General features: G+C 41.1%; 1 protein-coding gene across 1 annotated transcript; it reads right to left on the bottom strand.

Moving 5' to 3' along the window:
• Positions 1 to 15,832: 15,832 nt before the first annotated feature.
• Positions 15,833 to 40,956, bottom strand: angpt1 (angiopoietin 1). The gene is made up of 9 exons (XM_011481333.3): positions 40,356 to 40,956; positions 25,423 to 25,578; positions 25,214 to 25,335; positions 24,511 to 24,743; positions 22,893 to 23,020; positions 22,342 to 22,443; positions 19,874 to 20,040; positions 19,489 to 19,619; positions 15,833 to 16,673 (listed from the first exon to the last, which is right to left on the bottom strand). Exons 1-9 carry the CDS (start codon positions 40,743 to 40,745, stop codon positions 16,510 to 16,512), a joined length of 1,593 nt encoding a protein of 530 aa, XP_011479635.2. The 5' UTR covers positions 40,746 to 40,956; the 3' UTR covers positions 15,833 to 16,509.
• Positions 40,957 to 72,089: the final 31,133 nt, after the last annotated feature.

Below are 72,089 nucleotides of genomic sequence, written 5' to 3'. Positions count from 1 at the left end.
CATGCATGGGGGGGAAACCGGAGCATCCCAGAGAAAACCCCTAAAAAGTGTGTGTCTGGGAGGGGGAGGGGGGGGGGGGGGCATTTACTTTGAAAATCAAACAACGAAGCTTTATTTATACAAAAGCTCTTTTTATGTTTCAAAGAGCTTAACAATTAAAAACAACAAAACGAGAAGAAAACCAACCAACCCTCCCCCCCCCCCCCCCCTTATTCACACATGCAGATAAAATGACTATAAATAAATAACTAAAATAAATAAATAAATAAATAAATAAATAAATAAATAAATAAATAAATAAATAAATAAATAAATAAATAAAACAATAATATCTATGACAGAATTGAAGGCTTGGGGATCTCATACCAGGAGCAGCTCAGCCACAGATCATCGCCACGGCGCCCACCCACAGCGGACAGCAACAGGGTCCACGCCACAGCCGTGAGGCTGCGACGTCGGCCCCCACCCGCCTCAGCAAGGGCGGGCGCCGCGGCAACAACCCCAGACCAGACCAGCAAGCCCTGGTAGAAAATATCCCCATATGAAAACTTGAAACAGCTACTAAAGATGGTAACAATAGATACATGACATCTATTTAAAGACTTTTAGACTTTCTTTTTCTTTTTGTCCTTGAATTCCTTGTGTGTGTTTAATAATGCCTATCAATCATAACGTTTGTGGAAAAAGGAGTAAAACCTTTATCTAGAATATCCACAGAAACGTTGGACAAGCATTACGTTGATCGTGTCAAATTCTTTTGTCCCTAATTGACTTTTGTTTCTTCAGGTCCAACACACACCGTTCCCACTTCAGGCTTTTTTAAGATTGGTTCGTCTTTTTGGTTCTGAACCTCCTCCAGCAGTTTTTAATTGTCCCAGGATTTTCTTTTTTCCTTTTCTCCTGGCTGTTTTCCTTCTGAACAATTCCACATAATCTACCTTGTGTTCAGACTTGCGTCTGGACATCTCTTCTTGTGGCCTCATGGTTTCTTGCTGAGCAACATTTTCCTCACATTTAGCAGCAGACACGTCCGTCTGATTGACAGCAGTTGTGTCTTTGCATTTTTCATAGAGGAAGATGATTCCATGTAAGCTAATGTCAGCCAGACTGGCCTCATTTGCTACAGAGATGCGACTGTCGTTTGCTTTCAGAATGACACCATCTTTGAAAACGTAGGTGTAGAAGTGATTTAGTCTGTGGCAAATGACAGAGGACAGGTTGAATTGTTCCTTCTTGCCATTGATAGGAACATAGATGGAACTATCTGGTCTGACTTTTTCCCTGACTGCAGACTGTCTTGGGACATACAAGGGAAATATGTCACAGTCACCAAAAGAGATTTCCGTTTCCACATTTGACGAGCAAAACTGACACTTCATGTTGGAACAGATATTTTCAGCGTTGCTGCCAAGAAGTGAGGCGATGGAATCTGTGTTTCCTGGTTGTGGTGGAAGGAAGAACATGTTCCCCAAATCATTGAACCCACATGAGATGTTCTGGCACTTGTAACATCTGCTTTCTTGGTGCATGTGGAGATTTGCTTGGACTCCACAGTTTTTCAGCCAGCACAACAAAGGATTGATGAAGTCAGCAATGTCATTTTGTTGTCTGAATTCTAAATCTGGTATGACACGAGCTAACTCCAGTAAAGCTACTGCCACTTTAGATGGAGAAAAGAACGCTCCTGGGGTTTGGACTGCATTCAGAAACAATTGGGAAGTGGCTGGTATGGTTGATATGGCAGCCATGACTTCTGGGTCCAGGGATTGAACGGCATCCCTCACAGTATTCATATTGATTATAGCTTGGAAGGTGGAGTTCAACCAACAATTGTTGAAGTCGTTAGAAAACGTGCAGAAGTCCTTTGTTAAGTTGTGACTATTAACTGTTGAAGATTTCAAAAAGCCGTTGTTTGGAGTTTGTTTGGGTGCTGCACTTGTCACTCCCACTTTAGTGTTCATCTTGTGTTGTTCGTAATTGTTTGTCGTAAAGGGTGTAGATGTCATGGGCTGTTCCATGGAGAAAGGCTTAATTGGTCTTAAGAAAAACATTTTCCTTCTCCTTTTAAGGATTTGGGACTTCATCATGACACTACGTTTGACTAGTTTTCTTGCTGTCCTAAGCAGAAATCTTTGCATTGCAAAACTTTTCACAAACATCTTTCAGGTATTTCTTTCCAGCTGTCTCTGTCCAGCTCCACGATAAGATGTCTTACAAAACAAATGTAGGTCTATTTATATCTTTTTTCCAGGTGATGTCACATGACATGATTTATGACCTCAAATGACATCAGTCAATATTCTGAAAGTCAACAATGCAAAGACATCATCATTGATGACATCATCGTTGATGACATCACCATTGATGACATCATCATTGACGACATCATCATGGATCGCATCACCATTGATGACAACAACATTGATGACATCAGTGCTGAGGCTGTGTCTGGTTAACTATTATTTAAAGTATTTATTTATTTGTTTATATATTTTTATTTTTGTCATTTCTGCCAGTTCTTAAAAATAATAGAAGTCTTGTGTTGAGCTCATTTTGTCTGATTAAATTGTTTGAATCCATTATTTTTTCTGGACACTTATGGACACATTTTTAAAGCAGGCAATAGAGTAAAGCTTTATTAAAATCGCCTAAAACTCTATTTTTTCTAAAGTGTTCCATAAGAAATTACACGCAGACATGTTTGTAGTGTAGAGCTCAGACTGTAGCATTTGTCAATATTTAACCCTTTAATGACTCTTCAAACTTGCTTCATCCTACAGAGAAATACATTTAGATATGATTAAAACTGAGGGAAAGAAACAACAATGTATGTTATTAACTCAACATTGCAACAGAATTAGATTTTGTAGTTCACTTCCTGTTTAAGCATACACTATATTACCAAGAGTATTGGCTCACCTGCTTTGACTCACAAATGAACTGAGGTGCCATCCCATCTCTAACCCATAGAGCAGGTGTCACCAACACGGTGCCCGCGGGCACCCGGTCGCCCGCAAGGACCACATGAGTCGCCCGCGGGCCTGTTCCAAAAATAGCACATCTCATAGAGAGCTGCGTCTAAAAATTAATTTTGTTCTGTTGCTATTATTTTTTTAATCACACTTGTATGTATATAGATTTAAAAAATACTATCTTAAAAATACTTTAAGGTTAACGCGCACAATATTTACCTATGGGCAGTAAAGTAGAGCTTGTGGGATGTGGAGAGTAAGCTAGCGGGCGCTGTATGCACTTTCGTACCCCAAAAACATGGCAGAAAAAAGAAAGAAAACGTATCTCTTTCACAGTGAATGGGAAGAGGAGTTCTTTTTTACGACTGTAAAAGAAACCTGCGTGTGTCTGATTTGCGGGACGACCGTGGCGACAGCAAAACGGCACAATGTGGAGAGACATTTCAATACGTGTCACAAAAGCTACCATGATAAATATCCACCTGCAAGCGCCCTACGGGCAGAAAAAGCCCGTGAGCTAAAGACCGCTCTGGGTAAGCAACAGTCTTTTTTTACGAGGCCGGCCAAAAACTCACAAAAAGCATCCGAAGCCTCGTTTAGAGCTACACATTTTCTGATCAAGAAAAAAAAGGCATTTACAGATGGAGAAGTTGTCAAAGAAGCGATGTTATTAATTGCTAACACTGTATTTAAAGACGAGAAAAATGGAAGCGACCTAATCTCCACTCTTTCCGACGTCCAACTGGGGGCATCTACGATGGCAAGACGAGTATCAGCTATGTCCAGTAACTTGGTCGATCAGTTGGAGCAGGATCTGGCGAAGTGCAAGTGGTTTAGCCTCCAGTGCGATGAGTCCGTGGACAGCAGCAGTACAGCGCAGTTATTGGTTTTTATCCGGATGGTGTTTAATGATTTCTCCACAAAAGAAGAACTCCTGACACTACTGCCCTTAAAGACAACTACGAGAGGAGTTGACATTTATAACACGGTGAAGGAGTTTTTCGTGCAGAAAAAGGTGCCATTGGAAAAGCTGGTAGCGGTGACAACAGACGGGGCTCCTGCTATGGTCGGCCGACAGACAGGTTTCATCGCTCACTGTAAACGTGACCCAGACTTCCCCAAATTTCTGCATTACCATTGCATCATTCACCAGCAGGCGTTGTGTGCGAAAGTGATCGGCTTTGGGCACGTGATGACTCCCGTTGTGAAAATCATAAACAACATCCGCTCCAAAGCAAAGCAGCACAGGATTTTCAAGGTACTATTAGAGGAGATGTCAGCAGAATATGGGGACCTACTGCTACACACAGAAATCAGATGGCTCAGCAGAGGACGAGTTTTGCATCGTTTTTTGTCTCTTTTGCGTGAAATCAAAGAGTTCATGCAGTCCAAAGGCGAAGATGTCTCACTGCTAGAGGACACAGAGTGGACACTTGACCTTGCATTTTTGGTGGACATTACTGGGAAACTAAACCTCCTGAACTGCCAGCTGCAAGGCAAAGGTAAGACTGTTGTCGATATGATAAGTGCTTTAAATGCATTTAAAGCCAAAATGAATGCATTCTCTGCAGATTTACAGAGAAAAAAAGTTCTGCACTTTCCCTCTGTGCAGTCAGTGCTGAAAGACAATGCTTCTGCATCTGAGACATTTGAAAAAGTGGCAGAAAAGTACATTGAAGTAATAAACAGACTTGGGCAAGAGTTTGAGAATAGGTTTTGTGACCTTCATCAGCTTGAACCATGTGTGTTCTTCATTTCCAACCCTTTCATGAATGGGGACACAACATGCTTTGCTGAGCAGTTAAGTGCAACGTTCAACTTGGATGCTGGACAGGTGGAGATTGAAATTATAACATTGCAAAATGATCTCCATCTCAAAGCCTACCAGGCTGCACCAAACTTTTGGCGCCTTGTTGACACAGAGAAGTACAGTGGAGTATGCACAGCAGCCATGAAGGTTGCCAGCCTGTTTGGCTCAACCTATCTCTGTGAATCAGCATTTTCTGACATGAACTTCATCAAAAACAAACACAGAACACGCCTCACTGATGCACATCTGAGAGACTCACTCACAGTTGCAGTGTCAAGTTACACACCAGATTACAACACACTGGTGAACAGCATGCAATGCCAGTCTTCCCACTAACCAAGGACGGATACCAGATGTAGTCAGTGACAACATGGTAGTGCCATGGCAAAGTTGAATTAAAATATTGAAGAATTGTGTTCAATTTAAAAGTGTGTTCATGACATTTAAAAGTTATAATTTTGTTAAACATAACACAGACTTGGCCATTAGTTCAAAATGTGAAATAAAAAATGTATTACATATTTAAAAATATGTAAGTTGATTTTGTTTAACATTACATAATTGTTAACTTTTTGAAACATGTTGCAACATAGTTCATGATTTGTTAACAGGGCATGTCAGTGGCTTGTGCAAATGGGATATTTTTTGCTAAAATGTAGTGATGTAAGTGATCATCTGAAAATGTAACAAATACTGTGATTAATAGAGATAAAGTGTTGAATATTGATATCTGTTTCCCACCTTGTTGTCATTTTTGATAATCATTGTTAGAAATCATTAACATGATCAGTGTTTTTACATAGGTGAGTATTACTAATCATTATAAATAATGTATAACTAAAGGCAAACTGAGCAAATTTGTTATTTCAGAAGAGCGTATCAAACTGGTAGCCCTTCGTATGATTCAGTAACCGTGAAGTAGCTCTCAGTTTCAAAAAGGTTGGTGACCCCTGCCATAGAGGCTCTCAGACTCTGCTCTAATTCATCCCAAAGCGGTTCAGGTCAGGACTCTGTGTAGGCCAGTCAAGTTCATTCACACCTGACTCTGTCGGCGATGTCTTTATAGGTAGATGACATTTGGATGTACTTACTCTAGATTTGGTGAAAAGCCTGGAACATTAAGAAAATAGCTCTAGTTGTTGTTTTTCTTGTTATAATTTAACCTTGAGTCTCAAGGAAGCGTCAAATTAAGGAGCCATGCAAAGCTTCAGACCAGGGTGGTAGAAAATGCATGTGTGTTGTAGCAGCAATAAGAGTTTAAAACCCAAGAAACTCTTGGAAACAGTGACACTTTCTACAATCTCTACTTTGTGTTTGTTCTTCCTTTGGTCCTCCAAATCTTCAAATTAAAAAAAGGATTAAGACGAATCAAATCCCCGCTGTTCATCTCTCAGATGATTGCCCAGATTTAGAGATTGGGAGTAATGTGGTAACAAGAATCTAATCTATCATTTGGGATTTGTTTTTTATATTACGACCAAATAAAAACTGTCTCGGAGACGAAAGTTGCTCATTTTTTCCCATAAAAAAATTCAGATGCTAAAACAAATATATTTTTATATCGTCTGGATATTTTAGAGACAAATTATAAATGTATTACAGCTGAATGAGGAGTTTACTTCACAAAACTACAAATATATTTTGTCAAAAGGTTCTCGTCCTATGGAATCCTATACTGTTCATAATTAAATAAATAAATATTTGATTAAATAAATAAATGTGACCCCATGCAAATACACAACCAACCAATAAATCTCTCATAAATATATAAAAAGATCATGAAAAGGTGAAAAACCTGCACACTGATTTTAAATTAGGCATTATATTATTCAATATATTTCATTTTGCTTTAAAAACCTGTTTATTATTTTAAAACAGCATTTTAAAATATTCATTTTTAATCATGTGGAATATTATTATAATTCTACTTCTTTTTTCAGAATCTTAGATTTCAAAATCAATATTTTCCAAAGTAGCTTTTTTTATTTCATGTTGCTGTTTTTCACAATGGCGTATTTATTTCATGAAGAGCTTTTTCAGCAGAATGGGTCTATCTGTCAATCAGTGAAGGTGGGCGGGATCTAAACGCTCATTGGCTCATCCATGGAAATCGACTCTTATTCCTCGATACCCGCTCTGACTGCGGTGTTCCAGTCAGAGAGATGACATATTTCAGCGATATCCGCGCGGCTTTATTGACATTAGAGCTCAAATAGAGACAAACAATCTGTCTACTGCAGAAGATCCAAACATCTACGACACTGTTTTTGTAGTTTGAGGGTTTGTGTGGACCAAAGGAGCTCCGGTCGTCCACGTCTCGAATTCCACGTGAAACACTCCTGACTCTTACGCAATTCACTCAGCTCTCGTTTGCTCTGCAGCTAACAGCTCTGCTGTCTGAGCTCACAGATCCAGTCTGACGTCATCGTGCCTTATGTCGGCTCGCAGGAGGCGAGCTGGCGGACCGATAGAGAGTCGGACCAGACAGCAGTGGATAGCGGAACAAGCCTGCTCGGGCCTCCTGAACCTTATGATATTTTTTCTATTTTCATTGAGACAATAAAAATGATTTTAAATCAGGTCCTCTGGGGACCTCTTGGGGAAAATGTTGAACCTTTCCTGCGAAAGTTTCTCTTTCTGGTTGTAAACGCAGCGGAGATCCGGGGTTTGGTTTGGGATCACTTCCCCGTTCAGACCTCTCAGAGCGGGTTATTAAAAGATTCAGTCTCTATACTTTGGATATACTTTTTTATTATTACTTTTCCGGCGAACTGAACAACAGACCCTTAACTTAACTTGCTCTCACACACACACACACACACACACTTTTTGCGCTGGGCGCTCTGATTTATACGTAACAGACATAGTTTGACTGCAGGAGCTGAAGACTCTCTGGGATGATCTCATGAACTCAAACATGGAAACATTGCTGTGGAACTATTCCAAATAAATAAACCTGGGGCCTGTTTCAGAAAGGAGGTTAAGTGTAAACTCTGAGTGCATTAACCCTGAAATCAGGGAAACCCTGGGTTTTCCGTTTCAGAATGGGAGGTTTGTTAAACCAGAGAAAGCAGAGTAAGTCAAACCCGTTTCTGAAAGAGAGGTAACTTATACTCGGAGTCCGTATCCATGGTTACTTATGCTGTGAACCTAACCTGGTCGGGAGCAGGTTTTATTCTCCAAACTCGAAGTTTCTGCCGGTCTCCTCCCCTTTTTAAAGACGAACGACGTATTTTTCGCTTTAACCTTCATTGCCCACATTTCCGTCACACAGAGACGGTCTAAGGCTACGTTCACACTGCAGGGCTTAATGCTCAATTCGGATTTTTTGAAAAAATCCGAATTGTTTGCTAGACCGTTCACATTTCCAAGGAAATCCGAACTTTTGTGATCTCCAGTGTGACCGTGACACGACCCAAACGAGACCCGCATGCGCAGAAGCCAGAAGAATACTCAACGGTGAACGACGTCACTTGTTGTTTGCGGAGCGAACGTTAACAATTGATGTCAACAACAGTGTTGTCAAAAGCGGAGCTCTTTTTGTAATATTAAATTTATTTTCACGAAGGAGCAGCACAATTACAATCTTCTCATTTTAAGAAGGCAATGGAGTCGGGATCGTCTGTACCCACTGTTGTGGAAGAGGAATGTGTATGTGTTGGGCCCGCGCGCCCCGTGTGTGTGACTGGTGTCAAGCCAGCCCTCTCTCGTCGAACGGCTGTCAAGTGAGCCCTCTCTCGAAAACGGTGTGCCCCTTTTTTACATACATCGCGGTAACTGCAAAAAGGACTTATTTCTAAAGTGAAAGCATACATGAAATTTCAATGTATACCCCCCCCTCCGAGATATATTATTAGATTTAGATAGTTGTATGTCAAATGTGGAATTTCAAAGTAAAATCCGATTGAAATCATGTATGAATGCGTTATTGCCACATGTTGACACAGCTTTAAAATGAAAACTCCTACTTTCCACAGACTCATTTCACTTCTCACTTATAGTATCCCACCTGGTGAGGCCACAAAAAAGGTTTCAGATAGATCTGATGTGGAATTTCAAAATAAAACACAAGTGAAATCTGTTATTAGAGCATTATTGCCACACATGTTGACAAAGCTGTAAATTGAAAACTCCTAGTTTCCACAGACTCATTTCACTTCTCACTTATAGTATCCCACCTGGTGAGGCCACAAAAAAAGTTTCAGATAGATCTGATGTGGAATTTCAAAATAAAACCCAATTGAAATCTGTTATTACATCGTTATCGTCACATGTTGAAAATGGTGTAAATTGAAAACTCCTAGTTTCCACAGACTCATTTCACTTCTCACTTAAAGTATCCCACCTGGTGAGGCCACAAAAAAAGTTTCAGGAGGATCTGATGTGGAATTTCAAAATAAAACACAAGTGAAATCTGTTATTACAGCATTATCGCCACATGTTGACAAAGCTGTAAATTGAAAACTCCTAGTTTCCACAGACTCATTTCACTTCTCACTTATAGTCTCCCACCTGGTGAGGCCACATAAAAAGTTTCAGAGGGATCTGATGTGGAATTTCAAAATAAAACACAATTGAAATCTGTTATTACAGCATTATCGCCACATGTTGACAAAGCTGTAAATTAAAAACTCCTAGTTTCCACAGACTCATTTCACTTCTCATTGATAGATACCCACCTGGTGAGAGCACAAAAAAAGTTTCAGCAGGATCTGATGTGGAATTTCAAAATAAAACACAAGTGAAATCTGTTATTACATCGTTATCGCCACATGTTGACAAAGCTGTAAATTGAAAACTCCTAGTTTCCACAGACTCATTTCACTTCTCACTTATAGTATCCCACCTGGTGATGTCACAAAAGAAGTTTCAGAGGGATCTGATGTGGAATTTCAAAATAAAACCCAATTGAAATCTGTTATTACAGCGTTATTGTCACATGTTGAAAATGGTGTAAATTGAAAACTCCTAGTTTCCACAGACTCATTTCCCTTCTCACTTAAAGTATCCCACCTGGTGAGGCCACAAAAAAAGTTTCAGCAGGATCTGATGTGGAATTTCAAAATAAAACACAATTGAAATCTGTTATTACAGCATTATCGTCACATGTTCACAGAGCTGTAAATTGAAAACTCCTAGTTTCCACAGAGTCATTTCACTTCTCACTTATAGTATCCCACCTGGTGATGTCACAAAAAAGTTTCAGATAGATCTGATGTGAAATTTCAAAATAAAACCCAATTGAAATCTGTTATTACATCGTTATTGTCACATGTTGACAAAGCTGTAAATTGAAAACTCCTAGTTTCCACAGACTCATTTCACTTCTCACTTATAGTATCCCACCTGGTGAGGCCACAAAAAAGTTTCAGATAGATCTGATGTGGAATTTCAAAATTAAACCCAATTAAAATCTGTTATTACATCGTTATTGTCACATGTTGACAATGGTGTAAAATGAAAACTCCTAGTTTCCACAGACTCATTTCACTTCTCACTTATAGTATCCCACCTGGTGAGGCCACAAAAAAGTTTCAGATAGATCTGATGTGGAATTTCAAAATAAAACCCAATTGAAATCTGTTATTACATCGTTATCGTCACATGTTGAGAATGGTGTAAATTGAAAACTCCTAGTTTCCACAGACTCATTTCACTTCTCACTTATAGTATCCCACCTGGTGAGGCCACAAAAAAAAGTTTCAGATAGATCTGATGTGGAATTTCAAAATAAAACCCAATTGAAATCTGTTATTACATCGTTATTGTCACATGTTGACAAAGCTGTAAATTGAAAACTCCTAGTTTCCACAGACTCATTTCACTTCTCACTTATAGTATCCCACCTGGTGATGTCACAAAAGAAGTTTCAGAGGGATCTGATGTGGAATTTCAAAATAAAACACAAGTGAAATCTGTTATTAGGGCATTATTGCCACATGTTGACAAAGCTGTAAATTGAAAACTCCTAGTTTCCACAGACTCATTTCACTTCTCACTTATAGTATCCCACCTGGTGAGGCCACAAAAAAAGTTTCAGCAGGATCTGATGTGGAATTTCAAAATAAAACACAAGTGAAATCTGTTATTACAGCATTATCGCCACATGATGACAAAGCTGTAAATTGAAAACTCCTAGTTTCCACAGACTCATTTCACTTCTCACTTATAGTATCCCACCTGGTGATGTCACAATATAAGTTTCAGAGGGATCTGATGTGAAATTTCAAAATAAAACCCAATTGAAATCTGTTATTACATCGTTATCGTCACATGTTGAGAATGGTGTAAATTGAAAACTCCTAGTTTCCACAGAGTCATTTCACTTCTCACTTATAGTATCCCACCTGGTGAGGCCACAAAAAAGTTTCAGATAGATCTGATGTGGAATTTCAAAATAAAACCCAATTGAAATCTGGAACATTAAGAAAATAGCTCTAGTTGTTGTTTTGCTTGTTATAATTTAACCCTTGTGCTATCCTAGGCACTTTAACATTGGGAGTTGGGTCATCTAGACCCACTAGACAGTGTGCGGAACCTTTTTTCTTCATTGATTCGTGAACCTCACTGGTGTCCATGGATTACATGAAATCTTTCCACCTTTATCCACCTTTGTCATGGTAGGGAGAACACGTCAATGTAAGGGTGGGGTCATCTAAGATAGCACAAGGGTTAAACAGGTTTTGTTGAAATGAGTCTCAAGGAAGCGTCAAATTAAGGAGCCATGCAAAGTTTCAGACCAGGGTGGTAGAAAATGCATGTGTGTCGTAGCAGCAATAAGAGTTTAAAACCCAAGAAACTCTTGGAAACAGTGACACTTTCTACAATCTCTACCTTGTGTTTGTTCTTCCTTTGGTCCTCCAAATCTTCAAATTACAAAAAGGGTTAAGACGAATCAAATTCTCGCTGTTCATCTCTCAGATGATTGTTCAGATTTAGAGATTGGGAGTAATGTGGTAACAAGAATCTAATCTGTCATTTGGGATTTGTTTTTTATATTATGACCAAATAAAAACTGTCTCAGAGACGAAAGTCGCTCATTTCTTCACATAAAAAAATTCAGATGCTAAAACAAATATATTTTTATATCGTCTGGATACGTTAGAAACAATATATAAATGTATTACAGCTGAATGAGGAGTTTACTTCACAAAACTACAAATATATTTTGTCAAAAGGTTCTCGTCCTTTGCTTGTTTTCTTTGTTGAGTCAGTTTCATCAAATGACCGCTAGATGTCACTCTTTCTCCTTATAGTGTGCCTGTTTCAATTTCCCTCTGAGCAAAAACTAAAAAAACTCCTGCAGTTCTACAGTCTTTCCATCCCTGGTCATCCGGTATCCCTAACCTGAGTCTTTCATTAGTAACTTTATGATTTTGTTTTTTGTCTAACACACCTGCATTCACAGTAGAACATTCAGGGGAAGAGCATTTAATGACCACAATTGGTCAAAACTGGATCAAAAAGCAAATGAACATATTGTCAGATAACAAACGTAAACTAAAGATCAAACTGAGGGTAAGATAAGACAGGAACTGTGCTCTGTGTGCCCACAAGCTTTGTTTTTTTTTTTTTTCAGTTCAGCTGTGTGTTTGGTTAACATCTGTGTTCAGACCAGGATTGTTGTGAGCAATGGACAAAAGATGGACTAAGCTAACAATTGTGTGAAGGCGCAGTGTGAGTAGACCCTTAACATTGGAGAAACCACAAACATGCATTCACTACTGGGCGGTCCTGTCCGTCACCTCCTGTTCACACATGACTTCCAGACAATGCTGAGGACTCACTTTGGTGTTTGACAGCCTCTATGGCTGCTGTTCACACTTTACCCCATAGAGTCTCTTGAAAACACACATTCCAAAGAAGGTGCCGGGTCAGTGCTGACTAAAGGACATGTGGGGTTGCTCAGCCTGGAATGTCAACTCTGAGCAGACTACTGGTTCTGACAGCATCAATTTGTTGTTTCCAAGGAAACGTAGAAACACAGCTCCTTGATACTCTCAGGACTTTATTTATACTCCGTCTTTTTTGTTGTTTTGTTATAACCACAAAACTAATAGTAGTTTTGGAAAACTATGAATATAGAAAAAGACACTCCAAGTGTTTGTTGGTCTCTGTGGGTAGAGAAAGATAAACAGAATTTCAACGAGAAACTTGAAGATACATCATTAGCTGCACCCAGCTATAACATATTTGGTGTATTAGCACATAGCTAAGAATTTGTTAGTGTGTTAATACACCAAATATGTAGCGATCATACAGTTGGGGTATGTCCGATTACCACCCTAACCCCTATATAGGCATTATCTAGTGCGTTTGCCATGTTGTAGTGCTGTCTGAATCTACAATTCCCAAATCCAGTGCCCTGGAAATTTCCCAGAAGTCTGTGCGAAAAACCAGTGGGCTTTGATGCTTACTAGATCGGCGAATATAGACCACAATGCAGTGCGTCGGAACATTTTTCACCAAAATTTTTTATTTTAAATGTATTTTTTAATAAACCATCAACGTTTTTATCTTCAGAAGACAGTGGACTCATAAATAATCGTCGCAAAACACTCATCTTAATTAGATTTTAACTTCTTATTGGCCGCAGTTTAAAAAAAAAGTCCCTCCAATATTTAATACGATTCCAGTATGGTCAAAATTGTGGAAGAATTGAGTAGTTTTCCTGAAGAATATTGAGTGCAGTGGAACAAGTTTAGTGTCATTTTAAAGAAAACGATTACAAGATGAATTTTTACAGTGCGGTGAAAGGATTTTCGGGTTAGCTTGTAAAACATTACAATCAATAATTAGTTTAAAATGACATTTGTCTATGAAAATTACTGAAAAGACAACAACCGATGAAGTCAGTATTTCTGTTGTTGTGCGCTGGAAATTCAGTAGAATTCCTAGGATGAAATTGCTACCTATTTGTGTTTCTCTTCATTTTTGTCTGCAAGCTTAGTCTAAGTGAATGAAGTGAATGAAATGCTAAGTTTTTGAAGCAAATCAGGACCAATGGGGTCCTTAACTAGAAAAGGAAATTTAATTGGAAATGAGTGGATAAAACGACAAAATGGTAAAAGTATTTTATTAATCGTTAGAATTTGTGTTTTTCATGCAGTGTTTATAGTCACTGCATGTTACAAGAAATGCACAGAATAAAATCTAAGACAGGCCCAAACAAAGTAAAAAACCAAAACATTATTGAATCACATCTTTGACTGCGACACTTTCTTGTGTGTTTTTAGTTATTGATCTCTAGCATATATTCCTTTCTAAACACAAAGGTCAAGACCGTTGACTTAGATCCTCCGGAAAATTTAGTTTAGTTTATGTCTTTTACAGAACTGTATAATTAAAAAAAAAACAACCATCTGGATTTTGTGGCTGAAAAATATTTGGAAAGGAACGTTTCTTAAAAAAACAAAAACAACAAACCTCCCCTATTGTGACTCAATGTACTTAAAGGCCGCATATTATTTACAGTATGTACAGCTGCGGCACAATCGGCTTTTTGTTATGTAACAAAATGATTCACACCAGGACAGACTGTGCTCACATGAGTAGATCTCTGCAGATCTTACTTTGGGTGCAAGTGACCTGTTGGTGCCGTTCAGTGCCAATGTGGATAAAGAAGACTTTCCAAAACACTAAGGGTGCAAATATGTTCAGTCTATATTTAGCCTGGGTCTAATTACCCCACAAGACTCTTTGTTATTCATCATAGTAAACCAATGAAAGAGTACAAACGTCCACCTTTCTCTCCTGGGGTGAGTGAAACTACTTGATTGGGTCCAGATCCTTCAGGACAATGAAGAGCAAAGAAGAGTCTGCTGATGCAGATAGAGGAACCACCTTGGTCCAATTGTATGACAGCCTCCTTCAAATGCTCATGAAAGTTGTGAGACGAAGGCAGTCATCAATCAAAGATGGTTAAATGACATGCAGTGAATCTTAAGGTCTTCTACATCTTTGTGTTTCTTTGACTTAAACAGTCTAACCTTGACTTTCTTCGTCTGAAAGCTCTTAGGCCGCCTTTAAACTGCATGGTTCAAGTGACCCAATTCCGATTTTTTCCTCTCACGTGGCACAGATCGGATATGATCGGTGAATGTGTAAGCAGGACAAAAGCGCATGGATTCTGTTTTTCTCAGATCGGATACAGGCCTCTCTCATATGTGGAAATAAATCGGAAACGAATCGGATACGTGCATCTGCGTGTGCCATGTAAGCAGACATATCGGATATTCCCCAGTAAATGTGAGTCGTACGTCAGTGACATCAACTCAGGAGACCACCAACTGAGATCACATGACTTATTAAGGTGCTATTTGTGCGCTGATTTTGCTGTCAGCGTGTTACCTTTCAGCCTCAGGCTTCAGACCGAAGTCGGAAATCGCTGTTATGTCCGGTCCGGTCCCGGTCCGGACGCAAACGGTGACTAATGAAGCGGGACACTGTTGCTATGGAACAGGCTAGAAGCCATTTATTTCTTTGGGTGGCGTGTATGATGGGGACCGTGTGTGTGTGTGTGTGTGTGTGTGCGCGCGCGCGTGCTTGCGTGTGTGAGTGTGTAAGGAGAGAAGGGGGGTGAGCACGGAGCGGGGGAGTGTCGGAGAACCGTAAATTAAAAATAAGGTGTCTCCCCTAAAAGTTTTGGAGTCTTTCTTAACCCACTCTGGAGGCTGAGGGTTCAGAACGGAAAAGTGAACCCCGAGGAAATCTCCCGTGCGTTTCTGACTACGGTCAGAAAAGAGAAGTCATCGCGCAGGAAAGGTTCAACACTTGGATCAAACTGTTAGTACAGCACGTCTGCAAACACTTCCTCATTCAAAACTCAGAGAGAGCCGAGCAGCCCTCCTTTTTTTCCTCCCCCGTGTATCCCCTCTAGTCAGGAGCGCCCAAGGCAACGCCTCCTTCCGTCGCCGCCTTGCCTCCATGACAACCGCAATCACAAAAGTCCAAAAGAGGTCCGCGGAGTGCGGAAATGCTGCTACGTAGTCCTCAGAACGTCTACGTTTGATAGTTACAGCATTGTATAGTCTAAATGCAAAAATCAGATACGGGTCACTTTTAAAAGATAATGTAAGCGAGTCGTCAAAAAAATCGGATATAGTCAGAAAATCGGATATGAGCATCAAGACCTGCAGTGTAAAGGCGGCCTTAGATGTCTGTTGATACGTCACATCCAGGCTTGTGCACCAAAACAGTTTAGCAGAATCTGACCCCTTTGGCTCCTCCCTGTTGCCCCAACTGTAGGGGCATTAGAAGCTGTAGCGGTGTCAGAAAGTGTCTTTTAAAGGGGGAGGCGCAGCGACTTAGGCCTAATTATCCCTCCGCCTGTAGGGTGATCCGCGCTGCCCTTGTGGGCGGAGGAGCAGCGTATTTCTTCTCGTGCTTGTGCTCTGAAAAGTGTTGACTTTATGTTTCAGCATGACCTCTTCAATGTTGTGCACTTTACGAGCGCTAATATAGACGACCATTGATGACATCATTGAGTGGCAATGATGTCCGAATTTGAAGGCGCTATTTTTCCATTTCTCTCCGCTTGGAGGGCTAAATGTAGGGGTAAGGGAGGAATTTGGGTCCGGCCTTTGTGTGCTAATCCCCTGCTGTTGCTAACACGTCGCTTAGAACGTGTTAGCCACTCCAGACGTGGGACACGGCTCCCACGTCTGGAGAAAGTGAGATGAGGCAGGAAGATGCGAGGAGAGGCCTCCTCGTGGCGTGCTCCCCGGTTCAGGAGAAGTCCAGAGGACGGATCATCATGGCTGTGCCTCGAAGCGAGTAACTGGGACCCTTGAAGTAATGCCACTTGATACCATTCAACTTCCCGATGTGTTGTCCTCGTGTGAAGTACATCCCGTTGAGGTTGGACGGTCCACATGCGTCAAACCACCAACCTGGAAAGAGGACAAAGCGGATGAAAGGTTTGGGAACACCATACGCGTGGTCGTTGGGGTGGGGGTTTCCGTAGCCTGTGTGGGTCTGGCAGGAGTTCAGAGCATTTTGCTGCTATCGGCTGGACGTGTTAGGGTGAAGCGGTTCACTGACGGGCCGGCACATCACTGCCCGACACCCCTTCTATTTAAAGCAAGGTTTGATTGTACTTGCCAGGTGACAACTCAGGATTTCCACGGACGTCCTTGATTTGCTGACACGTTCTGTAGGCACACATGCTGGTAACTCTGGTCAAAATCTTTAAAGGAGGAAGGATTTGACCATATTGTCACAGATTTTTAACTACCAGAGGCTTAGGTCATCAGAATTAGAGCCAGAGGCAGTGCCTGGAGACTTTAAATGCCACTATTGTCTTTACACTAAGGCTAAAAGGCTTTAGCCTAAAGGCTGTGTTTGAGAAACTGTACTTTTTTTCTTGCAGCACCAAATTTGGAAAGGTCACTTTTTCTTTATTTATATCTTTTTTTTTAAAAGTTCTTCAAAGTTCATTTTTGACAAAGACTGATATATCACAGTATTAAAACAACAACAACACAATTTCATTTTTCTAATTTAATCCAAAAAATCTTTACATTTTCTTTTTATTTTCATTATTTTGTGTCTGTTGGTAAAAGGAAGCTTTAGGTCCCCAAAAGGATTCATGGGTTTTTGAAATTTTTGGTATTTCAGGCTCATATAAGACAAAATAAAAAAACAAAAACTGAAAATGGTGCATTTATTTGGGGGCAGCCATGGTGCAGAGTAGAGCGGTAGACCTCTGATCTGAAGGACGCATGTTCGGTTTCCGCTCTGCCCGCCAATGTATCAAAGTGTCCTTGGGCAAAAACGCTGAACCCCACGTTGCTCCTGGTGGTTCCAGGTTGGCGCCAGCATTAGACAGTGGAGCCAACATCAGTGTGTGACAGTGACTGTGACTGTAAAGCACTTTGGGCCTTCTAAGAAGGTAGTGAACCGCTACATACGTGAGTATTTACTTGATTTAGAATTTTAAAACTGAAATTTAAAAGTGAAATTAAAAAAAATAAAAAGAGAAAAAGTTGTCTCTTGTTCAATTGTGTTTATCAAGAAAAAGACAACAAGAAATTAAATAGAAAAACACAATTTACAAAAAAAATTGTTGCTGATAACCGTAACTCAGGATATGCAGTTTTATAAAAACAGAAATACCACAAAGTCCCCGGATCAACGCTCCGTCCCACACGCAGCCACCAGTGCTGAGCCGCAGTACAACAAGGATTCCAGCTGTTGAGTGCTTTTATTTGAGTAAAGTGCTAAATGCAATTTATAACCCCACTTTCAGTTTACTGCACCAAACCAAACAAACATTTCTGCCTCTTTGGACGTCTTTTGATGTGTCATGACCGCTCTGCCGGGTTTTGGTCCCGGCACGTCTGGTTTGTGATCGGAAAAATGGTTCTTTGAAACTCACCACAGTCCACTGGCTTTGGTTTAGCGTGACGCCTCAAAGGGTTTGTAAATACTGTGTGAAAACTGGGTGTTTACAGCGACGGTTAAACCGTGAGAGGGTTGAAGAAGTGTCGTTTTAAGGCATTGAGAAAAGCTGCTGTTGCAACAACGGTGAAAAATGCTTTAAAAAATTTAAAAAAAAAGATGCAAGGGTAATAATAACACTTTTGGAAGAGCCAGTTTTTTGGGGGTTTTTTTTGTCTCTTAAGTCACACAAAGAGAGAAAAATGACAGACGAGCCACAGGATCTTTGTTTGGTTTCCCAACTCATGGTGGGCTTCCATAAGATCGCAGTTTGAAGTGTCTAAAAATATACTTTCTTTGCAAACAAGAAGTTTGGCAAATAATGGAGAGAAACGCTGGGTGAATGCACTTCCACTCACACAAGAGACGTGAGAACAAAATCTGCTCTAAAATCCTAAGGAGAAGGATAACAAAAGTGAGCAGATTCGTCTAAAATAAAGAAATGTACTTTCTTGTTGTTACAGTACAACACAAGAAGTTTAGGATTATACTCTTTTTAGCCACAAAAAAAAGAAAGAAAGAAACTGTCATGTTCCAGGACATGGTTTCTGCAGGGCAGCAGGAATTCATCAGAAATTTGCCTCTGAGTTGTGGGCAGGACTTATCCTCCGTGATCCTGAGAGCTCTCTGTTTACATGGTCTCCTGCTAGCTTACAGCCCCTCACACCCTCAACATAACAAAAGCGGAGCAACAAAAACGGCGAGCAATACTGGAGCCATCCAGCCGTACAGACTTGAGCCAGATGTCAGGTCAGACGAGGAAAACAAAGACGAACACGGATCTAGTCGTCTAAAAGCAGACGCATCCCAACGAAGCCGAGTGGGGAGCTTGTGGCCCGCCCAGAAAAAAATCACAAATATGATTTTCTTCAAACATCATTTTATGTCCGCTCCTAATTCACAACAATCTTAATAAAACCATATTCAGAGAAATTACATTTTGAGCTTAATTTTCTTTATATATGTCCTCTAATCATCAGATAAATGTTAAAGTTGCAACCAAGTTGCTTTTGAGGAAACAAGAACCAGAACTTTAACCTGTGAGGGAAACGGGTTCAGCTCCTATTTGTTTGTGGTGGAAACTCCACTCCAGTTTTGTAAAAATTCAAAACTGAGTTCCCACTGTGCGTCCTAAATGTGGATGGGGCCTCTTCAATCTGACTTAAAGCTATTTGAAGGACTAGCCTAACTTGAGGGTGAACATGAAAAGTGCAGAGTCTGAAAAGGTGGAATAGTTGCAGAAACTAAGTTAAAACCTGAAATTACCTCCAGTTAGCATAAGGGCACACTTGCAGATGCAGTTGTCGTGGTCCACGTCCTTCGTGCTAAAGTCGGCGCCGTGGACGACCAGGCTGCTCTGCCTGCCTGCTGTCCCACTGTGGCTCTTCAGGAAAAGCCTGTTGAACGAAGGAAAGTAACGGGGAATTTTCTCAACCACGCCAGTCGGGGTTCAGGTTGCTTTGCCAGCCGTCTCAGCAGGTGCACCCACAAAAATAAGAGTGAAAAGTATGCTCCACAAGAAGTAAAAATGTAAAAAAGGGTTTGACAATATTGCAATGTAAAATATTTCATGTGAAACCATTTCTTTTTAGGATTTAAACATTAAGAATGCTCTGGTTTTGACGCGGCGTGTTGGTTGCCATGGCGCTACCTGTAGTTCTGTTTCTCGCTGCCGATCTGGAAGCGGTCGTACAGCGAGAAGGCCCGGTGTCCGTCCCAGTCGCTCAGCTCCACTCGGAGAACGTGCTGCCTCTGGCTGGTCAGCTGATAAACAAACTCGTTCCCCAGCCAGTGCTCGGAGGACACGCTTCCAAATCCCTGCAAGACCATCACATCGCTCAAATCAGGAGATTCGTTTAAATAAAATAAAAAACAGCTTTCTCCACGTTTCTCCATCTATGTCCCCTCTTTGATTGCTTCCACGAGGGACCAGACGAGGACCTTGGGCCCTGAGGAACCCTAAAGAGGCTGTTTTTTGGCTGTTCAAAATTTTTGGTCGATATGCAGTTTATGCGTATATTACATAGTTTATACACAATTATTACGTAACTCTTACAAAATTTTGCATGATTTTTGTATACACAAATCTGTGGGTTTCCCTGACCCTTCTACGTATGTTCAACAGATTTTTCACACATGTGCCACCGATATATATCTTTTATAAGATGTATACAGCACACGTATCACGATTAAATTGCGTAATTGACGCACAAATAACAAATTAATTCGTACGTGTTTCGTATGTGGTTTGTTTATACTTCTTCCAGCGTTTTAACATGGTTCTTTTGTGAAACACCTGTGAACATTGATCATAAAGACCACAACTTTTCTCACTTTTTCCATATATGACCAATTTTCATCCTTACTGTATCTATTTTTTCAAACACGCGTGACACATGATATGATAAGATGTGAGAATTTATTAGGGGAAAGCGCATTTGTATGTTTGTGCTAACACACAGCTTTACACCTGAAACCACGCACTTCCCCACCCGGCTCCAGCCATTAGGAGTATTAATATCCCGATCAACAACATGAGCCACTCTCATCTTTCCAAGGATACTTCCGGCAGTTCAGTGTAAATGTCAGCTGGGGTCACGCGTGTTTTCCTCTAACTGTCCACCTGTTCAAAGCTGCCATTGCTTCTCACTTCAAAACCACATGTGCTCACTTGGCTTAATCCACTTCTGTTGATGAGCAGTTTGACTGACACAAAGCAGTGGGGAGACGGGATTTTCATAGACATCAGAAAATTGAAATGATGTTGCCAAAGGAGTCCTCTGGTTCCTTATTGAGGGCTTCTGATGGGGGAACAAATCCATGCATTAAATAAAACATGATTTATGGTTCGGTACTTGAGAAACCTCAAGGAAGCTCATGGGATCACTTGATGAGACAATGTTCAGGTTTTCACAAGAATAACCCAATGCTGTTAATAATTTTCCTGCCATTGGTTTGCTCTAAATAAATGTGGTATTTGCTGAAATCATGTTCAACTTCAAACAGGAATCAGACAGAAGAAAAAAAAACTTTCCTTCATTTTTGAAATGAAGGAAAGAGTGAAGCGCTTGCTATTGGTCACAGAGCTGTTTCGAGCGCACAAGAGAGAATTTTTCATAATTGAAAATTGTTTTTCTTTGCACGTATTTTTTATTTTCAAGCGCAAAATATTTTTTTGGGGCACTCCAAATAGTAAAGTTTTACACTGAAAACAGTGAGTCTTGTGCTTGGAATAGTGGCACAAAAATCACTCTATAAGTAGGCAATGTTAACATTTTTTCAACTACCGGTACTATAAATCTTCGATTACTGTGTTTCCAGCAAATTCTGAAGCAGGAAAAAAAAAAGCATCTTTGTGCTGAAATGTAGCACTACACAGGAAGGAGGTGTTCATTCAATCAACATAAATTAGCTGATCTAAAAATGTATTAGGACTCTCCTCTATAAATTGCATTAAAAGACCTTTAGAGATGTTTTTGCCACCTTGTTGAGTTTTTTTAGACCCTTCCAGCAACATTACAAATGAAAATAATAGACTATTCTTGAAGCTTTTTTATTACCAGGCAGTTACAGCCATCGTCATAAGCCCCATATCTTCCATAGACTATGACATCATACCTTAAATTGATCACATTTCCACTGCTTGGTGTCCAGATAACATTAGAATTTGATGTACAACTTGATTTGGACATTTTTTTGGTTTTTGGTCAAGACCTAACCCTGAAAATTTGGACGACGACAGCGAATCCTGATCCCAATTTAAAGAAAAACACACATTTGTATGAAGTAACTTGATTAATGGATGCAAGAAAACCCAAAGCTAGAAAACCAGAAACCTGAGGATAGACTAGAAATACATGAGATAGATTTTTTGATTAAAGAAGTAGTGATTCTAATACTAAACTTCCCCTTTTCTTTTTTTTAATAACAATGTCATAGCTCCACCACTGCTTTCTTTAAATTCACATCCATATAAACATGGTGACTTCTAGGAGAAGAATTTCTGCTGCTACCGAGGAGTTTGCAAAAGTTCTCAGAGAATAAACAGAAGCTAATTCGTGGATGCTAAAACCGTCAGTGTCCTCTTGCAAACGACTTCAAAAAACATGCCTGTCTTACCATTTTGTATTCCTTCCATGTCCTCTGGAAGTCCACACTTCCATCTTCTCGGCGCTGCATTACAGTCCACCCACCACCAGCCGTCTCCATGTTACAGTACACCTACAAAGAGTTACGGGGACAGAAGATGGACGGATTCACTTTAAACTGTTTTGCCACCACATCTTTGAACCCCCTCGGCTAGCTCCTCTTGATGTGGAGGAGTTTGGCTCGTAACCCTTGTGCTATCTTGTGGGGTCAAAATGACCCCACCCTTACACTGACGTGTTATTCCTTCCATGACAAAGGTGGATAAAGGTGGAGGGAATTTCATGTAATCCATGGACACCAATGAAGATCATAAATCATGAAGAAAAAAGGTTCAGCGCACTGTCTAGTGGGTCTAGATGACCCAACTCCCAATGTTAAAGTGCCTAGGATAGCACAAGCGTTACAGAACAGACCATCACAGAAGAAGAAAAAAGGAAAAAGTTGTGGCAGAAACTTTGATTTCACTGCTCAATTTTGTTTGAAAAGGCAGTTTCCCAACGCAGCCCGTTTTTGGAGCTCACCTTTTTGGTCTCTTGTGAATTGACGTGGACGATATACACGCCATTCTTATGGAAGCCAGCCTGATACAGGTCAGCGCAGTCACGAAACGTTCTGTCCTCCTCTGCCGGCTTTGTACTGTTTGGTACAACTAGGGGGAAAAAAGACATAAGAAATAATTGGGGTTTTATGCGGCGATCTGACTGTCTCCACATGTGGAAACTTAAACAAGATTTGTTGGGCCAGAACGATGCAAGAAAAACTTGCTAAGTAGAAAACACGAGGTGACACACAATAGTTGCAGAAAGTCTAATACTGTAAATGCCAGAGTACAAACTGAAAAATTCTAAGTTTTTAAACAACAAAAAAATCCTTTTTAAAAGTCTAAAATGAAAAATAAAATGTCAAGAATAATACATTAAATAAATGAACATATGCAGAAACACTGAATGATAAAATATGTATGGGATAATGCCGGACGAGGTGTCCATTATCAGAATTTAACGCACGCCGTGGAACCCGCTCTGTCCGTTAATTTTGCTTTGCATTGGATGGTTCAGGTTTCCACAGCGTGCATTAATTTCTGATAATGGAAACTTTGTCTGGCATTATCCTTAACTTAACCCACACCCAGCAGCCAATCAGAGTTGAGTATTCACCTGGTATAAGATATATTTTAAATGGAAAGAAAATAGCAAAAAATATTTTTAAAAAATATAAATGCTAATTCAGCAGTAAAAATTGTTTTCAATCAAGTCAACTCTTGAACAATATCAGAATTGTGTAATCAACATTAAATGCTACTTCAAATGGGAAGAAAGTAAAATATCCAAGCAGAGGGTCATTTGTGATCTTAAACATACAAACACACAAAAGATGGAAAAAAAAATCCAGACCCTTTTTGGCTCTTGTTTTAGTTTTGCAAAGTACTGCTTTTAATTATCACATTTTAACTTTTTGGACAAAACTGTAAGTAGTAAGTAAAAGAGGATCAATTGAATTACTTTCTAGAAAACAAAACCGAGTTTGCATCTCTTTCTGATGAAATGTGACATTTAAGCCAGGAATACTGTACTGATAAAGCTAGCATGACAACATAAGGCCAATCTTTCATTATTAAAATACCAGTCCTGACTCGAGTTACCCAAAGTGACATTGAAGTTCCAGAAACCTCAAGAGAGACTGTGGGATGTTCTCTGCAGGAAAACTGCCAACATGCATCAAATTACAAGCCATCCCTGTAACAGTGCTTCATAGCTAATGTCCTGTGAGAATCATTTAAAGAAGAAAAAAGAAAAAGGTCATCATTTGGGTTAGCTTTAAAAACATTATTGGATTACTAAAGTTTACAAAAGTGCCAGGTCAACATTTAGAAGTCATGAAAAAGCTCATTTATACTGCAAAAAGCTTTTCAAAAGAAGCTATAGCTCTCAGAGAAAACATTTTAAGACTGATCAATGTTATTCCAGCGACCCCACACAAAAAGAATATTGGCCACGAAGTACGAGCCACCAAAATGCACATTGGAGGCATTCATTTGAGGCATTCATTTGAACCCTAACCTAAGATTTTCTTTTTATTTCTTTGGTCCAAAGAATGGAAGATAAAGACAGAAGGGTGTAGCTCTGGTTTGGGTCCCACCTCCATCCTTGGAGCACAGGTTCAGCAGGTTGTGGACCGTGTCCATCATCTCCTGCTGTTGTCTTTGCAGGGCAGTGCTGTTTCCTGTGGCGCGGCTCAGCTGGGACTCCAGATTCCTGATGATACTGCTCTGCCTCCCCACCAGAGCCTGGAGACTTCCCTTCTCTTGCTTCAGCGTATCCAGCTCCTCCTGGTGTCGCAGCTCCATCTCTAGAATCTTCTGCTCCAGAAAGCTGCAGAAATGTGATCATAATCAAGACCAAATCTAAAGAATGTGCTGTTGCTGTTGTGGAAATATCAATGAAAACATCATTTGAATTCAAATAACTTATACAAATTTGGTGAGAATCGAGACTTTAAAAAAGGACACACAGCATCTAGATGACCCTTGGAGGTCTTTGGGTAAGTCGTCAGAGAAAGGTCGTTTCTGTCAGTCATCACACTCTCATTAAACGCCCGTTGGGGACATGTGGACTCAACAACCGCACAATCACTTCCAACCCTGCAGGACTGATCCCTAAAATGCTTCTGAGATCTAAAGCCCACATTCAGATCATTTAGTCTTGCAACAGAAAGCCGCGGTGGTCCGCAGAGTGCAGGGTCTCGTGTTTACTCAGCGGTTGGAAAGCAGACAAACTGTTTTTAATGAGTCATCTCTGCTTTGTCCCCAGTCACCAGCCTATGAGCTGCTGCCCATGTTTACCTGTTCTTGTCGTGGAGCTTGCTGATCTCATTCGTCTGGATCATTAGCTGCTTCTCCAACTTATTGGTGGAAAGAGAGTTTTCCAGCAGCTGGATCTCGAGCCGGGATGTTTGGTTCAGAACCTGCCATGGGATAATAAAAAAAAAAAAAAAGAAAACCACTGATTATTCATGCCCTTTTCTAAAATCCTGCATCCTGTGCGGTCATACCTGTGCCTCCACGTCTGTGAGTTTGCGTGTTTGCTCCGCCGTCTGGGACAAGAGGTTGGTTCCCATCTCCAGCATGGCTGCAGTGTGGTTGTGGACGGCGCTTTGCTGCAGCTGGGTCACCTCGGTCTTCATCTTCTCTCTCATGTAGCTCTCAATCTGAACCCAGGCAAGAGTTCTTGTTAGTTTCTCTGCCAAAGCTGGATTAACACCAAAGAATCGAACTGAGCTTTGTCACCTAGAGAGCCCAGAAACATGGGTTTGCAATCCTCCGATTTTCTGAGTAGTTGGCCCCACTTATTTAGCAATTTAAAAAAGATCCTAAAGTCTTTTAACCAATTATGCAGTTTTAAACCACAATTAATAAAACAGTGTCATTTTCTAGAGCATAGTTTCTGTAGAGCGGCAGAAGTTCGTCAGAAATTCAGTGGTAGGCGGGACCGTTGCCACGGTGAAACCCTGCCGCCCTTCTTCTTCTCACGCAGCGTATTTTCTAGGCATCAAAATAGGATTTTTTTTTCATTTTTTTTACAACAGTTTGAATAAAAAAATGTTATTTTGAGCTTAATTCTGTTTTTGCATGTTCTCCATCATCAAAAAAATGGCACAAGGCACATCAAAAAAATGGCTCCTTGCTGCAGAGGTCCACTTCCACCTACAGTTTCCTTAAGATTGAATCTCACTTTTGAGTTCATAACATAAGGATTGACTGATTATTTCTTTACAAAACATAATTAAATGTCTTTAATAACCTAACATTTAGCAAGAATTTAAAGCCACTGTTTTGAACACATCTAAAACAATTTTTATCCTCCTTGTTCTTCTAAATCTACGACCAACACTCTCTTTTAAAGCAGTAGAATTTTCCCTCAGATTCCTCAATTTCTGCTCGTCATCGCAACGAGGCAGGGCAGGACGATCCCATATCATGACACCCCCTCCTCCTGCAATTATTTCCCACTTCTGTGGTGTCTGACTTCTGATCCCCAACCAAACAGAGAAGCACAGCTTATCTCAGCCTCTGCGTGGGCAGGGCTAAACCCAATGGTGCTGCTGGGTCAGTGAGGGTGCTGGGATCTGTCAGTTTTGCTAAGATCAAACTACTACAGTAGCCCCCAGCCCCCCCATCCGCTGTGGCTGGAGGTGTCTCGGCAGCCACACCAGCAGATCACTTATGTTCTTATCTCCAAAGCAGAGCTAGAAGTGAGTTTGTCGCTCTCTGTACGATCAGGTCCTACAGAAGCTCACGGGGTGTTACTCTGATTTATGCCCCCCTCCCTCCACACAAACTCCTGTCAAGGCATCACTTGAAACCCTTTAAAGAAAAGATTTAAGCATTCCTGGTTTCATTGGGGGAGAAAACCTGTCCAAACACACACAATTGTAGGAGAAAGAATTGTCACCTAGAGTCACCTTGCTGCTGCTGTAGGAACATAAACTGGGATAAGCTCCCCACCCCCACCCCTACCCCGCTCCATCACCCCAACAGACCCGGTTACTGTCACACAGACGTTTCCTGAAAAAAAAAAGGAAACAGAAGAAGACTACAGGCTTCACGTGACTCAGTTAAAGTCTCAGAAAATTGATTTATCAAGAAAAAAAGACTGCAAAAATAACACCAAGAAACATCTGGATCGTCTCCAAAAATGTTCCATTAAAATTCTGTGGACCCATGAGAAAGAACAGCAACTTTATAAAAAGCAGTCCAGCATGGTGGTGGAAGTGTGATCATCTGAGCTTGTTTACAGCTTAAGACACTGGATGATTATTTCGGATGATTAGTTCTGCCGCAGAGCTACAATCGGAACCAATGAAGTCAAAGTCTGGAGTCAAAACTGGCTGAGATTCTGTTCTGTCATCGTAAGCTAACGTTCATGCTAAAAAAACTCTAAATCAAACAGTTCTGTTGATGGAACCACATTGATCCACAGACATGATGGAAAATCAGAACTCCAATGATTGCGGTCCTTTATAATGATTTTATAAAGCCCTGCATTCCCCTCACCAAATTTGAAGCCAACCCAGATGAACCAAACGATGCAGTTCTTCAAATGACCACCAGGTGTTGGTTTCAAATAGAAAAGGTTCCCCAGTAAATCTAAAGTTCAAAACTCAATGGAATGTATGCGCAGTCTGTACTTAATCGTCCATTCACAGAACGCTGTTAAGTTGGGCGGAGTCTGTATTTCTGTTCCGAGTTTCCGTCTTGTGTTTATGCATTTAAAAGTTATACAAATCAGTACGCGCACAACCCCGGGTTCTAAAAGTCATCTAAGTACAAATGAAAAAACAAATAAAGTGTTCGCTTGGTGATGGTATCAGATTTCTTTGATCTGATGCACGCCATAAGACATTGTCAAAAAGTGGCTCATCTTTCACTAAGCATGACATTACATTATTTATCGTTCATAGAAATATAAAATTTTAAACTATAATCTCAGTCAAATTCCTCCAAGGTAGAAAAAGTTAACCCTTCGATGCCTGTTTGGCATTTAGCTAATAATTTAGCATTATGCTAGCTGTTTTGGCTAAGTTGGGTAATATTGTAGCATTGTGCTGGCTACTGTGGCCTAATCAGACATTCTCTCTGTTTTTTTAAGCTAATTTGGCATTTAGCTAATATTTTTGCAATATCTTCGAGGCTTTGGCTAACGTAGTCACTTTTTAAGCTATTTGTTCAACTTTTTTGCTCAAACCAACTTTATTTTACTTAACTACTTTTGTATAAACAAAATTGCTTCAGCATTTTAGCCATCAGCCTCAACATTTTAAGCTATTAGCTACAGCATTTTCAACTATCTGTTTCAGCAATCTTCAGCGACCACATTTAGCTCACAGCATTCATACTTGTGTTATTGCAGGTATTGCTATATATCTTATTTAAGTAAAACTACAGTGTAAAAAAAAAAAACAACCTTCAAGGCCTGAAGAATTCGTCATTTTACTGGTTGACATCAAGCGAACTCAAATTGTTTTGTTTTTTCACTTTGTGAGACCTGCAAGCCTGCTTATGGCTGGAGTTTACTGCTCCCCCATCGGGGTTCAAACTGGAAGTGTGAGAGGTCCAGCCTCCACTGATGTGTCGGTACTAAAAACAAGCGTTCTTCCCACAATTTCCTAACCCTCTGCCTCGCTTTCTTTCCCTGGAAGGATGCTTTAACATTGATGTCAGTTGTTTTATAAGCTCACGCGTTTCCAACATACAGAACCTTGGTTACCCAGCTTAAAACCAAGCAACCCCCCATGTATAACCCACTGAGTAAATTGTGGTTTATCAATCAGAGTGACGTATAAATCAACACTTTTGACCTCAAAAATGATCTGTCAGCAACTGAAGAAAAGTGAGGCTGATGAGTTCTCAACGCTGACGTTTGTTTGGGAAAACAAGTCAGAGAAAACCTCAAAGGGACGTTCAGATGCCAAAACGGTTTTCAGAGTTTCCAGGGTTTGTTAAATAGTCTTCATTTTTGCAATTCTAACAAGTTAAATAAACACAGAACTGCAAATCTGACAGTAAACACAGCTGTGCAGAGTTTTCCTACAGGAAGATCAGTTTGTATGAGGCTTCAAGACAAAAACTATAGATCCTTTTTCCAGATAAATGTAAAAGTCAATAAAGCGCTTTATGGTCAAGGAATAAAGTTAAAATCTATCTATCTGTGATTCCTATATTACAGATCATATAGTTAAGAAAAGAAACAAGTAGAATGTTGTGAAAGTCTTTGGGTATTATTCTCTGTTCTGGGCAAAAGGAAAAGAGGATGTGGAGAAGAATAACTCTTTTTAAGAGGAAGGACCTTCCATCAGAACCAGATTTGGTTCTGGATGGGTTGAAGTGATCATCTTTCTTGATCGGTTGGAATTGGAAAGAAACCAAATCAGTGTCTCAAAGCAAAGCTGTTGACCTCCTCCGTGAAACTTATTACTTCCCAATACACTTACCACAGGCACAACCATCCTACGTTAAACTGTCATGATGTTTCTTGAGGTGGCCATATGAGCGTCAAGGGAACTGCAAGACACACCTGTGCTCCCCTTAACCCTTGTGCTATGCAAGGCACTTTAACGTTGGGAGTTGGGTCATCTAGACCCACTAGACAGTGCACTGAACCTTTTTTCTTCAATGATTTGTGATCTTCACTGGTTTCCATGGATTACGTGAAATCTTCTCCACCTTTATCCACCTTTGTCATGGTAGGGAGAACACGTCAATGGTCATCTTGAACCCGTAGGATAGAACAAGGGATACGATAGCACAAGGGTTGTTTTGCAGCCGCTTCTGTCTACTATCCTCCACGGGCCAGCACAACCAAAAAACCTGGAGCACCCGGAAAGATGCATGTCACTTAGGCTGTAAAGATGAACTACTGTGCTTCACAAAGTGAAAGATTGAACTTTTTCCCTTTTTTCATTCCACTACACACAGTTCATTTTTTTTTTTTTGCCTGTTTTTGTCCAGTGGGAAAAGTTTTTATTAGCTTTGGATAAACAGAGAAAACAGCCGATTTTTAAGATGAACTTTATAATTATTGCTATGTTTTACAGGTTTTGTTCATTTCAGGCTTAATTCCTGCAGCAAAATCCTCGGAAAGCTCTCAATAGAACCAAGACTTTTTTAACCCTTGTGCTATCCTAGGCACTTTACCATTGGGAGTTGGGTCATCTAGACCCACTAGACAGTGCTCTGAACCTTTTTTCTTCAATGATTTGTGATCTTCATTGGTGTTCATGGATTACATGAAATCTTTCCACCTTTATCCACCTTTGTCATGGTAGGGAGAACACCTCAATGTAAGGGTGGGGTCATCTAAGATAGCACAAGGGTTAAATGTCGCCCCGGATCTGAATTTTGACACCCCCCCACCCCCACCTGTGGCTTCAGTTTTCCCGCTTTGCTGCACCGCGGTTAAGATTTCTCCATTTCTACTTTGTCTGCGCTCTGATGAGAACAAAAAGTTGGCTCCTGTGATTTGAAAATATTTTAATGTCGTTTCATTAAAGTTCAACAAACATCCCATCTTAAGAATTGGGCTTGTCATCGCAAGATGTGGCCCCCGTAGTTTCCACACTTTCAGACTCCCAGAGAAAACAAACGAGGGGTAAATTCAAACAGTTCAAATTTTTCTGTTTTTTTTTTTAAATCAAAAAATTGTAGTTTTTTTTTTTACCAGAAGAAAAAGCTCAGAAGCATCAGAGCCATACCAGTGGAACACTACAGAAGCCTGTGAATATAGTAATTAAACACGCGATGTGCATAATATTACTAATTACATTTTTATTGCATTTTTTATTCAACTTTCAACTATATTAAATATTGCTAAACTGAACCTGACTCTAATTTTTTCATCTGCCAAAACTCTTTAGAGTTTTATTTTGAAAATTAGAACCAACACTTTACTTCCTGTAAGGCATGCATTGTTTTGTTTTGTTTTTTTTGGTTATAAACTCAAAATCCAACATTATTTAGCATTTTAAAATGATAATTACATTGCCTGAAGAGCAATTTTACTATCTATGCTTTACTAGATTTATAAAGCCTGCGAATCAGCGATCTTGGACATCTCAAATATGAGTTTTTTTCTGGAACAGATGTTTGAAATCTTAACACAACTTTGGACGTAACCCTTGTGCTATCCTACAGGGTCACCCTTACATTCACGTCTTATCCCTACCATGACAAAGGTGGATAAAGGTGATGAGGATTTTATGTAATCCATGGAAGCCAGTGAAGATCAAAAATCATTGAAGAAAAAAGTTTAGCACACTGTCTAGTGGGTCTAGATGACCCAACTCCCAACGTTAAAGTGCCTTGGATAGTTCAAGGGTTAAACTGTGTAATTCTCAAACAATTTTGAACAGCTCAAACTTCCACGGACATCTGTGCACAACAACGGACACAACGGACACTTATGAATAGTAAATATCACACATGTATCGCAAAAGACCAAAATGTCATACTGGAAATTGCACAAAATGTACGTAGCGGCTGTGTAACACGGCCTTAAGGCAGGATTTCTGGAAAACCAGCAGGAGGCCACTGGCCCTCGAGGCCTGGAGTCTGACACCCCTGATTTACTGTGCACATCTATGAACCAACCACCTCTTGCTCAAGGAGATGGTGCATTTTAAGTGAGCGATGGACTGAAACAGCCTAAAAAAAACGCACATTAAATAAAACGGGAAAATAAAAAACTTTTGCGTGTTTTGCCTGTAAGTCAAAAACTCTTAACGCTGTTCGGATCTTCGAGGACACAGCTCTTGTAGTGTCTGTTCAAATCAAAACAAGAAGGCTTTTAATGACTGGAGTAGTTTCTTTTAAAGTCATGTTGCTGTTTATCTTTCATCATAACGTCCATTAGGAGAATACTCCGGAGGTCAGAAAGCATTCCTGCACTTTTCCAGGGTTACAAACACTCACTGCCTCCAGCTTCTCCCCCTTCTCCTACATCACTTTATCTTCTCTCATTGCTTCTCTTCGACTTCAAAGTCAGACTCACTCTATTACACCGGGTCCAGATGACCCATCAGTCATTTTGCAACCACTGCTGGTGACCGACTGGCTGCAGATCCTATCAGGAAGCCTCTGAGGGTGCGATGACCTCGGCATTTCGCACAGAGATGAAGTTCATCATCTCCTCGGATAGATCAATATGATACTAACTTTTGCCGGTGGTTGTAATATTCCAGTGGTTTTGTCGTTTTTTTCTGGAAAAGCCGCAATAACAAAACGTTTTATGATCTAAGAGGGCGAGCCCGCGTCCAGATCTACATCAATTACCTTTGATTTGTGTTGGGCACAGCTCAGCAGAGCTCCAAGTCCAGCTGGACCACAACTTCATCTAGATGCTTAGCTTTTCAAAAAGGAGGACTTTAAAGCCTTTGCAGTTTGTGGCCAGATGTTGGTTTCTGTCTGTCAGTCTGTTGTGGAGTTTTATCCGTTTTATCAGCGCTCATCTGCGGAAGACTCAAAGAAGCTGATAAGAAAACGTTTTTGGAGCTCATCAACCCTGAGGTGAAAAAGTTGTTCTTATCAAGGGAGCTGGACATTCCTGAAGAATACACTGACATCATGCTAAAGTGAAAAGAAAGCCTGACCTGCCGAAAAACTGCTCATCAAGGTCTTCCACCTGCTTGTTTTCAAGCTTCTCCTGCCCGCCTTCTTCCTATTGGCTTAACCAACCGAGCCAATCAAGTTTTAAAAACAGCTGGTGGACCACGATCAGTGGGCGTATCACACAGCCGCTACATACATTTTGTGCAATTTCCATGTATGAAATTTTGGTATTTCGTGATTCATGTACCACCGATGTAGAACTTTTAGACCACGTGTACAGTGCACATATCTTGTTTAAGTCACATAATTGATGCATAAATCACTAATGAAATGTATATAAACAGCGCAATAATCTCACACGGTTCCTGTCCTATTGCGTAGTGTATTCACACTTCTTCTGTGGTTTTAACATGGTACATTTGTGGAACATCTGTGAAAATTTCACATCGAGTCCATAACTACTTGTACTTTTTCCACATATATTCACGTGTGACCAATTTTCATCTCTGCGACATGCTCAAAATCTACGTAGTGGCTGTATAACACAGCCTTGACTTTTTAGTGTATGTCCACATACTTTGGGCCAAATGGCAGGTGATTGGTCAAAAGAGTCGATGGGAAGTTTTTCTAGCAAACTGTGTTGTTCCTTTGCAGAAAGAGCATCATCACAGAGAAGTCAAACTTTATTGACAATACCTGAACAATTTTCAGTTTTATGACAATTTTAAAATAAAAAACTATGAACCCACATTCCCTGTTTATTATGTTGAAGCAGAACATGCTTTACCATATGCTGCAGGGATCCTGACTACAGTACCCATAATGCTTCAGCAGAAATTCAGAACATTAAAGGGTTTTAAGTGGAGAGGAGGTTTTTAGGTTTGAAGCAAACGAAGAGTTTATTATCCAACTATATGAATGAAAACACACCGTTCATTCCACATTCAGTGAGGGCTGGTTTATCCTTCAAAGCCATTTGTAATCGCTCAGGTCGCAGGGCACGTGCTGATATCAAATGTGTCACCTGCTGATGACATCATCCACGACTGGAATTGTAGGCTCGTCATTTAACCTGACTGTATTTCGAGCAATTTGAGTATGCAATAACAGCGCAAACTATCCAGAAAAATGTATTTTTAGCACTGAAGAGGATGAAAACTTAACTGAAGAAAAAACAAACTTCACAGAGAGAGAGACTGGATAACTAAATAGAGCACTAGAGAATGCAATTCCCCCCATTTTTTCATTTGTATTTTTTTGCCTCAGTATTACCTACCTTTGTTTAGTGGACAAGCACAGCACTTCCATCTCTGCCTTCTGCTTGCGTGTTCGCAGACACACCAAATGCATGATCACGATGTCCTTCATGATAAAAGTAAATGGTGGAGACAATCGTGCCGCGTAAATAGTATAAACGCCAATCAGAAGTTCATCGCAGTTCCCGCAGACAGTCACAAGCAAAATCAGCCCCCATTAGTGTGAACTAGACCGCGCGACTCTTGATATGATGGCTGATCGACGTGAAGTATAAACTGGTCTTTATGGTTTATGGTATAATATTACAGTACTTTGGTTTCCCTAAAGATGGTTGTTGTTAACCCTACCTTTATAGATCACGTTTTGACTGTCTAAACAGATGACGTCTCAATAAAGTGTTCCCTTCATGCGATCTCTATGTCTGGAATAGTTTAGGCCAGGGATGGGCAACTCCAGGCCTCGAGAGACGCATTCCTGCATGTTTTCCAGCATCCCCTGCTCTGGTATGTTCTAATTGGCTGGACACACCTGAACCAGGTAATCAGTCATGAGTAGGGCTGGGATATCTGGAAGTCCCACAGACACACCGGTATCTTAGCCTGTATCGAAGCCTGTCTATCGCTGGTGGTCTGTAGAGTCTAGGATGAAGCACCTGTTGTCTCTAGCTTCATCCCAGTCAATTCCAGCCTGAAAATTACGATGGTTTAAGACTGAAAACCTTTTTGAATGCTTTTGACAAACTAGCAGCCCAATAGGCAGCATGAGACTCGGCCTTAAACCCCTGACTAAACACTATTCCTGCTCTAGACTTCTCCACAAGCAGCCATGTATGCATTCTTTTCTCTTGATTATCTCTTCTAGTAAATAAACAACAGTAAGAGAAAGTGACCGACTCGCTGCTTTCAATTAACATGAACCCTCCTGAGAGTTTAGCCTCATGCCGCACTCTCAGCTTCTCTGACCTTCATTCCATCCTCAGTCTGCAAAGTCTTGCGACTCAGTCAAAGAACACACGAAGAGGTCCGGTTGTATCCAGCAAGTTTCCAAGTCGAGTTCGTGTAGAAAGTGCCACTGTGAGTCTGAGAAAAACAAACTGCACCGAGTTGAACGGCCCCTGCAGCTGCCACAGCTCAAAGGAATACGGTGGCTCTGATCCAACATTCAAGACCTTTATGTCACATTAGTACCGTTTCCTGACAGATCTGGTAATAATAATAATAATGGATTAGATTTATCTGCGCTTTTTCAGACACTCGATTATTCATTCACTCCTCATGCATACTTGGTGATGGTAGAGACGTGGCTGCCAGTTAGCGCTTACAGTCCCTCTAACCATCACCGGGACACACCATGGCAACCATAATGTTTGTGCATGTCAAGCCCTGTTTGCACAGCCAAGTATATTTTCTAGATCCTGAATGACTAAATGGGAAGCATTTTAGTTGTTGTTACCCTTTGTCCCAAGATGGCGCTCTTTGTGTCTGCAAGAAGTTATTTTGACTGGAGAAAATGTTATGGCGATATAGCCAGCAATTTTAAAACTTGTATCGATATTTTGGCAAGCTTTTATTCGGCTGATCCTTTAGAGGTACTTTCAAAATAAAATGTACCCTTCCATTATCCTGTTTCAGACCTCAGTAGTTGGGTGGTGGGGGTAGCGGTCTAAGCAGATTCCTCCACCATAGTCCCTCCAGAGTGACCTGGGTCTTCCCCCAGGGCCCCCTCCCAGTGGGACATGCCAAGGAGGCATGTGAAAAGAGAGTTTAGAATGTGGAGAAGCTCTAACTGAGCTCCTCCCAGAGGGGCTGAGCTCCTCATCCCATCTCTGGGGATGATATGGGATGTGGGCCCAGCCACCCTGTGTAGGAAAGTCATTTCAAATACTTCTCTGTACCATCATGACCCTAAAGATTTTTGATGACGAAGTAACTCATTTTAAGTTTAAAAAAGAAAACCAGGAAATGTACTTATAATCCAAGAAATTACAATGTAACTCCACAGGAGCTCCTCCTCCTTGGTGGACATTTGCTGTCTAAATTGTCCTCCCTGCTTCATGTTTCTCCATGAACATATCCCTTGTTAATGTGTTGTCCCTCAGCAGCTTCCAAAAGTTTCATTTTTAACCGACTAGGGGTCAGGAATTTCTCCTCTGAGCTTTCTGGGGACTCTCAAAATGCGGCTGTTATTTTTGGCTCACATCAGGTAAAAAATAAACTTGTCTTGGGAGGAAGGGGGGTGTCCCTACTAAAATAGATGGTGTGATGCCCCCCCCCCCACCCCCCGATACAGCAGCATCGAGGAACATGTTTGCAAAGCAAAGAATACAAAAAGCTGCAGCTTCTGAATCACCGCTGTTTGCTACATGTTGCTGTTGAGATGCAGATGGGAATTTCACAGGGGCGACTCAGGAGGGACGCAACCCCCCACCCACCCCCACCCCACTTCCTATCGGCAAAAATGCTTTCTCAAAAATATATCTGCTACCAGATCCCACAGATGTGGTACCAAATCCAACAGATGTGCAACCAGATCCCACAAATGTGCAGCCAGGTCCCTCAGATGTGCTACCAGATCCCACAGATGTGGTACCAAATCCAACAGATGTGCTACCAGATCCCACAGATGTCCAACCAGATCCCACAGATGTGCAGCCAGATCCCACAGATGTGCAGCCAGATCCCACTGATGTGTTACCAGATCCCACAGATGTGGTACCAAATCCAACAGATGTGCTACCAGATCCCACAGATGTCCAACCAGATCCCACAAATGTGCAGCCAGGTCCCACAGATGTGCTACCAGATCCCACAGATGTGTTACCAGATCCCACAGATGTGGTACCAAATCCAACAGATGTGCTACCAGATCCCACAGATGTGCAGCCAGATCCCACTGATGTGCTACCTGACCTCACAGATGTGCTACCAGATCCCACAGATGTGCAACCAGATCCCACAGATGTGCTGTTTTTTATTGTTTATTTTATTGACACAATGCCGTTTGCGTTTCAGTTTCTGTTGTAGTTTTATCTTGAGCCAGTGGGAGTGAATCTTTTTTAATGGATGCTGGAAAACTTTGGAGAATCACTCACAGTAGATCACACCTGGACCACAATCCAGTCTAGCTTTACAAGCCCCGCCCCCCTGTCCAAACCGCAGCGGAAAAAATCTCTTTAACCCGTTGACACCGGAGATGTCGCCATTTACTCTTCAACCTTTTCAGCGTGAATCAGCCGATTCCAGCATTCGGCTGGATGTAAACGGTCAACCACTTTTGATTCCAGACCCCGCAACAAACTGCTGCTTTCTAATAAATAAACACATTCACTGCTTTTCATTCAACAACTGACCAAATCACGAAACAAATAACAGAGTCCTGAATCACAAAAGCAAATCCAGGTGCAAACTACCAAATCCAGAAACACAACAACAAAAGCAGAGACACAGCTTCTAACAGAAAGGGACGTAATATAAAACCAATCGTGTAGAATTTTTTAAAGTTATTTATTACTGATTTTTTTATGTGGACATTATATGAAACAGTCCAAAAGCATTTTCTAAACTATATTACTACAATAAAATGTATAACAATGTTAAGCAGCTGCTCGCCTCAGTAATTATTTGTCCATGTTCTGCTGTCGTGTTTTGCCGGCCGGCTGCTAAACGGAAAGGGAATAAAACCCGTAACCCTTGTGCTATCCTAGGCACTCTAACATTGGGAGTTGGGTCATCTAGACCCACTAGACAGTGCTCTGAACCTTTTTTCTTCAATGATTTGTGATCTTCACTGGTGTCCATGGATTACATGAAATCTTTCCACCTTCATCCACCTTTGTCATGGTAGGGAGAACATGTCAATGTAAGGGTGGGGTCATCTAAGATAACACAAGGGATAATACCAGAAGTGGCGTAAAAATTTACCTTGCTAAACATTGTTGTAATTTGTATTGTAGCAACACAATTTTAAAAATGCTTTTGTACTCTCTCATGTCTCCACTTTCATTTTTGTGCTATCTTAGATAACCCCACCCTTACATTGACGTGTTCTCCCTACCATGACAAAGGTGGATAAAGGTGGAAAGATTTCATGTAATCCATGGACACCAGTGAAGATCACAAATAATTAATGAAAAAAGGTTCAGCGCACTGTCTAGTGGGTCTAGATGACCCAACTCCCAATGTTGAAGTGCCTAGGATAGCACAAGGGTTACAGTGTTGCATATCGGCGTGAACCTGTTTTTTTTTTTTTTAGTTAGGGTAATCGAAAGAATGTCAAAGGTTCAGGGGTCTAACATATTTTCCCTATGATCTGCCAGGCCTCAACACAAATTCAGGCTCGCAAGTTCAATCCAGACCAGGATACAGTCGGCTTTACAATTGGCAAGTGTGAAAGCTCACCTGGACTCTGATCTGGATCAAACTTGCAGAACCTGGTCTCCTTGGAAAATAAAGGTCTGACCAAAGTGCACAAGCGAACAAAAAGGGAGGAAGTGCTGCGCATTGCAAGTAATCAGGACTCGATCCTACTTTTTAAAATTTCAATCCAGGTGATTTCATCGTAAATATTTGACAAAAATATTAATTTCACTTTTTTAAACAGGTCCCCACAAAGAAAACAGCCTGCAAAATTATTAATAAAAAAAACTAAATATTTTGGCAACGTTTTCAATAGATAACACCATTAAGGCTTTAAAAAGTAAATAATAATAGCCACTACAGTTATCTTAAATAAAAATAATACATAACTTAGAAAACAGTAACCTGTTTCCCTTTCTTAAATAATAATAATAGCGGCTCGATGGGATGAACTGAACCAATAGATTTGTTTATTTTTCCTGGCGTCCGTCTGATCCCAGTGTTAATCGGATCCCTGCATCCCTCATCTTCTTGCTTCTGAGCATGCTCAGTGTAAAGCAAACCCGACCCTCCAAAGGAATGAAAACGATCGACGTCCTGCACATTTGACTGGAGTCCCAGTGAGAAACAATAAAGACTTTTGACAAAAACTATGCAAGTAACACGTCTTATGACCCAATGCAGCTACCAATAACCTGCTGAGTCAGCACATCTGCAAACCCACACACATGCATTACAGGAACTGTGTGTGTGTCTGTGTGTGTGGGGAGGTTGATCAAAGATCAGGAATGTCCTTATCTGCCTCCAAATTAGGACACAAACGTTTTCTGTACCCCCCCCCCCTTTTTTTTTGGGGGGGGGGGGGGGGGGCTTTTAAAGTTGCTTGTTTTTTGTAAATGTATCAATAAAAGCATCTGTGTTAAATGTTGGGGGAGGGCCCCCCGGTGGGTCAATGGTTCTTGTAACATTTTTTGCATTTTTGGAAAAGATGAGCATTCATTCCGATGGCGCTGTTCCCACTTCAAGGCTTTGCTGACCGAACATGCAGCCAATTCGGCAATTAGCCGGACATTCGGGTCGGGTTAATTGTACGCAGCTTCGTTGCTGCTCAGATAAAGTTTAAAGGATCTGCATTTCTCGGGCTGGACAATTTGGGAAGTTAGTTAGTAAGTTTGTTGTTTGGACCCACAAAAAAAAAACATGCATGTGTGTGCGCGTATGTGTGTGGCGGGCAGAAGAGAGAAGGGGGGGTCGAGGTCGTCACCTCTGGACAAACTGCCACCTTCCAGGCTCAGGAATGTCATCAGACTCCATAAAACTCGGCTCCGCGGAACAAAAGCAGGACTGAGCCGTCTGCCCGCCTGGAAGGCATTTTAAACTTTATCGATACGTTTCGTTTGGACGATACACTAAAGCAGCCGCTGAGGAGAACACCTGGTTGGGTTTCCCGCCGTCCCCCGCCGCTGATGCTCACCTGGATCAAGTGTGTACAGACCACCATCAGAAAACAGAGAGGGAGGGGTCAAAATAAGGGGCCCACCACTCCCAGTGTCAGGGGCCGGGGCCCCGCCCACACAATGGAGATGAATGCATCTGACGAGCTTGGTACCCCGGGCTGTGGGTCACATCCTGAACAAAAACATATCTGACTCAGCTTTCTCTGATCGGATTTCAAGACGACGTCCGATTCTCCCCTCCACACGTTCTCCACCGTCCCTCGTCTTCTTTTTGCATCAAGAGATGAGAAAGGTGAGGGGATTATTTCTTCCCAAAACAATAGACTAGACCGGAATCTATGCCATCTATGACGTGGTGGAGTCGGGCTCCTGAGAACGCGGGTTCTCTGGTCAGACTCAAACGTCCCCTTTAGTAAATAAAGCAGCGTTATCCTTCTCTGAGGGTCTCTGGGGGCTCCTTGACCCCCCCTGCCCCCGTTAAAACAGAGACCATGCCGGGATACGAGCCGTGTGGTTTCATTGTGTAGCGTGCACACACACACTGTCCTGACCCAATATAGAAACAACAGCTTTATGGTTTTTTTTTATTGTTTTCACAAAACTGATGATTTAAACGGTAAAAAAAATGAAGCCAAAATGTTCTTGCTTAAAAAGCTATTTTTTATCTCCAAAAAATCTGTTTTAAATCACTTTGATCAAATTTAGATATTTTGATGGAGTAAAAGTTCTCCGATAAACTAGCCGACCCTTCAGTGTGGGGCCCTCGGGGGCCTCGGAGGAGCCCCACAGCGGCACCTCTCCACCCCTCCTTACCTTGTGCAGCCACTGCGTGTAGTTCTCCATGATGCTCTCCAGCTGCTGGAGCTTCTGGCTGGGCAGGTGCGCGTCAGGGGGCGGGGCGTCCCGCTGCACGGAGTTGGCGTCGCGCGCGGAGGACGCATCCCGGCATGAGCCCCCCGCAGCGCCCCCTGCCTCCGGTAGGATGAAGGTGTACGTGCACTGGCCGTGCGTGAGCTGGTGGAAGCGCCCGCTGCTGTCCGCGGCGCCGCGCGGGTCTGCGCCTGCGCACATCCCCATCAGCAGCAGGGTCAGCAGGGCCGGAGCGGAGTCGAACCGACACCGCGGCATCCTGTCACGCGGGTCCGCAGGTCTAGATGCTCCACGCGGGAACGGAGCACGAACGCACAAAGAACCTGCTTTCATCCATGGCTGATCTGGACCTCCGGTACCGACAGCAAACCTCCTTCAAGTTCTGGTTCTGCTGGAGACGGACGTGCACATCCTAAATGGCCCGACTCTGGCGTGTCCCATGAATCAAACCCGAACTCGGTCCGTTTCAAACTCCGTGGTTAGGTGAGACCTGTCCGGGTCTGCGCTCCGCTCTAACTCCCACTCGAGAAAAGCCTCCGAGCTTCAACGGAGTCCGCGCCTCCCCCTTTTGGAGCGCGCGCGGTAATGTGCGCGCCGATGTGGGGCAGGGGGGTCCGTTTTCGGACCTGCCGCGTGCCAATCATTAGCTGCGCGTGCGTGCAGCACAGGTGGAAATAGGAGTCTGGAGTGATGGATGCTGAAGGAGAACCAGAGAACTGAGAGGATGTCGAAAAAACTTTATTAAAAAGAAACCGAAACAAATGTTATGTAGAAAAAGAATGAATGATTTTTCATTAAAAAAAAGCCTTTTGGAAAACGTTTTCCCTCCAGACCAGAAACTGAGGTCAAAGTTCAAAGTGAAAAGTCAACATTTCTTACTTTAATAATGACTTTGCAAATTTTTAAAAGAATGTTTTTATCCAAAACCTTATTGTTTTAAAGTTGCTTCTCCTTTTTTATCTGTGTTCAGTATTTTGAATTGTACTAAATGTTCGACTAAAAGTTAGAGATGAAAAAATAATACAAAAGACTGTGTTATAAAAGAAATAACAGAAAACACGGGATAAAAAACGAAAAAAATGAAAAGTCATTCATTTTTATGTAAAACCCACAAAAAATGAAAACTTCTTTCATCAATTGATTATTTTCACTTAGATGAAACTCTTACTTTACTAACGCAGACCTCCACAGTTGTTGGTTGTTCCACTGTTGAAAGCGGGGAGGTCTTTATGGGCCCTGAAAAACTTTATCCGATTATAACAAACGTTTACATACGCCACACTTTGGATCAGAATAAATCCTTTTGACATGCGCAGAACTATCTAAAATATCGGAAACGACCGTAGAAGAAGAAACAGCGAGTTCTGTTGTAAACAAACAAAACTGCAGAATAGAGTGAGATGATCTTCTAAACCTGCTTTTATTATATTTATGATTATTATAAAGGGCCTTTTTCATTTTTAATAACATTTTACATCGTTTGAATGAAAAAGCATTTTCTTTATCAGTTTAATTAAATTACAGAATTAGCGGTGTTGAAGAAGAAGAAGAAGCCGTTTGGCGGATTGCTTTTTCATTTTCATTTTGAGTCAACAAATGCAGCTTCATTTTGAAAACGAAAAAGCATTTCTGGTAATGACTTTTCTTTTAATTATGCTACACAAACGCTTCCATAAAGCTGAGGACGTCAGACATCACATGGGCGCATGGTGGGAATGGGTGCTGGTCTTCAGGAGTTACAATCAGCCATCTTTGTTTACTGTATGAGTTAAACAGGTCTGATAGCACTAATCTGCTGTGCAAATCCCCCTCTAACCTGCTGACTGGCCCTGCAGCATTATCGGGGCTGTTTTTTATGCCAGCAGTCAGGTCGTTGTGTGCAGAGGCCTCAGGCTGCTGCTCTTCATGGGGGTCTGGTTTGTGTTTCGCTCCTGAAACGTCTGGGAGGATGTTTGATGCAACTCCACTTCAGTCCGCCTGAGCATGGCCTCCACAGACCGAATGAATGAAAGGAGAACGGAGAAGGTTCTCTTCCACCCCTCCTGGTGGCAGCTGGAATGCATAAAGACCTGTTTTTCCCTTTAGAGGGCAACTTTATCATACTTTTATAGAGGTCTTTTACCATATTTTTTGGACTATGATTTGCTTAGGAGTATAAGTCGCAGCCGACAAAAGATGCATAGTAAAAAAGAAGAAAAAATCTTGTCTAAGTCGCACTATTTGGAGAAATGTATTTCACAAAATACAGGACCAAGAACAGACATTTCATCTTGAAAAGCAAATCGTAATAATGGAATAGAAAACAATAACCGACTGAATATCTGCACGCCTCACTACCATTGCGTATTTAGCTTCAAGAAACATTAGGAGGAATCTGGTGTATTAGTGCAACACATAAACAATTATTCAGACAACCATAAAGAACGTGATAACATGCCAACTAAATTTATTTTCACTTCAAATGACTAAATCTGTTGATTTCTTCATTGTCTGTGTCACTTTAGAGCAATTCCAACAAGTCCGATGTACGACTAATTGGCGCTTCTATATTTCTGTCAGTAGCAAATACTGAAACACACAGCTACAGTGCCCTCTAGTGGTCATTGCTGTTTATTTGTCTTTTTTAAATCGCAAATGAGTTGCACCTACGTATAGGTGCAACCTCAGGCTAAACTTTGCCAAAAGACATGTGACTTATTCACTTAAAAATATGGTTCAAAAGACCTGTCGTTTTCTAGGACAACATTTCTGCAGAGCGGCAGGAGTTCATTCGAAATTCCCCTTTGAATTGTGAGCGGGACTGTTGGTCCTGAGTAACCCCACCTCCCTTCCCTGTTGCTGAGAACTCTTTGGTTACATGTTCTCCCATAGAGTTTTGAGCCAGATGCCAGCTTGGACGAAGAAAACAAACACATATTTGGATCTAGTCATCTACAAGTGGATTAATCGGAATGGAGCGGAGCAGGGACCTTGGGGCCCGCTCACCATATTTTACAAGTCACAGATACGATTTTTTTTTCCAAACAACACTTTTTTGTCTGCTCCTGATTCCCAATGATAGAGATAGAGAAATACTCAGAAATGCAATTTGAAGCTAAATTTTCTTTATAAATGTCCTCCATCAGGAGAAAAATGCAGCAAGAAAATGTTAACCATGAAGGGGATTTCATGTAATCCATGGACACCAGTGAAGATCACAACTCATTGAAGAAAAAAGGTGCAGCCTTCAGTCTTTTCGGGTCTAGATGACCCAATTCCCAATGTTAATGTGCCGTGGATAGCACAAGGGTTACAAACAACATTTTTATCGAAGTGGGTCTTTGTGGGTCTGTCAATGGATTATATGAAATCTTCTTCACCTTTATCCAACTTTGTCATGGTAGGGATAACATGTCAAAGTAAGGGTGGGGTCATCTAAGATAGCACAAGGGTTACTTCCTCTTTGCAGGTTGCTTTGGTGACTGATGCACTCCAAGCAGAATCAGATTTATGTTTCGGTGCTGGAGTCTCTGCCTTATGCTAAAGAAAACCGAGCGGTTTCACAACAAAACTCCAAACAAAGTCCCCGTCAACCAAACGGAGATGTAACACAAGCAGGGGATGTGAAAACCTAAACCAAATATTTTCACTGGTCCTTTGAAGCGTCTGGTTCTGGTTCTTGGAGTCACTCTTTGATGTCCAGAGAGCTCCGATGGTTATAAATGCAGCTGTCACTGGCTGTGACAGTCCGACAACAAACGTCAGCAGCTCATTCAGTCGAGCCTGAAAAGCCACTGTTGACACTTTTGCTCTCAAGTGACAAAAAAAAACCAGATGACCCCCCCTGCCTCTGCTTCAAAGCTGCACCGCTTGTCATGGTGATGAAGAATGTGCCGCGCGCTCTCGAACGCGCCACCGCGCTGAAGCTGAGCTGAGCCAGCGCCAGCATCCATACAGCACCGTCATTAGCACAGAGGAACGCTTGTGGTGCAGATGGGGGTCATTCGGGAGGATTGTTTTCCCTGGGTTCAGGTCAGACATGTTGGACTCCGAACCTCTCAGATCCACAGTCTAGTCTGATGGGGCCTCATCCTCACGCACAATGGCCTCGTTAGCATTTCTGGGAGTTTACTCTGTCGCTCAGGGCCGTAAGCTTGAGGGCTTCTGCTTGTCTAAAAAAAGCTCAGGATGAGAACACATGGAGGTAAGAGTAGGTCCTTAATGATGCAAACAACAGTTAAAAGGACATCGTTTACATCAGCAGGCTTTTAATCTGTCCCAAAAAGTTAATTAAAACAACCATAAAATTCTGCCTACAAGCTATAAAAACTCTAAATTTGAGGTTTTAGAATTGTACGTAGCCTTTTTAGCTTTGCTAAATGTTGTACGGTACTTGACACATTTTTTGTTTAGCAATTAGCTATAAGGAGTTTTTCACCTTCTTCTAGCTTAGCATTAAGCTTATCTTGGATAATATTTAGCATGTTTAGCGGGTCTTTTTATTCTATTTTAGAACACTTGGTTGTTCCATTAGCATTGTTAAAATTAGCATGTTGTAGCTGTTGTAATTGCTAAATTCCAAACCTGTTTTACATGTTTGTGTTCTAAATGTGTTATTTATAATTAGTTTATTTAGAGACACGCAACATTTATTGTTTTCATGAACAATTTTTTTTTCACCTCATACTAGATTTAAGATGCTACTTTTCAAAGCTAGCATAAAAGCTAGTTTAGGACTTCATTTAAAACATTTATTATTTTTAAGTATTGATTTTAGTTTTCATATTCATTCTTTAAATAAATTGATATACCAATCAAGCTCTTATACCAATCAGCTAATTTGCTTTTAACATAGCATTTTTAGCATTCCGAAGGTAATTACGACCATTAGTAACTCAAGTTGTGCTAAATTATTTTTATGGTTTTTATTTAACCAAACTACACTTTGTACTTGTTTCTACTGCTTGAAGAATTTGTTTAAAATTGGAATTGAAATAGAGTAGCTTTGTTTAGAATTTGCCTTAGTCAGCAAGTTTTAATAATTTTCTGCGCAAATGCAGAATAAAATGTATCTGAATTGTAGGGTTATTTTTGTCACATGGTTTCTAAAAACAAAAAATCTGATGTGTAACAACAATAATGCGTTAAGTACTTGGACCAGCACTCCTTTCATGTGTTTTTGAGCTGCAGTTTCCAGAGTCGTGCATCAGATGTCTCAGTAAGACGATCTTCACCCTTTTTTCTCTTCTGGCCAGCGCTGCTGGCTCTTTTCATCTTTTCATCTCAGGGAGCTAGCAGCTTGCTGCCATTTGTCTCGCTGGTGTTTCTTCTGTGGTAATGGGGCGAGTCAGTCCTCCAAACGGCGAGGAGAGCATGACATCAGGGCCTGGTTATTTTCTGGGCTCACGGAGAGGCTGCTCAGAGATCAGAGCAGACAAGTGGAGTAACCTGGAGACTGTGTGTGGGATGGAGGCTGCCGTGGTTACCTCCCCGTATGATCTGAACCTCCTTCCAGCTCAACGTGGGAATATTTCGAGGGATGATAAACCAGATGCGTTCATGACAATTCTGTCTTAAAAGTAATCCAATAATGGACCATAAATTGGGTTGCCGAGAGCCAGACAAAGCTCACAAACCTTTGCTGTGTCAGGAGGTGTATGGCAGGGAGTCAGATAGAGGATGGATCTTCTAAGATGCTATTGAGGAGTGAAGACAAATTTCCAAAACCTAATTCCTCTTGCAGGAAACAAAAAGGGGGATAGGATTTGTTGTTCCCTGGAAAGTGTTTTCCATTTTTCTTAACTGTGTGCTAAAGAACAGAAGCTTTGCAAATCCTCTGCCTCTTGAAAATCCTATGAAGGTGGGTTGTTATCTTCTAGAAGAAACGTGTCAATGGAGCTGATGTCACTGTGATGGACTGAGTTTAGAATGTCTTTTATCACCTACTATGACCAACACTCTAAAAGGAGATTAACCAGATTCAGGCCAATGGGATTAGGACGATATCCTCACAGTCCCATGGGTGGAGCCAAAAAAAACAGATTTTTATTAAAAATTACCAACATCCTGATAGATTTAGTTGACATAAAATGTTTTAGAGATTCTAAAAACTCCTTCTAGGAGGCACTAGGACTATGGAGGTTCTCTATCACTGACGGAAGCTTGCATGCATGATCCAATCTCAAAAGGGTTTATATTTTCAATAAGACAGAACCATGTCAAAACCCTAATCCAACATAATTCAGAGTAAGAAAGGTGGGATTTCCTGAAGTGATTCAGGATTCGATGTTTGATGTCTGAACACTTTCTAAGTAATCATATTGAGCAAAAAAAAGGAACAGAAGTACTAATAATTGAAATTGTACTCTTGAACCAAAGGATCCTAAAGCCTGGTTATCACCTTCTGGCCTATACCTTCAGGGGTCACCATGGCAACACAACCCTGTATTTTATCTGGGATGGAGATCATAGTTGGCCATCTGCTGAAAATAATTTTAAACTATTGCCTTAACACACTTCTTGCTAAGAAGCTAAGACAGCCTGATAGACCTTGAATTTTAGAAAAAAAAGAACAAAGTGTCAAAGAAGTGATGAATCAGAATCAGGTTTGTTCTTATGTAAATTAATTATTGGTTTTTTTTTATTGTTTGTTTTTGCTCTCACCTGTCTCAAAAGCAAAAGTGGTTCACATAGTTAATGTACTGAAGCCTGACCTTATTAATGTGGTAAAAAAACAACCAACAAAATAAGACTCAGCATCTTGCTTTGGCCAATAAACACAATAGTTCTCATTTTTTGTCAACCTGTTTAAACTTTCTGTAGGTTTTGGATGAATAAAGAGGAAGTATACGTAGATCAAACATCATGCATTTCTGGATTTGGTCGTTTTTGCTCTTGATGGAGGTCAAAACTAGATGACGCTATCTCTGAACATCCAGGAAATTAGACGACGTGTTCCATCGAAAGCTAAATCCAAAGGCAGCGTTTCTGCTCTGATTCTTTTTTATGATAGAGTTTAATGAGACCCGCATGAAAACATCCCTGAACAGGCCTATAAAGCTCTACGTGTCTGAGTATCACCCAATCGCCAAAGCGCCCTGATGATGGGTTTGATGTCATTGTACTTGACAGCCTTCTGGCTCCCAAAAACCATCAAAATGTGTGGACGTTTCAACACTTTCCCTCGACATGTTAAGGTGTTGTGGAGCCATCAGCGCTTCAACATCTGGCAAGGCTTCCCGCGCTCATTACAAACATGGTTAGGTCAAAGGAGTAAGTAAGGCTACCTCCCAGAAAGTGAGCGTGTGCTGTAAAAAGTTTGTTGGCAAAAGGCAGGCTTACTGAGCAGGTGATTTGTTCCAGTGACTCAGACCTTTTCACACGGCAGTGTAAGGCTTCTACAAGACCGGTTCCTCCGCTGCTGATCAAAAACAAATGTCTTATTAAGCTGTCAGGTTGATGAATTGATTCCCTTCAAGCGGGCCAGAGAAGGATCGTTTGACCTGAAAGTTTCACTTTGGGAAATTGTTTTTTAGGCCGCGCAGTCCAAACTTAGCCTCAACTGTTTGTGTGTTTACCAAAAGCTGTCAGCTCAAATCAAGCCAGACGCGCGGCGGGTCAGAGGGGGCGCGCCGCCACTTCCTCGTCTGTGAACGCGCCGTGTTCTGAAGCCACTCAGCATGTCAAAACAAACGTGAGACCTTTTGGAGACAGAGAGCACCAACACATGGTACCTGACCTGCGTGTCACTGGATCTGATCCATTTTTCGTGTTGATCGGTTCCACAAGCTTAGTTCTGGAGGCTGTGATTAGGGCCCTTGGTGGGTCTAAAGAACAGGAATTGATCTGGATTCAGAATTTGACGGACTTTACAGGTATTTCAGGTCTGCTGAGAAGCACCAGAACTCACCAAGAAACATTTGGGTTCTTCTTTGACGAAAATAAAATGTTGACTGCTCATTGAACACAGAGGGCAGGAGATTGCTTATTAAGGCTGATCTACACAAGCATCACCTAGACTAGAGTTTCTTATGCAAACAAAAGGCAAAGGTGCTATCAAATTAGGTAGAACTGCAGCTCTTGAGTTGACACCTCTGATCTAGACCAAAAAACTGATGGTAGAACCATAGCTCCATCCCTCTCCTGCCTTTTCTGACTGAGAGCTAGTCTAGTTGTCTTCATGCTACGGTCACATATACAACTGCCACCGCATGAAGGGGAGACATAGGCATAATCTTCAAGATTTCATTCATTGAAAACTGTTGGTGTGATCATGAATGTAGACGGCGGCAGTCAGGCGTCAGTATCCAGACCCAGCAAGGACAAAGCCCCAGCACCAAAGAAAAGGAAGGTCCTAACCGTCCAACAACAGCAGGAGTCTACATCGGATAAGGATTGATCCGATTTATCCCATTTATATGCAGGATTGCCAGATTGACGTCTGATCATTGCCAGACCCCTGGCCTACATCTAGAGCCCTCGTCGAGTGCCCACACCAGTGTTTGGCAGCGGAGCCGCCACCAGTGTGTGAATGTGTGTGTGGCTGGGTGAATGGGTCTGTGACTGTAAAGCGCTTTGGGCCTTGTAGGTAGAAAAGCTTTATATAAGTATACGTCATTCACCATTAACCATTTACAAATATCATCAGGGCGCTGTAAAATTTGAATTTTAACACGCAATGTGTAAAAATGTGACTGCCACCTCCCAATTACAAATGCCGCTGCAGGGCCATCTCCCGATTTTGCTGAAAAACTTGCATTTGGGTCGTCGCGCTGTGGCATTTAGGCATATGTGACGGTAGTCTTACCCTGATAGCCTGGGGAGGTTGATGGTTCCTCACTGGGCCACATCTACAGATTTACAACCATACAAACATAGTACAAAGGTACTAACCACTACACCATGAAAGCACAGGAAGAGTAAACTCAACAAGAACTGAAGTGGTGACCACAAGAGAAAGACTATTTCTGATCAACCAATTTTACTTCCCCAAAATTGGAACATTTCTGGAATCTTTCAAGGATCAGGAATCACAACTGAAAAATTAGACGCCACCAGGACTCCTGACTTCATGCCTCCTTCTTCAGGCCTTGTCCTGTTTTGGGAGATCTGGTTGGTTTACTACCAAAGTCCTGGTGGCACACTTCACCGGCTGAACGAAAGGGAAGAGTCCAAATTGGCCTAAATCCATGTGGTCTGTTCTAATTTACAACTGAATACAGATGGGATTAATCTGAATACCGTCATGTTCCCCTTAGTGCTCATCATTTTATGTCTGATCCTGGAGTGATAGTCCACTCCAAAGCTGCTTCACAGCATTCTGCTGTTATACGCCCCATCCCAATGGTCTTTAACTAAAGCCTTACAGGTTCTCACTCCCTTCACAGCCACATTTCTCGAGCATGTTCTGCGGTGGAGGAGTGAGGCTCATTGGGTATTTTGGTGAGACCAATTCAAGCTGACGTTTCTGCACAACGTTAGAGAAAGTCCTGCCTCCTATCTGGAGGTGACAGAAATGAGTTCCAGACCTGAGCAAGAACGAGGGGGGAAAGGTGCTGTTATCTTAGGTTGTTCGGGTGATTTGTCATCCAGTTGAAATGTCAGTTTGTATTTCTGGCATCAGAGTAGATGCTGTTGTTTAATGGGATGCAGTTGTAGCTAAAACATTTGAAATGGTATGTTCATTCAGACTGGATTTGGTCAAAGTCAGATGTCAACCATAATGGAAGAAATTCATCTCTTACTTGCACATTAAAATGAATAATTTATGACTCTACACAGAGAGCTCAAATATGTGCTAAAAGCATTAAAATTATTCTCCAATTATCTGACAGACAAACCAGCATGAAATTTAAAAAGAAACCAAACAATGCTAAAATGCTAATGCATAATTACGCTTCTGTGGTGTTTTGATGCCTAATCTAGAACTTCCTAGAAGAAAGGTGAATGATGTGAGAACAATAAAAGCTTTAAAGATAAATACTGCTAAATTAATTGCTAATGGTGCTAAACAATGTGTAGAAAAGATTAATTGAGAGCAAAATTAAAGTAATTTCATTTATATTCAATAAACTCAGAAAATTGTTAAAGAAGTCTGACTTAGATAAATTTACATGTACTGCAAATTCTGAGCATTTTTATTTTTATTTTTATCTTTTTACATTTTATTATGTTTTTTATTTTGTTACCAAAACTATTGTCAAATGAAACCAGGTTACAACAGCAGGGGTAAAATACAAAACATGTAGACTTAGCTACATTCAAACAAACCAAACTTAGGGACAGAATTCTGACATTTAAGATCGATCCAAAAATGGGGAGCACACGTTGTGGCTGCTGGTTTATCATTTATTGTAGTGACAGAACGCATCCACCAGGTGGCACTGCAGCACTTTCATTGAATGTAGTGACGCAGACAGAGCACTTTCTAGCAGTGCCACTTGTTGATGCGAAACACCCTGAGAGTTACAAGGACTGATCGATTTACTCCATCTAAGCCATTAACATGTCACTTGCAATGTGACATGTTGAATGAAGAGCAGCTTAAGTTAGATGAAGTTTAGAGACCTAAATGCAGAAAAAAGCTGCAGAATAACATTTTCTAAAGTGTTTGACAGGAAGACCTCAGATGTTTGACTGTAAGGCTGCAGTTAAGGGAAAGGTCCTGGTTCAATGTTTCAAACAGCTGAAGGAGAAAATACATTGCAAAAGAGATGGTCGATAGTAAATGATTTACCAAATCAAGAACATGAGAAACGACCGAAAGGAAAACCCTTTCAACCCCAAAGACTTGTGACTTGACTTCAAAGACTTGAGACTCAACATCAAAAACTTGAAATTTGACTTGAGACTCAGTCTCAAAACACGAGACTTGACTTGAGAATCAAAGACTAGTGACTCAACCTTTAATAACTTTAGACTTGAATTAAGATTGAAACCCCAAAGACCTGAGACTTGAGTTCAAAGACTTGAGACTCAATCCCAGAGACTTGAGACTTAACCTCATACATTTAAGAGTTGAGAATCAATTTTAATAACTTGAGAAATGACCTGGGATTCAACCTTCATTAACTTAAGACTTGACTTAAAAGTCAATCTCAATAGCTTGAGACTTGATTTGAGTTTCAACCACAAAGACTTGACTCCAAAAACTAGAGACTTGACTTTGAAGACTTGAGACTCAACCTCATAGACTCAAGACGTGACATGAAACTCAATTTCAAAAACTTGAGATTTGATTTGAGGCTCAACTCCAAAGACTTGAGATTTGACTTCAAAGACTTAAGACATGAATTAATCCCTAAAGACACGATAGATGACTTGACATTAAATGGGGACTTGGGCACATCTCTGGGGATGCTCGACAAGGACGTTTTAGGAAGATTTAGCAAGTTTACTTTTTTTTTTTTCTTAGAAAATATTTAAGAAACCTGTCACAGGGTCGAGTCTTATCTCGTGGGACCTGGCCAGGCCCCCCCATAAACCCTATGTGGGATCAACCTTCCTTTAGGCTCACCATCCACTGGCACCACAAAAGCAGAGGCGTTCTTGGCTAGTTTGGCGCCCTGGGCGAAACACTGGACGGCCCCCTCACCCCCCTTTCCAGCTCCGCCCCAGCCTGCATACATAGATACACAAATACAAAATATATTATTTATTTGACTTTATCAATCACATATACTATATCTGTATAGTTGAATTCACAATTAAGATGTAGTATGTAAGTTTTTCGTGAGGTGAATACAGCCCAAACAGGAATTATAAATGAATTAATTCCGGTAATTTCTGTTGGCTTCATGAATTAAAATGATTGATTATTAATGAAAACTGCAGAAGAACTTTTAATAAAATCGACCAATAAGCTAATGAACAAGACTAGTTTGTTTAAGTGCAAACCTTCACAAGCCATGAGGCAAATGTTGCTCCACATTTTACTCCTCAAACAGTAAATTTGGTCTTATAATCGAGTGTTAATTTTGGACACCGCCTGCATTCCTTTATCCTTGGAGTGATTTCCTTCCTTTTCTTTTCTTTCTGAACTGGACGGCTGATGTTTCCTTTGATCTTTTGTCAATTTTTCACAACCTTAAATAGACTTTTCTATCAAACATCCAGAGTTAAGATGAGTGAAATGATGGAAACAAATTCACTTTGATGCAGACTCCAATTTTTCCTTTCACTTTTCAAAAGATCCTGTAAAGCCAATAAAGTATATACATATATGAATGAAAACTATTTAGGTCTAAGACCCTCCCCCACCTCTCTACCTTCTTTTCCTCTGTATCTGTTCACGTCGTCTGCAGCTGCGAGTTGGTTTCTCCCATGTGCTCCTCCAGCGTATTCTACACAGAGAGCACAAAATATTGTCATTATGGCAGCAAGTTGACCCAATAGTAGGGGCATCCTAGCGCAAATTGCATTAAGTCTACGGGGCAATGGGCAGTTTTAGTCTAGAAAAACTAGCAATGTTTTTTATTTTCGCTTTTTTTGGGGGGGGGCGGCGCTTGTTCACCCCTACGAGGTTGCGCCCTGACAAGATTAGTGCCATGTGGTTTTCAGTCGAGGGTAGGTACCATAAGTGACTTAACCCATGGAAATGGATTCCATTCATTGGTCCATAAATGGCACTTGATTCAGCAAGTAAGAGCCTAAACTTGTGTGGGAGGTAGGATTGCGCCCCCTTGTGGTTGCATTTGAGGAAAACGATGAATGGCGGGCCAGAATCCTCTGCTTCACAGCGTCTAAGTTCAAAGTAAAGTGGACTTTTTTCCAGCTCTGATCAGAACAAACCACAACAATTTCTTTATTCTCCGTCATCCTGCATTTTGCTCAGAGCTCTGGTTCTCAGATGAAGCCCATCAGCTACAGCTGCTGGAGGGTGAAGATGACATGAAGGAAGAGCGTTCTCTGGCTCCTGAACGAGCGCCTTTCTTCCTGTTTCCAGAACAGATTTCAGACCTCCATGATGCTCTAGCAAGCAGCGATGTCAGGCCAACCCAACCCGGGGGTTGTGCTCATGATGAGCCTTTCTTTTCACGCTCAGCGTGTGTGGGATGGGAAGAACACGCCGATCTGAAGAGAAAATGAGAGAAAAGAGTTCACTTAGTCTACCCCTCTTAGTTTCACCAGTGTTTGTTTTTCTGCAATGAAAAAAAAAAAAACAAAAGAGGAAAGTTTTTAATAAACCTTCATCTTAAGGGATCAGAGAAAAAGTTCCAACTTGACACACAGATGCTGAAGAACATTAATAAATGTAGAACAATGGAACTAAACAGTGTTCAAACCCAAACCCAAAAAGGAACTAGAACATGAGTGTATTATTTTTATGAAAAATGGCCATTTCACACATTTAAAACAATTGTATCACAACTAAAGGATAAAAATCATCAAGAGATCCACAAAGCAAAAAGTGTTACAGAGCACATTTAATTTATTTCCAATTAAGATGAATTTTTGAACCTAATAAAAGTCACAAACAGTAAAGGTCAGTCCATATTCATTTTGTTTTGTGGCAGATTTGTGTTTTTCGCAAATATTAATAAACATTTTCCATATTTTAAGGATGAGTTATTCTGTCTCAGATAAACTTGTAGGGATTAGGTCGATGACCAGTACGACGAACTATGAGAACTTCCAGACAAAAAGGAAATGGATGGGGGAAAAAAGTGGTCCGATTATGAGAAAAAAGTCCAAATTTTGAGAAAAGTTGCAAAAGTATAAAAAACAAAGTCTACATGTTGTGAAAAATATTTTATAAAATATGACAAAAATATTGAAATGTTATGAAAATGAAGTTGTAAAAATTACAGTCACACTTTTAACCCTTGTGCTATCTTAGATGACCCCACCCTTCCATTGATGTGTTCTCCCTACCATGACAAAGGTGGATAAAGGTGGAAAGATTTCATGTAATCCATGGACACCAGTGAAGATCACAAATCATTGAAGAAAAAAGATTCAGAACACTGTCTAGTGGGTCTAGATGACCCAACTCCCAATGGTAAAGTGCCCAGAATAGCACAAGGGTTACGGAACTAAGTGTTAAAATGTGCGAAAAAAGTCAAATTTTTATGACAATAAAGTTGTAAAATAAAAACCACAAAAGTACGTATTTTGTAAAATTCTGAGAAATTGTCAAATATTTACAGGAATAAAGTCGTAAATGTTCTTTTGATGAATATCCCGAAATGTTATGAAAATGGATAAGTAAAATATGAAAAAATCGAAATGTTATGAGAATAAATCTATAAAAGTATGAGAAAAATGTCAAACTTTTACTAAATTAAAATTGTAGAAGTAAAATAGTCAGAAACTTTAATTAGAATGACATAAACTTAAGCATCAAAAATATTACAACTAAAAAAGTCAGGGTTTCTTTAAAACAAAATGTTATTTTTAGTTTTCAAAGTGTTTAAACGAAGACAAACAAACACTGACAGTTTAATTTCTGAAGCACACAATTGGAACAACATCACACGGTTCAAGAATTTTGCTGAATCAGCTTTTAAAAATGACAACTTTTTAAATCCTGTATTTATTCTTGGAAAATAGTTACTTTTATTCTAATAACTGTATGACTTTATTCTGGTAAATCTTTCACTTTTTTCAGATAATTTAACATAATTTTATGAATTTCTTCTCCTTTTTTCTTTTTCTTTCATGGTGGCCATAAAGAGAGTTTGTAATGAAAATGTGCAAAAAGCAATGTTTGACATTTTTCTCTGAATTCAAGTTTAACCCTTGTGCCATCCTATGGGGTCCAGATGACCCTATACATTGTCGTGTTCTTCCTACCATGACAAAGGTGGATAAAGGTGGAAAGATTTCATGTAATCCATGGACACCAGTGAAGATCACAAATCATTGAAGAAAAAAGGTTCAGCGCACTGTCTAGTGGGTCTAGATGACCCCACTCCCAATGTTTAAGTGCCTAGGATAGCACAAGGGTTAAGTGTTCAAAGTATTTTAAGCTGCAGATGTCCGATCTGTCTGCCGCCGTGTTCAAATCGGAAAATTCAATCTTCTTCATCCATTTTTCTTCTATGAGTCATGTCTGTTGAGGACAGGCCTGGACCTCCAGCCCTGTTTGAACAAAGTTACCGTGGAAACCTGAGCAAACAGGAGCTGTGGAGCGTGCTAGTGGGTACAGCGAGCTCGCGGCTCCATCAGGTATGTTTGTGCGTTCCTCACGGTCCGGCCCCTTCTGGAACGCACTCTGGTAAACGGACACTGATGCTGCACCTGCAGGGAAAAGAAAAAAAAGCTCAAAGAACTCTTTCTTTGGAGGAGAGGCCACACAGGATGAAGTGACGCACCGCAGAGGAAAAACTCACAAACTTCTGTTGCTCCAGCGAAAACCCAAACTCTTTTTTGCACCTGGTGAGGTTATTTCTGTCGTCTAAAATGATTTACTTTTGAATAAAGTTCTACTTCAATCAACTTTAGATTTATTGTAAAAGTGTTCCCAGTGGTCTTTTAATTATGATGATGCCGTTTTTAGCCACAATTAGAAAAGCTGTCGTTTTCTAGGTCATTTTTTCTGCAGAGCGGCAGGGATTTATTAGAAATTTAACAAAAAATGAACACACACAAAAAGAAGGTAAAAGTTCAATCTTTTCTAAAGCATGAAAATAGACTTTTGCATCCATTAATTCTGTTTAAACTGAGAACTCCATTTGTGGTCCAAAGAACTTCCTGAGGAGACGTCTGTCTACCTTCCATCAAAAACAGATCTGTAGCTTCCTTAAAACCGATGACTTTTTGTTTCAATGCCTCTAGAATCCACACAGAAGCAGCACAATAAAGATCCCATATCAGGCAAATCAACTTTTTACACTTTTAAGAATATTAAAACATTAATTCTTAAAAAAAAAATCCCAAAGCGGTATTTTGATCGGTTCATGCATTTCTGAGTAATCCTCTAAAACCTTGCACTCCGAGCACCAGCCCCTCGCAATCCATGAAAACAAGCGAGTTCTCACATTGTGATGTCACACAGTGAAGAACCGCCCCTTCCAGGGAGAGTCTGCGCTGCCAGCACCGCCCCCAGGCTAACACACACAGCTTGTTAGAGACAAGCGGTGTCTAAAGGCCATGTCATTGGTCATATGATTCAATTCAAATTCAAAAGTACTTTATTTATCACTTAACGGGGAAATTTAGTTCCAGTACATCTCGAACAAGATCAGACAAACAACAAATACACATACATTTAGAGAAGTTGACTGATGTCATGCTGCTGTGACCCAGGCCGTGATGCCCGAACCCAGCGCAACCTTGTTCAGCGTGCAGATGGTCCACGATGAACATACCTGAACATAGGTGGAAAAAGTGAGAAAAGTTATAGTCTTTACGTGAAACTTTCACAATTGTATCATGAATGAACCACATTAAAACCACGGAAGAAGTACGAATAAACCAGTCCAAGAACATGTAAATTAACGTAGAACATGAACCGTGCGTGATTATTGCGATGGTTATATGCAAGTCAGTGGTCGGTGTGTCGTGTACGTGATATCAAAATTCGACATCGGTGGTTCATTCCTGGAAAGTCCGTTAGACATATAGGGAACGGTCATGGAAAGCCACAAAATTGTGTGTGTCTCGCAAGAATTATAATATAATTGACAGTTGTGTATGAAGTACATAAAATATGTGTAACTGCGTAAGTCTCAAGTGACCAAAAATTTTGAACAGCTCAAAACCATATTCACGCAAAATCCCATCAGCCGAAATCCTCGACGGACATCTGACGAATGAAAGATGCACTGATGAATTATGTCTATCACGCATGTATCATGAAAGAGCGAAGTTTCATACATAGAACTTTGCACTATGAGGCTGAACTACAAATTGACGAGTATGGACTTCAAAAAGTGGAAAAGCTTTCTTGGTAAACATAGAAACTGTTGACTGTATGTAAGCTCTGGACTGAGTGGCCCCTCCCCCTTCATACTCCAGACAGGAAGTACCCGCTGGTTCCAAGAAGCTAAAATCCCGTAAACATCCATTGTGGAATAAACAGCAGTCACTCAGTCGTTCTATTGGTCAGAATAATCATTTTTGCTCTGATACCTTTTTCTTTTTTACATTTTCATGCGAATCCTCTTATTTTTAAAGTTATAAACTGTCCAATCAGATGTTGCAATACAAGGTTTTGCACGATCAAAATGCTCGATTGACAGTTTTTGAGTCAGCTTTCAAGTGGTAGGGGTGTGGCCTTCCAACAAGCTCACTCCTGATTGGTGAGAGAAACTACCTTAGAAACGGTGATTCAGACCGATCGCTGCTTAATGACGTCGCCTGGCTCCGACTGGATTGACCCAATTTAGTTGATGCCAAGAGGATGGATGGCGTTTTTTTATGGGTGACGCCACACTTGCTCGGTCCAGTTATTTTATATAGTCTATGGTAAAAACCCAATGATCCTGAACTGCATAACAGAGAAAAACAGTAAATAAGTAATCCAGAATATAAATGAATCTACAGCAAAAGACGTCCATCACAAATTCACTTTTTTATATTCTAACTGCAAAGTATTGTGGGATTGGATGATTCCTCTAATAAAGGAAATAATAAAGGAAGCTTCTTTGACACACTGTTACGTCTGGATCATTTGACTCATTAATGGAGCCTCTCCTTTCAACACCAAAGGGTTCTGACAGCGCCACTAACGAATTCACAAAGACCGAAGAGGAAACGCTTCACATTTCTTCTTTTCTTCTCCTCACTACTGTTGCTTTGCATCCTAGTGTTGCGTTTGTGTCACATCAGACGTCTCCGCTAGCGGCCTCCACGTGTAAACATCTGCCCTGTTGTCATGGTTGCCTGCTTTCAGTTGCAGAATGAAAAGAATCCTACTTTGGGTTAGAGTTGGAAGCAGACATTGCAACGGAACGGTCTGGACGGATGATGACAGAGCAGGTTTGAAGGGCGTCTCCAACGTCTGGTGATAAACTAAGATCCAGACTCGTTTGGTTTTTAAAAAAAGGAAGAAAAGATTCTTTTCTTTCTGTGTTTGGACGCTAATTGACCTATAAAAGAGAGACGCACACTTGCTTGCGGTTCATGTGGTGCAGGACTCACAATATGCTTCTCAGAAACACTCAAACAGAACCGGCTTGAATCTCAAACGGGCGAATAATTCTGCAGAAAGTTCATTATCTGGCCCCGCTATTCCCCACCTCCCTTCTTGGCGACCACAAGAGCACATAATTGCACATCTGGTTGCAGTTACAGCGGCGTTCTTGGCAGCAATGGTGTGTTTTGCAACGGTGCCAAAGGCTGCTTGGTCCTCCATCGCTGGGAGGGAGACCTGCGGTCATCGTGGAGGCGGAGTCATGAAGAGAACAGCCTCTGAGCAGAATCTTAAGAAACGTTGAAAAACCACAAGAATCAGAAGTAAATGGATTAAAGTCAACTGTTTCTAACCCTTTAACGCAATGACAGCTCCAGACTGAGAACATTCTACGCTCTTCTCAACATGTTTGATACACATCTAAGGTTTATTCTGTTGCCACAAAGGCCGTCAATCCAGGAGCTAATCCATGCTAATCTCACCGCAAAAATGAGCACGGAATACCGTGAAGCTGAAAGAACTCAAATGTGGTCGGATGCAAAAGATTCTTATCAAAATACCAGAGCTTCAAATTAGAAACATCTATCATTTTTTTTTTCCTCCGCTGCTCGATGTCTCTCCATAATGTGTCCAGAAGCTTGACGCCCCAGACGTGTGTGGGAGGAGCTACTGCCAAAGGTTTTGAGCCCAATCGGTACATGTAGCGGTGTCTGTGTTGATCTCTTTCACAATGCATAGAAGATGTTGAGAGATCAAAGTTATTTGGTCTGAAAAGCATCAGCAATGGCGTCTCCGTGTCTGGGTTCATGTGATCAACCTGATGCAAAGCTGCGTCTGAAGATCAGCCGCCTTCCACAGCTAAATCGGTTTCTGGGGCCCAGTTTCAAGAATGAATTAAAGAATCTTTTTATTATTGTCTCCATGAAAATGGGATCATTATCAGAAAGTTCTGGAGGTCTGAGCAGGGTGCCTCCCCACGACGCTGTCCCATCTGCCCGCCACCCCCTGACGCGCCGATCGAGTTTGGTCTGAACGCAGCTTAAAGCAAAAGTCGAGATTTTTCTCCCTTGGGGCAGTTCTGACAGAATTGTGGAAGCCCTGAAGTAAATATTTAGAACATTGTATTCAGTTTAGTGGAGTTTTGCTTGTTTTTTTTAGACATTTTTTACAGTGTTTTGTCTTTGCTTTTTTTAATTTATTTTTTTCATACAATTTAATTTAGTCCCTACACTTTTGATCTTGTATAACATAAAAACTTCATTTTGCTGGATTTTTGCAGGTAAAAAATGACAATATTTACTACTCGGAATTGAGTTTTTGGACAGTTTTAGGTTCATTGTGGAATTATTCTGTAACACATCTGTAAATAAAAAAGACGCTGTGGTTGTACTTAAAAGATGGATATCAAAAACTCTACATTCCATCCCTCCATCCAACGTCTTCCACTCATCCGGGACTGGGTCGTGGGGCAGAAGTCTAAGCAAAGATGCCCAGATTTCCTTCTCCCAGGTCACTTCCTCCAGCTCCTCTGGAGGGACCCTGAGACGTTCCTAGGCCGGTCCAGCATGTCCTGAGTCTTCTCTGGGACCCCCGCCCAGTGAGACATGTCTGGAACACCTGCCCAGGGAGGCGTCCAGGAGGTATTCGGATCAGATGCTCAAAAAGGCCTGGACTACCAAGGCATCAAGACAGAGAGCTGCTTCCGGACCATGATGGAGTTTGGCCCCCTTCCTGCCTGCCCAATAAAGATTCGGGACCATTTGCTGCAGACATCTGAGGTCATTGAAGATCTGATGTCTCCACATTGACCTTCAGGTGTTTATTGAGCCATTTTTGCCCCCTCATCAGTGACTTTCCCCCTAAAAACAGGAAGAAGATCAGACCGATGAGGGTTTCTCTTTCCCGCTGGTGTTCCTAGCGCTCAGACCTTCTCCTGACCTCGGTTCCTCACCGTCTATTTCTGCTCAGATGAGTGGATCTCCAAACGGGCGTTTAGAACCAGCCGACGCCCTCCATCTGTGGCGGACAGCCTGCTGTTCTCCCCACGTGGGTAGTGCGCTCATCTGTGAAAGCACGTGAAGCAGCACCCCGTAACTGCCTCGTCACGGACGACAAAGCCCCACGCGGAGGCAGCGGGCCGAGCTGTCTGAGTCATGGGAGGCCCGTCTGCTGCCCTCGACACGCTCAGAGGAGGTGGAGATTCAAAGGGCAGAGCAGGAACTGAAAGGAAAGTTTCTGCAAAAGTGGAGAAATAAAAAAATAAAAACACATGCAGTAAAGCTCCATGGCATGATGGACCATTAAGGGCCGCAATAATAAAGAAAGATAGACATATTTCATAAGAAAAAAGTTGTAAAATTACCTAACATGAAAAAGTCGTTTAATTATGAGGAGAAGGTCATACATTTATGCTTCAAAAATAAAATGTCACACTGAGCTTGTAAAATGTCTCAACAAACACAATAAAACATGACCTGCTTCATTTATGTTACAGACAATTCAGAGAAATCAGATTTACTCACCAATCTCACTGAATCTGCTTTCCCTTTTTTTGTAGATGAACAACTTTATTTTTATTAAAATACAAAACCTTTTGATAAAGCATGGGTTTTTCCTTGCAAAGTGATGACTTTTTAAATAACATTTACAATTTTATCCTCTTAAAATGTTGACTTTTTCTTACAATTTTACGACTTTTTTCTTACAATCTTATGACTTTTTCTTTTTATCAATACATTTTTTGTATATTATGATGGCTCTAATACTCCATCGTACAACAGGAAGTAGAGCGGCGTTCATTCGAGATTATCAAAATAGAGCAAAGTAGCATAAATTTGTCTAAATATTAAAAATAGTTTTTATCTTATTTTTCATTTACAAAAAAGTGTGATATGCCTTTTGGACCTGGCACTTATTTATTTATTTGGATTCATTTTGCACCAAACAACAGAACCTTATGGGCCTGGCTTGCATAAAAACGTGTGCAAACTCGACATCTCGTACAAACAAAATTCACCTATCGGACTGTTAAACAGCAGACTCGTCTTGAAAGTTCTTGCTTCAACTTTGCATCATTGGTAGAAATGTTGAAAAACTGGAGTGAGCAGATCAAAACAGGTCACTTTGGCGCACGCAGCGAAATTCCGCAAGCATGGAGCGAGACAGCAAGCGCTGATTTTTGTCTGCAATTTGCTATTCCCTCGCTACACTGCAAAAAAAGAAAAGTTCGTAGAACTTAAAATTGTAAGGCAACAAACTTCGGTAAAATTTTGAGTTAAAGACCTAAACTCAATATTTTAAGTTTTGTGTTGGAGTTTTCAAACTCATTTATCTAAGTTCTTCTAACTCAGTTGTAAGTTGTATGAACTTAAAAGTTCAAGTTGGATTAACTTAACGTAATTTTGACCAAGATAACCAACCTGTAAATTACAGTGACCTAAAATGTCACGTAATCCTAACTCTGAATCTTAACTTTTCACAACTCAGGCTTAGATGTACAAACTTAATTTTTTAGGCTGTAAAAACTGTAAATTCTGATTATTGGTGACTTCACCAAAGGTTGAAATAACTTAACTTTGAGTTTTAAGAGCACCTCTGGGGGGTATTCCAGAAAGCAGGTTATGCTAGTTCCCACGGTAAGTTTGAGGCTAAGGAAGTTGATAACCTCAGTTTTTGGTTCCAGAAATGGAGGTATGTTTCAGGGTAGGTCAAGTTGCCATGGCAACTCATGCTCTGAACATAACCTGGTTGGGAGCAGGTTTAGTTGAAGCTTAGTTTGTTGTCAGAGAGGTGAAGCAGCATGGCGTGTCGATTTAAAGATGATTTAGTGGATGAAGAAGCTCAGATAATACTTTTTCCACCGTGAGAGGGTGATAAGATCACATATGGATGTTGGAAAATTAAACTTTTTTACTTTGATCTAACATAGTTACTTGCTTCAGTTAAGATAACTCATTTGTTTGTTAAGTCAGTTTAAAAATAACACGCAGTTATCAGACAGTTATTTCACTTTCATTCAAATTAATTCAATTAAGTAGGTGTAACGTTGGTCCTGCTGTTAGATCGGCACCGCAAAGGATTGTGGGATACCATTTGATTTGCCTGTCTGGACGGATTTGGGTTTAAGTGTGGCTTTTTGACTGAATGTGTTTAGTTGTTTAGCTGTTTTATGCCATGTTTTGCTGAGTTGTTTAGTCCTACTGTGCTTATGTCTCTGCACCATGAGTAAGAGTGAATGAGAGTATGATGAGTTTATATTCCACCCCTACTATTGAGTTCTATAGTGACATTGATAGAAAAGTCTTTATTTAAGTTGTGCGTAACGTGCATTCTTTTCCCGTCCTTTTTATTGTTATAAAAATGAGCATATCTGCCGGCTCATACTTAGACATATGAGAGATCAAGAAATATAATTAATTAAGATGGAAAAAATATTAATTGAATTGGAGTAATACGACATTTAGTTAGATAAATACATAAATTTGAGTTGTATAAACAATTATTGTGTTTTTATAGACGTAAGAAATTATGTTGATTAAATTTAACTCGATTATTTGTTACCAATAGAAGTAATTCATTTAAGGTGGCCAAATTGGATAAGTTATATATATATGAGTCACAGGGAAAATGGAAATAAGATCAAAAACTTGTGCGTTTACTTTTTCTGTTCTTACTACAAGCAGAAACTCTTTTTGCTGATGCAGCCGTGTTACTTTTTTGATGGACGTATAATCTTCATACGCCGTCATTAAAACCTCAGACTCCGTCTCACTAAAGTGTAACGCTTTCTTTTTTTCCACGCGTTTCCATGGTGACTCCAGAAATCGGCGATCCATTGAGAATGTCTTTATGTACTTGACATGCACGTGCATTAACCCAGGGTTACCAAGTCGGGCGTAATTACGCCAACTCATATCCGGTCTTTTGGAACTGACATACCCCAAATAAGCAAGTTCAGGCGGATTTCAGCCAGAGTTCAGGCTTAAAGTCAGGCTAGTTTAAACATGCTTCCTGGAATACCCCCCTGTTGTTGACTTTGAATTCAGCTTCATAAACACACATACTTTTTGCCCTGCCTCATTTCCATATTTCCACATGCAACCCAGATCTTCTCAAGCTCATTGGGACACAGGTGAGCAGTTACAGCTCACCTGCATGTGTGCAGCAGGACAAATATATAAATTTGTCCATACTCTATCACTGCAACAACATGAGGGTCACTACTCTTCCCAGCTCTCTAACTCAAGGTGTGGGAATCAACACTTCCCTTGAGTCTTAGTTGCCATGGGCGGGGCTAAGGCCCGGTTCACCAAAATGTTGTTTACAAAATGGCTGAAGCCCTGGGGGTGTTCCAGAAAGCAGGTTATAGTTATAACGGTAAGTTTGAGGCTAAGGAAGTTGATAACCTCAGCTTTCAGTTCCAGTGTTTCAGGATATGCCAAGTTGCCATAGCAACTCATGCTCTGAACATAACCTGGTCTGGAGCAGGTTTAGTTGAAGGTTAGTTTGTTTTCAGAGAGGTGAAGCAGCATGGCGTGTCCATTTGAAGAGGATTTAGTGGATGAAGAAGCTCAGATAATACTTTTTCCACCATGAAAGGATGATAAGACCACATATGGATGTTGGAAAAATAAACTTTTTTACTTTGATCTAACTTAATTATTTGCTTCAGTTAAGATAAATCACTTTTTTGTTTAGTCATCTTAAAGATAACATGTAATCATCAGACAGTTATTTTACTTTCATTCAAATTAATTCAATTAAGTAGGTGTAACTTTGATGCTGCTGTTAGATCGGCACCACAAGGAATTGTGGGATACAACATACTTTATGTACTTGCTAATACTTATGTCATTAAATAAGAGTTAAAACTTCTGCAGACGCTTCTTGACAAACCACTCAATCAGTGGACATTGCCAACTCCAAAAGTTGGAATTCCTGCATTTCACAATTAAAAAAGATAAGTTCACAGAACTTTATCACACTGTAATGAACTGCAACTTAGATATATAAGTGCAGACAACTCAATAAATAATGTTGAACTGTACGACTACCTTAACTTGCTGAACTGACTTAAATTGTTGAATTGATTAGTAGAACTTAGATTATATAGTTATTACAACATAAAAGATTTTGTTCATCATCATCATCATCATCATCAGCCTGTCACGCCACTGCTGGCGGGTGGCCTCCAAAAAAGATTTTGTTAAGTCAAAAAATTTAAGTTGGATTTATTACAGTGTATTGAGGTCCACCTTCCAAGGTCTCGCTGTTCCACAGATTGTTTCAGAGCCATTTTCCAGTTTTTTAAACAATGCAGTGTGTTCTTTGTCCTGATTGGCTGTTGTCAATCGACAGTTACGCACAAATGGCAGCGGTGATTGTTTCCAGGGGGAGGAGCAAACATCGCTCATCGACAGCTGCAATCCTGCAGGAGTCAGAAGCTCATGGCAGGAAAAGCTGACGTGACTTCCCTCCTTCTAACACAAAATAAAACATTTGTTTTGTTGGAATCAACAAAACAGGAAGTGGTTCAAAATGTTCAAAAGTACACCTTTAAAAGGAAATCTTAAAGTAAACAAAAACTGTCTTATTTTCTATCTTAAAAGAAAAAGAATCTCATAAAGAAAGTTTTTCTCTAGAAAAATAGTCTTAGTTTGAGAAGACGTGTCTGTGTCTACAATTATGGCAGATTTTTCTTTGCTTATTAAAACTGTTTGTATGTATGTAATGTAAACGTAGAAAATTGAGCTTTAAGATAGTCTTGGTTTCAAAGATATCAATAATGTGATTTGAAAAAAAGTTATTTATTGCCACAGAAAAAAAAATCGAAATCCAAAATTCCATCTAGTTTTGTTATATTTTTTCTGTTTGTTAAACTTGCAGTTTAGGATTTGATATAAAGGTTTGACTCGATCCTTGCCTTTGATCTTCTATTGTCTCCCATGGCGGCGGCGGCCTCCACAGACTCGGCGTGATCACACATCCTGGAGTTGAGATGCCATCGGCAGCATGGCTGAAAAGCGTCCACGTTCTCTGCAGCGTGACGCCGGCTGACGGCGTTGCCGTGCTCTGACTGATTCATGCCACCGTGGTTGGCGGGCGGCGTGAGTAAGTGAAGACAGCCGGTCGGAGCCTCACAGCTTGGAGATGAATCAGTTGATGCACGAACGAGCAGATCCTCTCAGATGGATCTCCACCTGCTTGGGTGGTGGGAGCCGCTTCAGGGAGCTCACCTCTGAGGGATGTGTTCAGGTGTGACCACGTGTGTGGCTTCACTATAGGATTTTATTTTAGTGAACAAGAGCTGGATCCAGATTTGCAGCTAAAACAAACCAAACATCCCAGTAAAACTATGAATTTATAATAGGGTGATAAATGGATTCACCTTTGATGCTATCCTAGGACTTTAACATTGGGAGTTGGGTCATCTAGACCCACTAGACAGTGCTCTGAACCTTTTTCTTCAAGGATTTGTGATCTTCACTGGTGTCCATGGATTACATGAAATCTTTCCACCTTTATCCACCTTTGTCATGGTAGGGAGAACATGTCAATGTAAGGGTGGGGTCAGAAGACAGCAAAAGGGTTACAGAAGGACATTCCCTTTCAATTGTTGTGCTCACAGGAGCCTGAGTAACCTTTTTGAAGGAAACCAGTTTTTAGAGAAAACATCTTCTAGGTTGGCCCTGTGATAGGCTGGGGACCCATTCGGGGCCTTCAACTAACCAACAGCAGCTGGGATGGGCTCCACAAACCATCGTTACCACAACAGCTACTTAACTGTTTTCAAAAATGAATAGATGTATACGAACCACAAATCCAAAGTCCTATCTCCAGTCCTCTCCAGTAAAAAAAAAACGAATTTGGAAAAAACAGGTTTTTCTAAATCCAGAGCTCCCAATCAAAGAAGTAGATTTAGACAGAGCATTGAATCCACAACGTTTGGTCCTTAAGAGTTAATTTTCTCAGTTAATCTGTATGGCAGCTTTAAAGCTCAACCGTTCTCTGGTCTTTATTCAAATTGAGATGAATCAAGATGACAAATGTTGTGTAACCCTTGTGCTATCCTAGGCACTTTACCATTGGGAGTTGGGTCATCTAGACCCACTAGACAGTGCTCTGAACCTTTTTTCTTCAATGATTTGTGATCTTCACTGGTGTCCATGGATTACATGAAATCTTTCCACCTTTATCCACCTTTGTCATTGTAGGGAGAACACGTCAATGTAAGGGTGGGGTCATAGGATAGCACAAGGGTTAAAAAAAGCTCTCTTTTGTGATGCAGCAACTGTAATGGGTGGGGCCAAAGTCTCCCTGCTCTGCTCCATTCTGATGTGTCCACTTGCAGACAAATAGATGCATGTTCGTCTTTGTTTTCCTCGTCTAAACTGGAATCTGGATCAAAACTGTACGTCTGGATAGCTCCAATACTGCTCACCATTTTTATTGCACCAGTAACGTTATGCCAATAAGCCTCCACTGATATCCCATCATCCTTTTGTTCACACTCTCTCCCACTAGTTGTAGCTAGTGGCGGCTTATTTCCACACCAGCAGTCCCGCCCACAACTCAGAAAGCAACTTTCTACTGAAGTCCTGTTGCCCTGCGGAAAAAACATTTTTAAAATTGTTATGAGGCCTCAAACCCACGAGCAAAGCAGCCAAAGATTAGCTCAAGCAAAAGCACGTGAAGGCCCAAACTCACACCAAGAGCTTAATCCAAAGAAAACCCGTGGAAGGAGCTCCGGATTGGAATTCTCAAACTTCAGCCGCATAACCTCGATGACTTGTAGAGACGCGGAGCAAAGTCCTTCCTGAATACAACATCCGCCCTCTGTGGTCAACATGATGTTTTTCTATATTTTGTTGCAGATATAAAAGAAAAATTTGACTATAAGATTTAGGCGGATCATTTCTAATGAGCGAATAAATCAAGGAAGATCAAAGCCCCCCCTGACTTCTGTATGGATAGTGTGGCTTTAAGTCATGCTGTGTTTTGGGAAAGCAGGCTAAAGTCAATCAGCAGGGTTTTTTTTTAGCAACATTGATCTTTCTCCTCTCTTTGGTTGTCGTTAGCGTTCGCAGGCAGCTCAGCAGCCTGACTCCAGCTCTGCTGCCTCTGATGTGGTCTCCTCAGGTGGTGAGCAGATGTGGAGAAAACACAGGAAGCTCTTTTCAAAATGGAGCCAAAACATCTGCAGAGAACATGTCCTCCTTCCGTCTTTAACGGCCTGCTGCCATTGTCCTGAAGGGTTTCTGGTTTGTTGATGGAATACAGCAGAAGATCATGTCAGTTTGAGCAAAAAGAGTAGTTAAAGAGACGTTACTTTTGTGTTTAGAAATAAAATTTGCGCAGTTATAAAACGGAATTGTTGACACTTTCAGCAGCTCACGCAGAGCAGCAAAATTATAGTTAGGGGGGTAATGGCCGACGAGGTGTCCATTTTCAGAAATCAATGGACGACACGACGCCTACTTTTGTAAGTGACCGCTTATCAGTGACGTGTGGTGAGGGGCTGACGTCATCAGTCCGATTTACAAACACATGAACCCTGCAGAGCAGCTCATTCATCGTTTGAGTGGCAACAGTTAAAGTGTGTCTCCATTTCACATTTTTCTTCCACTTAGAAAAAATGAAATCACCATAATTGTTATTATTGACTTACTTTTCCTTACAAATGAAGTCCATTGAAAATAAGAGGTGGCTGGGAGGCGGAGCTTGGGCCAAAGTTTGGATGATAATGTGTGGAACGGGGCCTTGCAGAGAGTTAACCACAGTATCACTTGTGCCGCAAGTTAAATATAATACAGTTTAAAATTATACATAGGTCTCACTTCTCTAAAGAAAGACTGTCAAGAATTTATATTTTACCCCTCTCACATTCCAGCTAACAAATCTCACACCAGCTTGTCTCTTATCAGCGCTCATTTATAGAGAAGATTAAATAAATGAAAAATAAATGAGTAAAGTGTGATAGCAAAAAGGAGGAAATATAGGAAGGTAAACTAAATGGCCTTGCAGAGAGTTTAAAAGCTTATTGAGGCTCACAAAACCAGGAGAGTTCCCACCCAAATACCCATCCCCAAGACACCTATACTTGCTTTTGTGACTGAGACAAGCAGCAGGCCTAATACTATTCCACAAGACTTCTGGTGAAACATCTTATTAGTAATAATTGGCAGTGCTCCCTAAAATTACTTTAAAAGAGAAAAGCAAAAATGATGTGTGTACAAATATACGTATCTACACATACACTCCTATATGTACATCTACACACACACCCTCACATAGATATATAAACCCTCACACAAAAAACAGAAAAAAAACACCCCAGTTCACCACAAAACATTAAATAAATAAGAAGAAGGGAATTACTCAGAAATTATAATAAATGAAAAGAAAAAGAAGAAAATAACTATATAGTCCAGTAGTTACATTGTAACGAGTAAAAGTATTTACTCAGGTGCCATTCTAACCTGTTAGTGCAATATCAGTGATGTTATGATGATTACATCAGTGGGATGTAAATTTCCAATGGCAGTCATACCTTCTTTATTCCCCAAATTTCTGACTGAAGAACGTTTGTGCTTTCTCCGGAGAGTCAAACATGAAGGTCGCCCCTCCATACAGCACGCGCAGCCGGGCGGGGTGGATCAGATGGAAGCGGACATTCTTCTCATCGAGTGCCCGTTTCACTGCGTTAAATGCGGCTCGTTTCTTAGCGAGAGCCGGGCTAAGATCCTGGTACATCCTGATCGCTGCTCCTTAAAGGCCCGTACACACCGGGACGAAAATCGGCGCACGTTATTCGCCAGCGTTATTCAACACGTTTTTTGTGTTCACACCCAGGCGATTTTCGCTGACGATGAGCCGAGCGAACATGCAATTTCATTCCCTGACATTAGATGGCGCTTAATGTAAACAGAAATACTCCTGTACACAAGGTGGCGCTGCGCAACTTTACGCTTCTTAAAGTCACTTTTCACTCAGAAGAAGAGAGCAAGTATTTACGCGCTTGTCAGAATAATACAAAGAAAACATGAATATTTCCAGCACCAGTAGCTCCAGCTCCAGTTCCAGCGATGACGAAATTATTGTTCTGTAGAATGATGAAAGACGCTGGAAAAGACGTCGATTTTGGGTACATCCCCTAGTTACAAGAAGAGAAGAACATGGGGAGTTTTATCGACTGGTACAAGACCTGAAAATGTATCATTTTCGGAATATTTTAGAATGTCCATCATTATTTCTTCGTGGCAGTGTAGACTCTACTTGGCGTCTATCTTCTTCGCTGGTATGTGTGCTCAGAAAGGCACTTTCAAAGGCCGTAGACTCCATAGAGGTGAGGTGCTTCTGGAAGGAGGTAACTGTGCTCTGTAAAGTATCCAGAGAAGTTTGCAGCGGCTTAATAGACTCCTGTATTAGCCATGATCCGTCCTCCCTCAGCGAGGCCCTCTGTTTGGCAAACTCGGCGGTGAGATGTTCCGGAGGTGAATCCGGAGGATGGCTGCCAGCACCAAACCATGCTAGCTTACTAGCAGCAGATGTGGCTGCACGAGTAGCTGGAGTTTGCTTTGGATTTTTTCTCGTGTTTTCCCTCATTTTTTAGGAAAAAGAGTCGGTTGGTTTTTGCTTATATTATTTAGCAAGACGTTCCAGACGTTCTTGCAAGCAAAAAGAGGGTAAACCATAGAATAAATGTAAAAAAGCATGGGAGCCTTGCCTTCTGCGTCCTCACTCTACATCGCTACAGGAAGTACCCCTGCTGACTACTTTTGGTGCCCAAATCTTTTCCACTTGACGTCTGTGTGAAGCCTGCCAGGTCTACATTCTTCCCATTCCAGGGAATTGTCCATCACAGCCCTCTCCTCCCATGTTTATTTTCCTAAACTCCTAAAAAAAGAGGTCTCAAAAGTTCTTTTTTGGATCATATTGGGTTAATGGTAGCTTCTTTCCAGGGCCTGTCAATGGCCCTTACCATGATACATCCTTTGTTGCCTTGGTGATGTGACCCTGGCAGCTCTCCTGACTTTGTGTTTGCATGTATTATTCCATCTGTGCACTGATCCTCCTCCTCGTTGGGGAGGCGGGTGAACGGCTTCTGGCTTGGAAAAGTCCGTGTTGGGTGTTTTTCTCACGTTGCGGCGTTTCACCGTTAGCATGTGTGCGCGGCAACAGCTTGGACCTGTGATAGGTATGGGACCCGCGTCTGCCGCCCTTCCTGTTTTCCTCAACAACAAACACTTGAAGGAATTCAGGCTTTTTTTTTTACGAGCAGGAAAGCAGCTCGCATGACGTCATTGTATTTAGACTTTCTGCGGCGCTTCTTTGTAGAGGGAGGGGGACGACTGCTTCACCATAGGCAGACAATCGGACGCAGGAAGTGATGTCACACCATGTGGTGCGATCATCCAAAGGCCTTTGCTTTCCCAGCAGAAAAAATGGGCTGTTTGCAACCGCATCTGCTCGTCCACCTGATTCAAGACACGGCGGCCTTCGGGCCCAAACAACCACATGTTCCCCGCTTTACAGGCGCTTTCAAAGGCTTTTCCTATCTCAGCCCTCCTTCCCAGCAGTGATGCAACCTTGTTTTTATGAAGAACCAGAGTCCGGCGGGCTTGCGGCAGGACGGCTGACCCATTTCTGGACGAGGGGGCAGAGGAGCCTCTTTGTGAGCCGCCGCCTCACTGCATCCCTTTGAAAATATTGATTCAGAAGCTGCCGGAGCCTCTCTGGTCCACATCACACAGCAGAGCCAGACTGCTGTCCCCCCCCTCCCTCAGAGGTAAACAGGAACACGGCCGAGGACGAAAGCAAAGCCAAATATTTGTGGACAAAATTTACTCTGACGTGATCTTCACATGGGAAGAAATGACAAAGACAGCAGCAGCAGCTGTGAGTTAACCATAATCTGAACAGGTCTCAACAAGAGAGGCGGAGTTTCAGAGCAGAGTCAGACTCCTTAGGCTTACGGATACTAAAAAGGAAGACCCTACAAGCCCTGTGAGGATCATCTGGTTAAACCGACAGTCTGGGAGTCAGGTTTCTGTCTTATCTGAGCTCACTTACTGTATTTTCTACAGTTTAAGTCCTTGTTTTATTTCATAACTTTTGGCCATGGAAAAGTACTGGTCTGTGGGTCATTTTGCACCGGGCCGCAGAGAAAAAATAAACAAACATAACTTACAATATTTCCTTTTCTTTTTTTTAATTATCTGAATTTGAAAAAAGTTTTATTTTGAAAAGCTTGTGGGTTCTTTCCTGCACATCCATCTGCTAATCTTGATGCCGTCCACCCTGAAGCTAGCAAACATGATGGATTTACGTTTTTCACTATGTTTAAAAAATACCAGCTTTTGTGTCGGTTGTTCCATTTATTCTGTTGTATTTAACCAAAACTCATTTTTTTCCATCAAAAGTCAGGGAAACCGGAAGCTAAAATGAAATCAGACATCTGCCCCTGCAGGCCAGTCTGTGAAACGCCATCTGACATTAAACCCCTCTGTGGTCTACATGGGTGGAGGACCGCCGCTCTGTGCCTAGACTGCTCTGCAACCGCTGCAGCTCTGCGTCTGGGGTGATCTCACTCATCGAGTATGAAGTCCTGTTCACGGCTGTAA

This window comes from Oryzias latipes, chromosome 11 (assembly GCF_002234675.1).
Source record: "Oryzias latipes chromosome 11, ASM223467v1".
Classification (NCBI taxonomy): Eukaryota; Metazoa; Chordata; class Actinopteri; order Beloniformes; family Adrianichthyidae; genus Oryzias; species Oryzias latipes.
This window is presented reverse-complemented; position numbering and strand designations above follow the sequence as displayed.

Excerpts from the sequence above, each read along its gene's own strand:
- angpt1 (XM_011481333.3), bottom strand. The coding sequence starts at position 40,745 with ATGAAAGCAGGTTCTTTGTGCGTTCGTGCTCCGTTCCCGCGTGGAGCA. Across the intron at positions 25,336-25,422 it reads TCACAGACGTGGAGGCACAG|GTTCTGAACCAAACATCCCG; the intron begins GTATGACCGCAC and ends ATCCCATGGCAG. Across the intron at positions 23,021-24,510 it reads CCTGTGCTCCAAGGATGGAG|TTGTACCAAACAGTACAAAG; the intron begins GTGGGACCCAAA and ends TTTTCCCCCTAG.